Source organism: Podarcis vaucheri (assembly GCF_965113315.1).
Source record: "Podarcis vaucheri genome assembly, chromosome: 6".
NCBI lineage: Eukaryota > Metazoa > Chordata > Lepidosauria > Squamata > Lacertidae > Podarcis > Podarcis vaucheri.
The window spans coordinates 88754421-88825712 of NC_138764.1; the positions used below are offsets into that span (position 1 = coordinate 88754421).

The 71292-nt window shown below is 44.6% G+C and overlaps 3 protein-coding genes and 1 long non-coding RNA gene across 7 annotated transcripts; 2 read left to right on the top strand and 2 right to left on the bottom strand.

Moving 5' to 3' along the window:
* Positions 1-5591: 5591 nt before the first annotated feature.
* On the bottom strand, positions 5592-15804 carry DPM1 (dolichyl-phosphate mannosyltransferase subunit 1, catalytic). Its single transcript, XM_082226493.1, has 9 exons — positions 15565-15804; positions 13467-13566; positions 12196-12229; positions 11336-11412; positions 11188-11213; positions 9573-9668; positions 9052-9120; positions 8739-8853; positions 5592-5939 (listed from the first exon to the last, which is right to left on the bottom strand). Exons 1-9 carry the CDS (start codon positions 15666-15668, stop codon positions 5835-5837), a joined length of 726 nt encoding a protein of 241 aa, XP_082082619.1. The 5' UTR covers positions 15669-15804; the 3' UTR covers positions 5592-5834.
* Positions 15805-15817: 13 nt separating this feature from the next.
* MOCS3 (molybdenum cofactor synthesis 3) lies at positions 15818-18286 on the top strand. Its single transcript, XM_082226273.1, has one exon. The coding sequence runs from the start codon at positions 15825-15827 to the stop codon at positions 17133-17135; it is 1311 nt and encodes a 436-aa protein (XP_082082399.1). The 5' UTR covers positions 15818-15824; the 3' UTR covers positions 17136-18286.
* A 12369-nt stretch (positions 18287-30655) lies between these two features.
* On the top strand, positions 30656-36930 carry LOC309534409. Its single transcript, XR_014220693.1, has 3 exons — positions 30656-30745; positions 31782-34662; positions 34700-36930. It is a non-coding gene; the product is annotated as an uncharacterized lncRNA (long non-coding RNA).
* A 3645-nt stretch (positions 36931-40575) lies between these two features.
* Positions 40576-52138, bottom strand: KCNG1 (potassium voltage-gated channel modifier subfamily G member 1). 4 transcript variants are annotated; one of them, XM_082226187.1, is made up of 4 exons: positions 50935-51344; positions 48989-49115; positions 45195-46004; positions 40576-42695 (listed from the first exon to the last, which is right to left on the bottom strand). In XM_082226187.1, the coding sequence occupies exons 3-4, from the start codon at positions 45951-45953 to the stop codon at positions 41925-41927; spliced, it is 1530 nt and encodes a 509-aa protein (XP_082082313.1). In that variant the 5' UTR covers positions 45954-46004; positions 48989-49115; positions 50935-51344; the 3' UTR covers positions 40576-41924. The 4 variants fall into 4 exon arrangements, with proteins under 4 accessions (XP_082082313.1, XP_082082312.1, XP_082082311.1 ...); XM_082226186.1 differs by lacking the exons at positions 48989-49115; positions 50935-51344 and adding an exon at positions 51494-52138; XM_082226185.1 differs by lacking the exon at positions 48989-49115.
* Positions 52139-71292: the final 19154 nt, after the last annotated feature.

Consider the following 71292-nt stretch of genomic DNA (forward strand, 5'->3'; position numbering starts at 1 on the left):
GCCAGGTATGAACTCTACTTCACCAGCATGCTGCAAAGTTAAAGACTGCAAAACATTCTACATGTCATAGTTCTTTCTGTCTTTCCTTACATAGATATCCCAATGGTCCGCCTTGTCCAGCGTCCCGTTCTCACAGATGCCTGTGGGAAACCAGAGAGCAGAATAGCAACACAAGAGCATCTCTCGCCTCCTGTGCTGCCTCCAGCTGTGGAGGGGAAAAGGAGTAGCCAGCTAGCCCTCTCCATGGATTCATCTAATCCTCTTTTAAAGCCATCCAAGTTGGTGGCCATCACTGAGGGAGCGAATTTCATAGCTTGACGATGTACTGCATGAAGAAGGAAAAGATGGTGGCTTCATGGGCTTTGAGACAATCCCTGGGAGAGATGGCTGTTGCTTCCATTGTGCCCACAGGGAGTTGAAGCTCGGAGTAAAACAGCCCAAACTAGCGTTTCCTTGTGAGTTCTTCCATGACTGCAAAATGTTCCTTGTTTGTTTCAATGGAGAATGCAGCTCCGTGCCTTTTTCTTCCGTTCTATATAGATGTCCCTTGACTAAAATGAATTGAAATGAATAGATGTCCCTCGACTGAAATGAAATGTGCATATGCTGTTCCTGCATGTGCAGGAAGAGCATATGCACATCAGAGCAAACACAAGAGTCTGAGTTAGGGTCACTTGCCCAGGAAGACTTTCTGTTGTAATTGGCTGAAGCAGACAGCTGAATTGAGGCCTAAATCTAATACACTCTCCATTTCATCACCAAGGCTTCTGTTAGATACATATCCCAATTCAAATATGAGTAAGAGTCCTGTGGCACTTTAAAGACTAACAAATTTTATTATGGGATAACCTTGTGTGGGCTAGAGTTAAGTTCATCAGGTGCACGGAGTATCCTAAGTTGGCAAGTGTACATATACATGGTTGCATATCCTCCATCATTTTTCTGATGAAAATTGGCATTTTATTTTTTATTTTTTTATTTCTACCCTGCCCACCTGACTGGGTTACCCCAGAAGTCCCGCCCCGCTCCGGATGGCGGCGCAGAGCTGCCTGCAGTCCCGGGATCAGCGCACTTCTCCCCATCGCCAGCCCCACAAGCTCGGGGGACAGCGGGGAGGCAGAGAGTGCCTTCCCACTGTTCCCCGACCTGGTTCTTCCAGCCCCGCACCTGGGGGGGAAATAATTTTTTCCCCTTTATTTCCCCCCCAAAAAACTAGGTGCGTCCTATGGGCCGGAGCGTCCTATGGGGTGCAAATTACAGTACATATAGTGTCACACTTTGAAATGTAGGCAAGAGGCCACACCTGCACTATATACTTAAAGCCGTATCATACCTGTTTAAATAGTTATAGCTTTCCAAAAGGAATCCTGGGACCCCTAGTTAGTTAAGGGCATTGAGAGTTGTTAGAAGAGTTCCACTCCGAGAACTACAATTCCCAGAGTCCCAATGGAAGAGGGAGTGATTCTTAAACCACTCTAGTTAGTCACCATCAGTTCAGACAATTAGTATGACATTATGGCGCTTAATCTTCTGGCCACAGGAAGGAAGGAAGGATGGAAGGAAGGAAGGGAGAGAGAAAGGAAAGCTAGAGCTTATTTTAGTAAACACCAGCAATTAAACATGAGCAAATAGGCATTCGTTTAAAAGGAATGCTTTCCATTCAAGTAGTACATTTCTGTTCTTTGAAGAAGTCACTTTGAAGGGACTTCTTACCCTCTGAAGGAATCAAAGATAATGCCAGCATGCAGACAACCGAGGACGTAAATGGAATTTGTTAAAGCTAAGAGGACTGGCTTACTAACAAGAGGGCGTGAAGAGAATGGTGGTCTATGCTCATATTGGAATGTGTGATGCCTGAAACCATCTATTCCCCCGACTCAAATCTTCCTCTGCATATTGGACATAACAGCAGGCTGACTTAAAAGGGTTGTTGTGAAGAGAATGATGGTAATGCCTGGCTTGAGTCCTGTGCATTCAAGGAATTACTGCTGGGATAGGCGTGTCGCTAGAGCATGAGACTTTTGATCTCAGGGTTGTGGGTTCGAGCCCCACATTGGGCAAAAGACTCCTGCATTTCGGGGTTGGACTAGATGACCCCTGTAGTCCCTTTTGATTCTATGATTCTAAATTTAGTTTTCCAAGCATATCTGGCCTTACATTATTTTTTTTAGGTACCATGTTAACCCCAATGAACTCAGGTTCTAATCAAGCGCTGACTAGGTTCAAAGTAAACTGAAGTAAACCTTTTTCATCTTAGCTTCCTAAACATCAGTTCAGATATGAAGTACTATAGCCAGGGCGCTATCTTAAGGGTGAGGGAGTTGGATCACATACTGTCATTATGAGACATGGCTGGGGGAACGAGGTTCTAAGGCTTATACAGTGGTACCTCAGGTTAAGTACTTAATTCGTTCCGGAGGTCCGTACTTAACCTGAAACTGTTCTTAACCAGAAGCACCACTTTAGCTAATGGGGCCTCCTGCTGCCGCCGCACCACCGGAGCCCGATTTCTGTTCTTATCCTGAAGCAAAGTTCTTAACCTGAAGCACTATTTCTGGGTTAGCAGAGACTGTAACCTGAAGCGTATGTAACCTGAAGCGTATGTAACCTGAGGTACTACTGTAGTTAAAAAATGGTTCAACTCTTGAAACTTGGCAGTGTAATAAAAGCAAGCTTGGTGGATGGCCCATGCCAAATTTGGGGTAGAAAGGATAATAAATTACTTGTTTTAAGCAAGCTAAACATTTGATGAGACTGGCATACTGACAGATGCTGTGCATTTTTCTTCCATAGAGTTTTCTGAGGTATTTTTTTCTGGAAATATTTCTCCATTTGCATTGTGCCTTTTGGGAAATAGTTTGTTGTGTTAGGTCAAGGAGAACATATTTAGTGTGTGTTTTTGCCTAATATTAGCGTAACGTATCTGTACTATTTGGAGGAAGCTTAGGCCTGCCCTGTGGAACTACCATCAGATGTCAAGGAAATAAACAACTATCTGACTTTTAGAAGACACCTGAAGGCAGCCCTGTTTAGGGAATTATTTAATTTTTGATGTTTTATCGTGTTTTTAATATTCTGTTGGGAGCTGCCCAGAGTGGCCGGGAAAACTTAGCCAGATGGGCTGGGTGTAAATAATAATAGATTATTGTTATTGTTGCTTCACAGCTCCTTGATTAACAATTTAAACTGCATTGTATGTTGAAAAAATAGGAATAAAACTTGGCAGATATTAATATTCAATTAACCAAAAATGGTATTTCTTGTTGGGTACTTGTAAAATGGGGTGGTAGATTCAATGGCATTGGCTACATGTGCCTATTCCAGTGAACAGACAAGTCTTAAGATGTAGGTCCCATCACACTACTGTTTTTTTATTTGGTGGATTTATGTCCTGCTTTTGGCCTAGAGTCTGAAAAACAACCAACCAACATTTACAAAGCACAACGGATGCACCAGCAAATACATACATAGTCTTGCAACAGCAAGCTTCATTTTCTCTTGCATTCACCACTATACACAAACATAACAGATTGGGTTGTAGTTTTATCCCCGCTCCCCCAATGCAATCACAATTGCAATCACAATTTGGGAGTACCTGTGGGCCTGCTATATTTTCCAGAAGAGAACCTAACCATTCATGGATAGATAATTTGCAATTCTATATAGCCTGAACTCTGGAGCTTCATTTCCATATTCCTTTCATGTATACTATGAATTACAAATAACCAAACTCTCTTGAAGTGCAGAGGTATACTGCATAAAAAAAATTACTGCCGGGGATCAGAGTGTACTTTTTGTTTTGTTTTTCCACGAACAGTTCACATTAGGATTCTATTAATGTTAGCAGTAATCTAAATATGGAGAAGTGTACAGCCAGGAAGACATTACTGTACTAGCTGTATTCAGAGAAGTATGCACTGTTGTATTTAGCTGCAAAAAATCTTACGTAGGTGCACCCATGAAAAATAGGCCACACTGTACGTGTCCATATCAAAGTGCTTCTGAAGTTTTTTGCCTATCTCGTCCCAAACGAACATTATTTGTTAAAAATTTCTGCCTTGCCTTTGCATAAAAATGCTCAAGGAAGCTAAAGTCCAGCCATAATTCCCAGAGTGGTAGTAATTTTCCAAAGGAGTGCAATTATGAATTGCATAATGTGGTTCAGGCCCTACCTAAAGGTACAAATCAAAAGTTTAGCGCCAGGAGTGTGTTTTTTGGACCTCTAGCAGTTATGCCATAGGGCATTTTATGTTGCTTAACATCCATATGAAGCTGTTGAGAATAGTTATTAAGAGATTTGTGGTCAGGTGCCATCAATATGCTGATAAAATAAACGCAGCTCTATTTCTCCACAACATCTGAATCACAGGAGGCTGTGCAGGCCCTGGACCAGGGGATGCTGGGAAATTAACTAGGCTTGAATCCTGGCAAAATGGAAGTTTTAGGGGCAAGTGGTTCTTGTGTCTGAGAAACTGGCCAATTTCCCACCCTGGATGGGGCAGCACTCCCTCTGAAGGATCCCCCACAGCCTGGGGACTTGCATGGAGGTTTTCGCTTGGGAACCACACTGCAAGGGATGTTGTCAGCTCCATGTTCAGTGTTTGGGGAAACTAGAGCTGGCAAAGTGGTTGTTTGTCGCCTCCCGTCCACTGACAAGGACAGGAGAAACAAGGCAGCAGTGTGACTGTTTCGCTTTGCTGCAGTTGCTTGCAAAATGTAGTTTTGTTTCTCCCCTCTGTGCCATATGATGGGGGAAGAAGAAGCAAGGCTGCTTAGCGCTGGATTGGGTCCATGAGAGGCAGAACCACACCCAGCACTAAGTAGGACCTGCCTTCCTCACATCAGCTCCTGTGGCAGGGGTGAGATCCTGCTTGGTCCAAATGCACCTAATTTAAATACATGGTGGGGCAGACTGAATGGTATTTTCTGTTGCTCTGCCTTATGCACATGGAGAAGAGCAAATGCACTTGATCCACCTTCAGCTTCCCTGGGATACAACGTGCAAATGTGGTCTACATGCATAAAATCTAACATACACAGGCCCATTCCCCACCCCCCCAGCAGACATGTGAATCTTTAAACAATAAATATCATGTTAAAGAAGGATGTAAAGGCCTGGAAACGATGCCTTATGAGGAACGGCTAAGGGAGCTGGGCATGTTTAGCCTGGAGAAGAGGAGGTTAAGAGGTGATATGATAGCCATGTTCAAATATATAAAAGGATGTCACATAGAGGAGGGAGAAAGGTTGTTTTCTGCTGCTCCAGAGAAGCGGACACGGAGCAATGGATCCAAACTACAAGAAAGAAGATTCCACCTAAACATTAGGAAGAACTTCCTGACAGTAAGAGCTGTTCGACAGTGGAATTTGCTGCCAAGGAGTGTGGTGGAGTCTCCTTCTTTGGAGGTCTTTAAGCAAAGGCTTGACAACCATATGACAGGAGTGCTCTGATGGTGTTTCCTGCTTGGCAGGGGGTTGGACTCGATGGCCCTTGTGGTCTATTCCAACTCTATGATTCTATGATTCTATGAAATAGCTTACTCCATTCAGAGGAGGTGCTCATCCCACACATACCCAAAATTTAAACACAATTTAAATGGAATGGGTTTATTTTTGAATAGTAAACATTACACAGTGATCATTATTCACATTTAATAAATAATGCCGCCCGAATTATATGCACTGTATTGTTTTTCTTCAAATCAGAAATTAGCAATGATTTTCTATATATAGCCACAAGAAAACTTAGCTAGATTCCACTATCCCATATAAAAATAATTTCTTCAGTCCAATGCAAAGGTATATGGAATGCTAGGAAGATTCTCTTTAATAAATTATGTGGTTGCAAACAAAGTCAACAGTCCCTTTACAAAAGAAACTATTTCATTGCCTCCTAATTTAGATTCGCCATAGACTCTGTCCACAAATGATATAGGTACCTATTAAAAAAACAAAACACAAAATTATTTTAGTTTTTTAGTTTTAACATAACAAGTTCAAGAAGTAATAGAAAGAAAAAAAGGGCCACTTCAGCTCCATCTAGCATGCAGACATGAGAACAAAAAGACATCAGTGAGGGATACACCCCCAAAGGAAGGGAGTTACACAGATCTGGTGGCACTGCAGAGGGGGTCCTATCTCGCATCAGCACCCAATGAGCCGTATTTGCAGATGTCAATGCCTGGGTGAGCAGATATGGGGAGAGGCCCTCTTTCAGCTTTGTAAGTTAAAGTCAAGGTCTTGAATTGGGCATGGCTGCAAACAGCCTGGCAAAAATATTATTAAAACTCTTTGTTCAAAACGCAGGGTATAAATCTTTTAAACAAAGGGAAAAGAAGAGACAAAATTCTGTTCAGCTTTCTTTTCAGCATCCCCATCTATGTGGTGGTGGGTTTTCCATATTGCAGCAAAATTCATCACCATCTCAACAGTAGTTAAAATAGTGATATACCTGCAATTAGTGTTGTACTTCCAAGGGATACATACTTGGGCTACAATCCTATACACACACACACACACACACACACACGCCTCAGACAACAATCTTGTAGCACCTTAAAGACTAGCACACTTTATTCTAGCGTGAGGCATGAAGTGTAATTCTCAGTTGCCGGTATATATGGTTGTAAATAGTGGGACAAGGGGGAAACAAAATGCAAAAAGTACAAATACCGGCAATTCAATTGAGAGCCAATATATGCACAATAAGTAGAGTGACCCTTATTGCAGTGCCAGGTGTTATCTGGAAGTAACACAATACTTCCACTGAATGCAGGAAATATTCAATGATAAACCTGCATAGGATCACACTGTTAGGGGAATTAGCACAGTCCTATGAACAGAATACTAGACTTGATCTGGAGAAGCATGTGAATTCATATGGCCCTGAGAAAGTTACTACCTCTCATCCTCAGCGCCTTATCTGTAATTTGGAAACAATACTAACCTACCTCACAGAGTTGCTGTGAGAACAAGAGAGGCAAATAGTTACTGTAGTGTTAAATAAGATTACCAGTAAGCCTAACATGCATTTTATCTTTCTAGCAAACATATTGAAGTGCTGCTCCTTTAATAACTGTTGCACATGGTTCTAATTCAGTAGCTATTCATTTAAATATAGTAAACACTGATTTGAATTCTTTAGAATGCCAGCTATTTTCACTATACTGAAGCAGGAACTTTAACATTCCAGTGTGTAAGACTATATGTTAAATAATACCCAAGGGCCCGAAGTCAGACGGTGGAATCCACAGAACGTCTGGCTAGGTACTCTCAGTTGGCATACTGAACCAGAAATCAGCTGGCAGGCAGAAATGGAAAAAACCACGCTTCCCACACACATGCCGCTCTGCCAAACATGAGTTGTTGCATCTCTAGGCAATAGTTTTTTCTGCCAATGGAGAGCCAAAGGCAGAGGCTTGTCTAGTACATTTTCAGTTGCTTCACCGACAACAAGGGCACAGTCTTGAGACAGAATTGCTAAAGAATCTGGGACTCCTACTGGAGGCTCTTGCCAGTGCAGGAAAAAGCAGCTTGGAATGTAGTGGAATGAGACAGTCTAGAACGCTTATGCTAAAAAAAAAAAAAATCTCATAAAACATGTTTGTTTTCTTAGTCTTGTACCTGTTTGGGAATCCTAAGAAACCAAAAAAGCAGTACAATTTTGAAATCAGTGATTAAAATCAGTGCAGTTCTGAAAGGTTCAGTCTACTGTCTTGATTCAAAATGGTATCTAAGCATAGATAAAAACCTGCTCCTTGATGGCAGGAACCATCATGCAAAATTTGGTTACATAGGATGAGATTCAACTGCCCTGTTCTGCTACTGGAAGCCAGTGCAAGGACTCCCATTAGCGCAATGGGGTTCCCCTGTTCCCTCTCGTACACCACACCTCCCCCAAATCCATACTGGAGGATTGGGAGAATGCCCAGAACAACATACTTGGGGAGCCAAGGGGTGATCATTCCACAGGGCAAAGCAGAAATGGAAGGAATGATTTCCTTAGCACCACAACTGAATTTCGCCCAGTAACTTAAGAGATGTCCAAATGCATAGTGAACAAACAACTTTCCAAAATACAGAGCAGAATCCACAACAAAGGCAGGCCACCATGTTTGTGCGAGGGTGCCAAGAAGAGATTTTCATCTGCAAAAGAAACACCCACATCTGCTGCTGTTTAAAGCTTGTTAAAATAAGGAATGACTGTTGAAGTTAGGTACATATTAGGTAGACATTTGTTAATTAGGGCTTTCCAGTGTACTATGGCATAGATAGGGATTAACTTTTATCCCTAATTCATTAATAGCAATTAAGTTGACAGTCCATGTCTAAATAGTTGCTGGAAGGTTGGAGAGAACTAACTCGTAGTTGCACAGTGTCTGTATAACTGATCTGAATTAGGGGTTATGACTGGAGATCATTGGATTATTGGCTCAATTCAATACATTTTTGTGAACACATGGAACTCAAGCGGGTACCTGTCTCAGTACAGGATGTTAAACAAATTAAATATTCATATTTTTAACAGCAATTACCTACATTTGTACGTTGCTGACCGCCAAGCTCCTCACAACATTACATAATTTGTGTAATTTCTGTCACAATATTAGATTTAGTAGCTCTTAGGCTTATTACACCTCCTGGGCCATTTTGCAGCTGTTAGGCAATTATTATTCTATTATCCGTCAGGTAAATTTATAATATTTAAAATGTAGTGTTTGTGATTTAACATTCTTTACCTCTCCAACAGAGAAACCCAGCTGTCTGGCCCGGACAATCATTTCCATTTGGAAAACATATCCTTTCGAGACGCATTTCTCCATCAGTTTTTGTAAAACATCTTTTCTATATAACCTACAGAGAAAGTACATAAAGTCAAAACCTCTTGAAATATTTCCATTATACAAACACTCCACAATTGCAGTCTTTACTCCCAAAATTAAACAAGCTTTACAATTTCAATCCATGTCGGACATTATTATCCATTTCAAATTGACCATTAATTTTATTGCTCATCTTTGAAAGCTGAATGCAACTTTAGAAGCAACACACCTGAAGCTGCCTGTTAAGTCGGATGCACCTGGCCGCAGTAGAACTTGAGTTAGGAAGTTGGCGCCACGGCTGCCAAGAAAGATAAGGAGTTTTGGTAAACATTTAGAATCTGATGTTGAAAAATCACAAACTGTTCTATAGATGGAATTTCACTATAATAACATTGGCCTGCGTCAATACAAATGCATAATTTGGAAGAGTTTGCTAATTCACATCAAGCCAAGAAAAGAAGCATGTAGAACAAAAAAGATTTATCTATCCCAGTTTGTAAATTGTTTATATATTGCCAAACACAACCAGGAGAATTACAAGAATAAAAGATCAAATCTTTGCCCACAGGTTTACTATCTATAAAGTAGGACGGGGGGGGGGGGAATGCTATTACTCTACGACCAAGCAAGAATAAAAGACTAATCTGGAACAGTACAAAAGGAGGAGGAGAGTTAATAACATAACTCAGAATCCTCCTGTGTGGCTTTTTCTATCACAGACCTTGAAGGATGGAAGAAGAAGCTACTAACCTGATCAATTTTCGTTTCAAATCCCACCCATGCACACCTCCATTTCCTTTATATCGTGTTCCAGACACAATGTCAAAGTTACCTTCTTTCTGTGTTCTATGTAAACATTTGAGAAGAAGAGGGAAACACAATTACATTAACAAAAATCTATTAACTTCCAGTAATCTAGGTCCGATTTAATACAATAAATTCAGCTTAAGGAAGGCACCAAGTTGAGAAGGGGAGAAAAAGGGTCCATTTGTGACTGGCAGGTCTAGGCTGTAGTAAAAGGGAGTAATTTCAACTGGGAAACTAATCCCTTTTAATTCTTCCCATCTTAGTTTTGCCAGTTTGAGGACCAGACAAAAAGCAATAATAACAGAATAAACAATCAACATTTTAATAATTTTCTTTGTTTTACTATGCCTCCTCCAGTCCCTCACTGTTTTAAGCACACAAAACACTTGTTTCCATAAAAACAGTGGAGAAAAAGGGGTGGGGAGCAAGACTCAATAAATACTACATGAAATGCAATCACTTTCATTTTCTAAGCTATCACTATCAGTTTCTGCTTCTTCATATGTATCAAACGATGACAAGTTTGAGGTCAAGTCAAGATGACAGAAAAGACAGAAACAGATCCACCAACTACATCAACAAAAGGAAGCCCATAAGCAAAGAAAACCCCGAATTCTCCCCTTCTCTTGTGACAACGGCAGTGCCCCCTAGAGGCAAAAACGATTCTTGCTCTTGCATTTGAGAGTTGTGCTCTAAGTGTACAGGAATCCGATACTGTTCATAGTTTTACATAAAAGTTTACCTGTTGCATAGTTTTTAGAAATCATTCTGGGGGAGTATGCTTATGAAAACCTAGTCTTAAAAACTTTATTCACTATTCTGGAGGAAAATATTTCATAACCCATTATTTTTCAGAAAAACTCAAAAGCATAGGCAGAATATGTTCCTCCACCACAATTTCAATAGGTTTTTTTGTGGGCTTTCAACATCTCTGTGCTGCTATCCTTGTGAAGTTTGGCAGGAATCTGACCTTGCTGCAAACATTAACCAATTCTGGTCAAAAATTAAAGTTTAGACTCTTCTTTTCTGATTTCTTTCATTGTTCAACCTATTGCCTATTGCTAATGTACCACATCCCCTTCATGGATCACTGCCTTGCCGTGGCGAAGGGGCTTGAAGAACTCAGAGAAGCTATGAACTATGCCAAGCAGGGCACCCAAGATGAACAGGTCATAGTGGAGAGTTTTGACCAAACGTGATCCACCTGGAAGAGGAACTGGCAAGCCACTCCAGTATCCCTGCCAAGAAAACTCCATGGACACGACTAAACAACTAAACAACAACAAAAAATGTACCACATGTAAATGCAGACAGGACAAAGCATCTGTTTCACACGAAGAAGGTTGCAGGTTCATGCCCCAATATCTCCAGGTAAGATTGAAAGGGATTTCTGCCTGAAACCCTAGAGAACTGTTGCCAGTCAGTGCAGATAATACTGAGCTAGTTGGAGAAATAGTTTGACTTGGTATAAGGCAGCTTCCTATGCACCTGGGCAATAAATGTCAAGGTCTGACTGAAATATTTTAAAAATACTAAAAATATTAAAAATACTACCCACCTGATGAACTCTGGAATGAATTTTGGCTGAAAACACAAGAGAGAGAGATGGGAAAATGAAAATATACCCCAGCTCAATACAAGTTAAATAAAGAAAACTTTATAAAAGGCTAAAGAAATGTATGCACAGATACAATGGAAACACTTACATGGTGTGAGAGGTCAGCATCCATAATAATAATGAAGTTTCCTGTGGCATGCTTCATTCCATGAATGTAAGCAGTCCCTGGTGTAAATGATACAAAGGCAAGATCTGTCACCCACATTCAGAATCATGTATGTGAGCTGTCAGCTACAAGGCTGATTCAGTTTCTCTTTAAAGTCAACATATGGAATAAAAAATGCCCTACATTTTTACTGAATGGCTGCTTGATCAATCTGCTATCCCACTCTAGCCTGTCCCAGGCAACAGTTAGTCACACATGCATGAATTTCAAGCGGGTACTACAACCCCAAAGTGTAGTGTATAAATGGGGATAAACAGCGTACAGTGGTGCCTCGCAAGATGAAAAGAATTCATTCCGCGAGTCTTTTCGTCTTGCAATGTTTTTCGTCTTGCGAAGCACGGTCCGTCACAACTGCGCCTCTTCAACCGGCTTTAAAAAAAAAAGTGCAAGACATTTTCGTCTTGCGAAGCAAGCCCATAGGGAAATTCGTCTAGCGGAACAACGCAAAACCGAAAAACCCTTTCGTCTAGCGAGTTTTTCGAGTTGCGAGGCATTCGTCTTGCGGGGCACCACTGTAATTTCATGGTTAGAGAAAATTGTGTAGGTTCAGCTTATTATTTAACTGGAGTTGTGATATGTTGGACGCTGTTGAAAACCAACGAATTTGCCTTCCTACCCCCAGAAAGATACATATGTTAGTTTTTTTCCAAGTTTCCCACACACACGCTAACCAACAGAGTTAAAGGTATGATTAAACTTATGCTTTTGAAAATGGTAAACTGCCCTGGGAGTTCAAGGTCAGAATATAAAACTTGTAAATCCTCAAATTAATGAATACTTACCCAATCCAAGTTTCTTTGCTCTAGGTCTTAAAAGCTGTAAAATATCAGTGGAGGAATGAGTAACCAATTAATTGCATTAAATGATCCATGATTGTAGGTTTTTTTATTATTTCAGCTAAATATTAACATTAACACAGTTGCTCTTCTCTCAATTAGGGCTGCTACACTTCCATATTTACAGAGCAACCTGCCTTTAACATTTGGGTTACACAGACATTAATTCAGATCAAAACAGTTACAGAATATAGAGCTGTAGACCAAGTTTAGAATGGTCTGCTGAAGATGGGAAATAGAGCCAAAGCTGGCTGAATCAGCTGTGCGTGGTGCTTTGTGGTCCTGACTTTGGGTCTTTGAGATCATTGCGATGTCAGGTGATTGACAGATGGTCAGCCCACCCACTTGTTGATTTCAGCCCAAAGAGCCAAAAAAGTCCCCCTCCCTTAGCGTAAAGTATGGCTCACCACCAAGCACTTCGAAATAAGGGAGGCTTGACTAGCAGGATTAGAGCATACACCTGCCGTACATCCATGCTCTCTTAGGTGCTCACATAAAAACTTCAGGGGCTTAGTGCAAGTAAGTTTGCTCATTATCAGAAATACGTATTGCATCTTTTAAAAATCATGCATTTCCAATTTTTCTTAGCAACGCTTCATCAAGAGGTATTCAGCAGCATATATACCTTTAACGACTTAATTCTGCAAATATGAGTGGGCACAGTATCAAATGGATGAAAATGTATTGAATAATATCCAACGGAGTCGCAATCAGAGTAGAACCCATTGCAATTAATGGACAAGTAGAGTCCACTGATTTCAATGGATCTACTCAGACTACAACCAACATTGAATATCATCCACTGTATGTGCAGCTGAAGAAGCATTGCTAACACTGCACCTGGATCCCCTGTTGCAGTGCTGAACATGACAAACTTTTCTGTGTGTGTCACAATGCAAAAATTATGGGGAAAGTGATATCTGGTAGATTTCTCACAGACAGCTATTAGAGCATCCTATGAGGTCAAGTGATGACAACTCTAAGAATTAGCACAACTTTATAAAGTGAAAATTATAACTGCATCCAAATATGCTAATTCAGGAAATTTCAAACAACTCCCAATGTTGCTACCCATGTTATCAACCTGAATAAACTGGTAAACAATTCAGTGTTAAAAGAACGAACAACCCATGCATCCCTTAATGCTAATAATATTATTAAGCATCTTGTGTTGTAACAGCAAACAAGTCAAGGCAAAAAATAAACATATGACTCACAATCTTATCAGATCCATAAATCTTTATCAATTGTTCAGCAACTTCCTGTGTCCCATCAGGACTTCCATCATCTATTACTATAATTTCGAAATCATTTCCACTGAAAAAATAGAGAATTACATTTTAAAGCCAGGTTCAAAAGTTAAAGTATATAAAGTATTATGAAAGGGGGTAGGGGAACAGAGAGAAATAGCCAATGGTTCCTCATCAAACTTAAATGGTGTTATTAATGCTATTACAATGCACTCTCCTTTCAAAATGGAACTGAAATGCTTCATAGTGCCCTTGCTCCAAGTAAATACCGCAGAGTAAGGGCAGGGTTTGCACTGTTGGCCAATGCTGGTTATTCGTTTCATGGGTCACAGTTGCCTCAGGCATTTGCTTGATTCAGAAACTGAATGATTAGAATCCTAGAAGTGGAAGGGACCCCAAGGGTCATCTAATTCAACCCCCGCAATGCAGAATCTCAACTAAAGCATCTATGACAGATGGCCATCCATCATCTGCTTAAAAACCTCCAAAGGAAGAGAGTCCATCACCTCCTAAGGGAAGCAGTTCTTAATGTCAAAAAGTTCTTCCTGATGTTTAAATGGAATCTCATTTATTGTAACTTGAATCCATTGGTTCAAGTTCTAGCCCCCAGAGCAGGAGAAAACAAGCTTGCTCCATCTTCCATGGGACAGCCCTTTAGATATTTCAAGATGGCTATTGTATCGCCTCTCAGCCTATTCTTTGGGCTAAACATCCCCAGTTCCTTCAACTGTTCCTCATTAAGGATTGGTTTCCAGACCCCTGATCATTTTGGTCACTCTCCTCTGCACATGTTTCAGCTTGTCAATAACCTTCTTAAACTGTGGTGACCAGAACTGGACACAGTACTGGCCTGACCAAGGCAGAATAGAGTGGTACTAATACTTTCCTTGACCTGTTGATGCAGCCTAGAACAGCATTAGCTTTTTGTGTGTTGCTGCATCACAATGCAGCTAAGCCTGTGGTCTACCAAGACTCCTAGATCCTTTTCACAAATACTACTGGCAAAGAGTAGTATTTCGCAAATACTACTCCAGGTGTTCCATTCAAGAGATCTGGCCCTTAAAACCAGCATTCCAAATAAGTAAGTTACTACTCCATAAATAAAGCTATCAGATTGGATTTTGGCTCTTGATCAATAAGCAATAATGTGCTTACAGCTGGTGAAAAATCATGTTTCAGAGGTTGCTGGCAATCTACACACCGCTTGCTCCGTCTGTGAAAACAGGCTGAAAATTTTCACCATAGGCAAGAATCCAAAGACTGCTTAATGAAAACCTACAAAATCTACACTCTGACACTTACTCACTTACAGGTACACATAAACCGGTCTATAGATTGCCTTGAGACAGTGGTTTAGAAGGTGATTAAAAAATTGATTTTCATAATAATATAGGAATGTCCCTGGAAAATCACCATCCAGTTTACATGCAGATGTTTAGGTTTCACTCCTATCCTAGACACACTTGCTTGGAAGGAAATCTCACTTGGATACGAATGAAAGTTTGCTTCCAAGTAGACATGCATAGGCTTGTGCTGCCAGGCTTTAATCCTATGCACACGCTCCCCTAAATGTGAAAACCCCATTGGACACAGTGAGGTTTACCTGCAAAGTCCTAGCTTTTCTAAAACAACAGACAAAAGTCATGTCTAAACATATTCTATGGGGGCGTAATGGGTCTGACGCATCCTTAAAAACCTAGTTATAGGGTGGTGCCTGAAACAAGCGAAGCAGATACAGTACATCTTTTACCCCTGGAAGTTAAGCAGACCCAACACCATCATGCCCTTACTTCGGGGTACATATACCACGGATTCACAACCCCCAACACCTTTAAAACGGCCTCGGGAGAAAAGCTTATCCCCACGATACGGAGGATTCTAATTCGCAACGGCGACGATGGGAAACGGAACGGGGTTCTGGAAGATGGGGCTAGTTATTCCAGATTAACTAACGCGGAGTACAGGAACGGGGCGGATTTTTCCGGGGGGAGCTCGTTAGCGCTAGGGGCCTTTTTTGTATATAGTTAAGCCGCTGAAACGAAACAAGTCCCCTCCCCTCAGTCACCTCTGCTCGAAACTCCTCACCAGCAGCCACACAATGAGCGGCAGGTTCTCGCGCTCGTTGTAGGTGGGCAGCAGCACCGAGTACTTGTCCCGGGAGGCGGCCATGATGGTGGCGGCGGCGGCGGAGGAGGCCTGGCAAGGGCCGAGCCGACGTCGCCTGCGTGCCAACCGGACTCCTCAGCACCGAAGAGCCGCGGAAGCGGAAGAGGCGAGGCCTCCCTCCGCTCCCTCCCTCCCAAACAACCGCGGCTGAGGTAAATCATGGCGGCGGGAAAGCGCGCTGAGGGGACCCGCGTGTTGGGAGGCGGCGGCGGCGAGTCCCAGGAGCCGGAGGCGCCAGGCCCTCTTCTCCCGCTGAGCCGGCTGGATATCCGGCGCTACTCCCGGCAGCTGGTTCTCCCGGAGCTGGGCGTGAGCGGCCAGCTGCGGCTGTCGGGCTCCTCGGTGCTGGTGGTGGGCTGCGGAGGGCTGGGCTGCCCGGTGGCTCAGTACCTGGCGGCGGCGGGCGTGGGGCGCTTGGGCCTGGTGGACCCGGACGTGGTGGAGCTGGACAACCTCCACAGGCAGGTGCTGCACCGGGAGAGCCGCCTGGGCACCCCGAAAGCGCGCTCGGCGGCCTCGGCGCTGGGGGAGCTCAACTCCCGGGTGCGCTGCGTGCCTTACGAGCTGGCCCTGTCGCCCAGCAACGCCCTGCAGCTGGTCCGAGACCACGACGTGGTGGCCGACTGCTCGGACAACGTGCCCACCCGGTACCTGGTCAACGACGCCTGCGTCCTGGCCGGGAAGCCCCTGGTCTCCGCCAGCGCCCTCCGGCTCGAAGGGCAGCTGGCGGTGTACAACCACCGAGGGGGCCCCTGCTACCGCTGCCTCTTCCCCAAGCCGCCCCCTCCGGAGACGGTCACCAACTGCGCCGACGGAGGGGTCCTGGGGGTCGTGCCTGGCATCCTGGGCACCCTCCAGGCCTTGGAAGTGATCAAGATCGCCTCTGGCATGGGGGCCACGTGCCACGGGTCCATGCTGCTCTTCGACGCCCTGGAAGGCAGGTTCCGCCACATCAAGCTGAGGCCCAGGGACCCCAGGTGCGCCGTGTGCGGGGACCACCCCACGGTGACCGCCCTCCAGGACTACGAGGAGTTTTGCGGGTCGTCGGCAACAGACAAGTGCCGGGCGCTGCACCTCTTGAGCGGCGAGGAGAGGGTGTCCGTGGAAGAGTACAAAAGGGTCCTGGACAGCCGGGCTCCTCACGTGCTGGTGGACGTGCGCCCGCCGGTGGAAGTGGACATCTGCCGCCTGCCGCATTCCCTCCACGTGCCCTTAAGTAAGCTGGAAGGAGGAGACGAAGGATCCTTGAAGTCCTTGCAGGAGAGGATACACGAAGCGAGGCAAGGGGCGGACGACAGCACGGCTCTCCCCCTTTACGTGGTCTGCAAATTGGGAAATGACTCTCAGAAGGCGGTGCGAATATTGCAGGGGTTGTCTCAGAATGGACTTGGGCCCATTTCTGTCAAGGATATCAGGGGAGGGCTGATGGCGTGGGCTAGCAAAATCGACGAAGAGTTCCCCCAGTATTGATGTTTTGTTTTTATTCAAGTGTTTCATTGATCACTCTCGTGGCTGAAAATATTTGTAATACTTCTGCAGAAGACTTTTTGGAATATGTGAAATTTCTTTTTTAGGAAAAAAAGTTATTATTATTATTATAAAAGACAAATGTGTGTGCGCGTCAATTTGTTAAAAAGTCGTATGGGGTTGTAGCCAAGGCTAGTCATGGTCAGAGGAAACCCAATGCAATTAATGGACCTCACTAACTTAGGCCTTTTACTTTTACTGATGAGAAAATCTTAGATGCAGCTCACATCGTTTCAGAAGAATTGCTTCCTTAATAAGCTAGTTTATTTACATCTTTATTTTTGAATCTCTAATACTTTTCCTTTTACTAGTATTGATGCTTGTCTCAAGCTGCGACAAAAGCCACATCAAGACATATATCAGGTTCCATTTATGTATCGTCTAATACTCTTGAGAGCATTGAACATCACTGATCCAGTGAACTTTGAAAATGGCAGTCTCCCCTTCACTTTTCTTTATCATCTCCCTTGTGTGACTTTAGTAATTATTTTGCTTAACAAAGCTGAGAGAGCACTCTTCAGCTTTCTCATGTATTCCTTCTTCCTCTCTTTGCTGCCCCCCACTATATCAGTTTGGATGCCATTTGCTGCCTCTGCATCTTGGAGAATATTTGCTCCTGAGTCCTATTGGGTGTATGGGGTTTACATCTTGCACACATACTTTGCTTTATCCCACACACCATTGCTGGGAACTTTTGTTATCTAGCACTTCATCGCTTCCTTTAGCTCCAAACTCTCCATCTTTTCTTTATGACCTACTTGGTTGTGAGCAATAAAATAATGTGAGAGAGGCATTCCTAAATAACTTGGAGGAAGACATTTATATAACCTGTAACTTGAGGTTTCCCCCCTCATATAGTTTAACCCGACTAGTAGTGGATTTCGGAAAGAGCAATTTTCTGTACAAGAAGAAGATGGTGTCTGTTGTGTACTATAGTATTCATCTTCATGCCTGTACTTCTGTACTGGTGTACAAATTTCCTCTGGCATGAAGTTCAAAGCTCATATGTTTACTCAACTAACAGATCTTGGGAGAATGCTAACAGAACATGTACTTCCTCAGTGCTGTAAAATAAATACATAAATCAAAAATAATTTGGCACACTGAACATATAAATGTATTCACAAGCATTTGCTTTGCTTTTTTCTGTGTTCAGAATTCATGATGTCAAACAGATCTTGGAGATTTGGGACAGAAAATAGGGTGAAACAGCTGTGCAATAAAGGCCACAATAGGAGGGAGATTGAGAGCCATGTGATTATTGATAGTTGAACAGATACTGTCCACACTCCCCCCCACCCCAAATATTTCTTTGCAGACACAGGCGTTAGATATATGAATATGAAAGCTGGAGTTTGGGGAGTCCCTCTCACTTCAGTTGTTGCTTGATATAAAATTTATTATTCCCAAATAATCATTTTTAAGTATCTGATTATGAGTTTAAATAGTGAACTTTTACACAGAGAGAACTTTAAAACATTCATATCCCACCTCGGTCACAGTAATTCTTGAGGCAGCTGACAATATGAAAGCATGCTATAATCATTAGAATACTACCATAAAATTTAAACAGAAAAGCATATCTAGTCTTTTAGATTGAAGTACTGAGCACCATGCATGCTAATGGCACTGTGTCTCCTGTTAAACACAGTATTCCTATACTGTTCTTGTCCACTTTTCATACGTTTACTAGCTATGACTGTGATCCTGTTTCTTTCCAAATGAAATGAAATAGGGCTACTTTTTGCAGGGTGGAGTGCATGTGTACTAGAAATTCATTCAAATCTTTTCTGGATACTTTAGAGCAGGGGTTTTCAACCCTTTTGAGTTCACAGCTCCCTTGAACAACTACATTCTTTCTGCGGCACCCCTGTGGGGCTCAGGAGCTGGCAGCCCCTCACCCTTTTTCAAACAACCTCCCTTGTGGAGTGTTCCCTCAGCCTCAATCTCCTCTCTCCTTGGGAGTTTTCCAGGCAACTGCCACAGCCAACCCTGGTCTCTGAACCGCCTCAGCTCCTGGCAACCCTGCCCCAAAGGCACCATTTGCCTGGGGAGCTTGTAGCCAGGACTGCTGCAACAAACAGCTGAGCAAGTCTTTGAAAGGCAGGGATGGGGGAGGGAAGGAAAGAGCAACAGAGGCCAGTGTTGCCTGCAGCACCCCTGACCATCATTCAAGGCAGCCCAGGGTGCCACGGCATACTGGTTGAAAACCACTGCTTTAGAGAACATGATAGTGGTATTTAGCCAAGCTATGGGAGATTAGGGGAAAATACAAAGTGATATGGATGGTACCTGACTAAGTCATCTTGGAGTAGTTAATTATGATCAGTGGACATGTTAATTATGACTAACTGAATCCCATTGATTTCAGTGTTTCTACTTGCACTCTAACTTGGATACCTCTCTATATGGCCTAACTGTAAAGTGGGTAATGTTTCTAACAGCTTTAATAGGCTGTGATATTACATTCATTCTTTCTTCCTCTTGGTGCCCTTATCCAGCATGCTAGAGATTTTTGACATGTGATGCAATTTTATAGTTGAAGCTGAACATACCTTACACACACCCTCCCCATTATTTGTCTGCATGACCTTAGATGAATGCTAGGATATATGTGTAATAAATAACATAATCTCAACAGTCCAATCAGTTGATCTTGCTAATTTAGACATTTGTGTAGTTAAACGTCTAGGTTCAAGAAACATGGCCTAGCTAGGCTGCAACTCAGAATCATGTTGCAATCTTAGATTTATATCACTACAATTACATTCCTGAGAAACCATTGGCTCTTACGGTTGATCTGAATGTGTGTTTTCATGTTCGCTATTGGCATTTGTGCTTTCCATATTACATTTTGTACTTGTTGATCTACACTGGCGCTTTCTACAGACTTTTGTTATAATGTGGCTAATACCACCCACTGTGCACATCTTGTAGCAAGCCTGTATCTCTGCAGTAAATTCCTTGGTAATGACTGGTAGACCAACTCTGCATTACATAGATGCCTGCAAACATGCAACACCAGCCTTGCCATGCGGGAATTCCCTGCAGAAGACGGCAGTGCCTGGAGACAGGCAGTCAGGTCGTGCGTCCATAGTGACCAGAGAAGGAATGACTGCAGCAAGGAGCGCAGAGAAAATAAACACCATGGTGCTTTTGCACAACAGGATGTCTTCCTCTATGACAGCTGCAACCAAACACATACCTCCTGTGTCAGTCTCTACAGCCACAGCAGGAACTGTACCCTTCCAACTGCTTGACTTCAACCCAAAAGGTGCATTCCTCTATTATCTTCCGAGACAGACGGATGGCAGCAGCAATGACTGGCAGTAACCTGGACACTTCTTAGTGTGATTCAGCCCACACAAGAGCTGGCTCTATGGCTGTTGTGGAAAACACTCACATACATACTAACAGCAAATTTACTAACAGCAGATTTACATCATGGAAATAGTATAGCATGTAAATCTGCCTGCAGTGAAATCTAGTGCAAAATTGCATTTTAAAGTTTGCACAGTTAAATCAATGTGTGCTAGGTGGTGCTGCAGGGTAATTCATGATTAACTTTGCATGGCGGGAATCTCAATACATGGGATGAGAATGAGCTGCTTCGTTTTAGTTCTTTTGGGAGGACTGGAATTTTGTGCAAATCATATAAAATCGACAGCAGCAATTTGGTACGTATACTTTAGCAGTTCAAAAGCAGCACATAATGACAGGCTGCAGACAGTTAAAAAGAGAGGGAAAAGCAAAGCAAAAAGTTTCTGTGTTGCCTGTATTCATTTCAAGTGTGGTGCTGCAGGTGGCCATGCAGATTCCATTAAAATGAATGGACAGTGCTAAGTAGCACAGGCACGATAGGATCACAAACATGCTGGTTAATTTTCAGGCCTTTGGATATTCAGAATGCTTCTCTAGTTCATGTCCCATTAGGGGAATAATTATCCTACCTAAAATTACCCAGTGCTTAAAGCATTTTAGTTTTTAACTTTCAAAGAAATTTGGGGAGGTTTCTTAAAGAATCAGATTGTTTCCTGTATTGTCACCTTCACCACAAAATGTAAAGAATCAGATTTTCATGCTGTGCCCCCTCCCTTAAAGCATCAGGATTATCAGTCCTGATTAAAGTACTTTTCTACCAATCCAGGGGGGAAATGCGAATTGAGCTTTCAGAGGTTTCCCCCCCTCCCCCAGTTTCCGGAAAGATTAAGTATATAACTCAAGCAATACTGACAAACATTACTGACACACCTTCAGATCTTAAATATCTAAAACAATTCTTTTGCTCAGTTCCTGACAATCCTGATCATCCTGCTTTATCCATCTGTTACAGTGCAAAGTTGATCTACCAATCTTTGAGGTTAGTCTCACTGGGACTTGTCCCTCTTCTCTTTCTGGAATCTATAGTATCCATCCGTCTGGGGATGCTAGCCAGATCCAAGACAAAGCCACAAACAGTGCCCATATTCCTACTTCATGCTGATTCATGCCTAGCAATAAAATGACATAAAAAACTATGCCTTAAGAATGGTGTGTTTTGGCGCCCTCTTGCTGAATCCTTGGACAGCTGGAACTCAGTATAATTGCATCCATTCTCCCATTGCTTCACCTTTCGCCCAGACTCTACCTTAATCTTCCATTGATGAACACTTGCTCCTTGCTCACATATGCTTCATGCCAGGCTCTGGACCCAATGAACTTATTACTTCTGTTCCTGCTCAGATTCCTTGCCTAGAGCAGTTTCTAATGCTGCAGCACTGCTGGCACAAGGAACTTGCATGCGGGCAACAGGACTTCCTCTCTTGCACCCTCGAAATAAGCTCTGGGGTTTGAGGAATGCACACTAGGAAAAAGAAATGGAAGTCCCATTGTGCCCATGGAGCTCCACTGCATTTTATTGTAAATTGTCCTGTGATCTTTGCATGAAGGATGGTGTAGAAATAACAACAACAGCAACAGCAGCAGCAGCAGCAACAACAACAGGATGCAACCACCTAGTGTTCAACCATTGCTCCTTCTCCCCTTTCTCCTCAAAAGTAAATGCCAGGATGTGATGTAGGGTAAATTCCTTCTTATCCCTCCCTGCTGCTCTATAATTTGTACTGCGGAAAACCAAGCTTCCTGCACATGTATTACTCAGCATAATGTACTTGCTCAGCTAACTGTGAGCTTTCCCCTGCTCTCAGTACTTCTCATACAGCAGTGGAACTAGAAGTCCTGATTTTATTGAAGTCAGCTGTAAAGGTTCTTTTGATTCCAGTACTGCTAGTATATAAAATCCAGCACCCCACGAGCCTTGTTAACAGATAACAATGCTGTCCTCTGGAACGGTGTAGAAGCAAATGTTAAGCCAGCATGCTCGCTATAGGCAGCATCTGAAAAACATGCTGGATCTCAAAACAACAAAGAAGATCGTAAAATTGTGCACTTTCATATACACTCCAACAGGCTTAGTTTTTTCGTTTCTCTCCCTGTTTCAAGTACTCGCTGTTCCTTTTTACCCCTCATTTGGGAAACAGCTGAGGATTTCTTTTAAAAATGATGTTTGCTGAAATATGTAGTACAGTTGCCGTTCTTGGGGGCTCAGCTCCCTTACCCTGCTCCCTAGAAGCTCAATCTCAGTTTGACAGATGCACCTTGACCCCAGAACACGTTGTGAAGATGGACACACACAGGCACAGAAATGCCAGTGCTTCTACATTCCTTATCGCTGCCTATCTAGACGAGTTTAAGCTGCAGCTATTTTGTAAGTGGCTCTATATGTTCTACCGAGTTTACTTGAGCCAGTGTGTTGTATTGGTCAGAGTGCCAGGCCAAAAGGGATGGAAGAGACCCTGGTTCAAGACCCCACCTGGCTTTAGGTTGAGATTCCTGCATTGCAGGGGGTTGGACTAGATGACCCGTGGGTCCTTTCCAACTCTGCAGTTCTACCTACTTCACAGGGTTCTTGTGAAGATACTGTGGAAGAGAACTCTGCACAGCACCTTTACCTCCTTGGAGTAAAGGCAGGAAATAAATGGAACAAATAAACTGTTATGCTCAGTTCTGCACTGCTTCATAGGTCAGGCAATTGCTGAGTAAATTTTTAATGAAACAGAACAGCAGCCAGAGGTGAACGGTGGAGTCCTCCGATTGTCAAGCTTGGTGGTGTTGTAAAATATGCAGATTTCACCTGCGAAATGTTAAAAGGTATATTCTTCTTCTGGGATTCAAGCAAAGTGTTAAGATGAGCCACTTTTACTTGCCAAATTTAAACGGAAGTAAGAAATAAGGAGGCAAGGGCTGATAAACTTTTAAAAAGTATCATGATCAAGAGACTTAATCTAATTATGGAAGAAATTTCTGGCGCTGACTTTTACTCTTCATATAATTAGGTGAATGAATGGATACTTCTCCAAGCATTGAAAAGCCTATTAGAGCTCTTGATTAATTATCCACATGACGTTATTTGTTATGCACAGAGTCTGATTAATCTTTCACTGACTTAGATAAAAAAAGAAAAGTTTGAAATAGAACACGGAGACTGTACTGGATTCATAGCTCTTTCTAGGCTATGTTGCTTTATTGTCTTCTAATGGAACAGTAGAAAGAACTATCCATTCTTTTTCTTCCTACTATGTCTGCCTGCAAACAAGGGTGTTTTTTTGTTTTTGTTTTTGAGCCAGGGAAGGGCAGGTTATGTAGCTGTAGAGACCAATGCAGGAGAGACATGTTTTGTTGCAGCTGGGGCAGATGAAGGTGTCCACATGCACCATGGTGTTTATTCTCTCTGCATTCCTCCCAGTCATCGTTCCTCCTCTGGTCACTGCTATAGATACAGGAACTGGCTGTGTAGGATGGGTGGCGGTTAACAGGTTAAGGTTGAATCATTTGAGCTATCCAGGTCAGTCAGTCAAAATATGTTTTGATTAACCCAGTAGTCTTCAACCTTTTATAATTATAATTATTTATTTATAACCCGCCCATCTGGCTGGGTTTCCCCAGTCACTCCCAACAGAATATTAAAAACACAATAAAACATCAAACATTAAAAACTTCCCTAAACAGGGTTGACTTCAGATGTCTTCTAAAAGTCAGATAGTTGCTTATTTCCTTGACATCTGGTGGGAAGGTGTTTCACAGGGCAGGCACCACTACTGAGAAGGCCCTCTGTCTGGTTTCCTGTAACCTTGCAGTGAGGGAACCGCCAGAAGGCCCTCAGAGCTGGACCTCAGTGTCCAGGCTGAACGATGGGGGTGGAGATGCTTTTGATTTTCAGGACCCACCTTTGTGCATCTTGGAGACCCACTCTTAATTTTTTTACAACATATTTCTATGGTGGCCGTGCTACTGTTGTCATCCGGTTTACGTTGAGTTGTGACCCAAGAGTGGGTCTTGATCTACCAGCTGAATGAAGGCCAACATGAACCTAGCATTTCCCAGATTGGTGACCTTCACATGTTTTTGAACTTCCACCAGCCCCAGTCAGTATAGCTAATGGTTAGGGAAGATGGGAACTGAACTTCACCCAAATAAGAACAGCTGATTTAACCAGTTACATCGTTACAAGACTTCAGCATCTTTGCAAATAATATACAGCATTAATTTGAACTGTAACAGAAGTGAAAACAAGCAAACAGGGTGTTGGTAGGCAGTCCATATGTTTAAAGACACATCTTAATACATATGTACATTTTGACAGTTTGTGGCATTTGTTGCAATACATTTTGTTCTCAGTTTCTGTGCAGCCAAGGAAATATTGCAATTCTGACAGTAACGTATTTCTCTTGGTTAGGCAGAAAGTGAATTATTTACAAGTAAGTTATCAAAACCATCCAAGTCATCGAAAAATTTCCTCCTGGGTTCAGTATAAACACCACAATAGAGAATATAATGATAAATGTAAAGTTTTCAGTTTGAAAGGATCTTTCTCTCTTAAGGAAACTTGTGGAATTCAGTCTTTATGAGTTGCAGTATGACCTGTTCTGGTCCGAAAGAGAAACACTTGGACCGTGGTCGCAGTGGACCTTTCACTTGAGGGGTCTTTCTGGCTGTACAACATGCCAGACCTACATGCTGCTTAAGCAGTCAATCTTGTCTTTCCTCATGTATTAAGTAGGCTGTCCACTTTAAGAACCTTTATAGCTATAATATTTTCATTCTTTTATATATAATATTTTCATTTATAAAATAATGAAAAGCATCTTTCAAAACATTGCAAAACTGCTCTGGAATTTGGGGCGGGTGGCAAGATGCATTTAGTGATGTCACAGGTACTATCCAATAGATGCTCTCCATGGCTATACTTTCTTCAGTTCACACTGAACCTCAGCAAATGCTTGAAGAACCAGCTTTTGAGAATGTATCCTGGTTCCTGGTGCAGAAATGCATGTTGTACTGAACACAGTGGGGGAACACTTCCTTCGCTGCTCGTAAAAAATTATGTCCGCCCTGGGCAGAGTTCTCATGCCAATGTAATATTTTCCATGTGTGTTTCTTCACAAGACTAGTTCCACAGCATGTCTGTGGAGGAAATGGCTCGAAAACAAATAGAACTATACAATGCCTTGGACAGCTCAAGACTTTGAGCACATAATTAAGCTTAATGTCAAATGGTAATTAAGCCCTGGAGAGTTCTAAACATGAAGGAAATGATTTAATCCAAGGATGGACTTCAACATGCCAGGGTATGCCAACATATGTTACTAGCCTGATGCCCACCAGGGGAAGGGCTGTAGCTCAGTCATAGAGGATCTGCTTTGCATGCAGAATGTCCCAGGTTTAATCCCTCTCTATCTCCTGATAGGGTTGGGAAAGGCTGTTGCCTGAAACCCTGGAGAGCCATGCTTAGCCAGTGCAGAACAACTGAGCTTAATGGGCCAAGGGTCTGATTTGGCATAGGGCAATTTCCCTCTCTCCCTTGAGATCTTTATTTCTGATTCTGCAGGTCCTACACTATCACTGGGTTGTGTGGCTACTCTGGATTTTGATCACAGCCTTTCAGTAATTCTTCACCCTTTTTTGCAGTCTGTTGAAATAAAGTAGTAGATAGGTAGCCGTGTTGGTCTGCCATAGTCAAAATAAAAAAATTCCTTCCAGTAGCACCTTAAAGACCAACTAAGTTAGTTCTTGGTATGAGCTTTCGTGTGCATGCACACTTCTTCAGATACACTGTGGTGAAATAAAGGTTAAAGGACCCCTGGACAGTTAAGTCCACTCAAATTCAACTATGGGGTGCGGTGCTCATCTCCGCTTTCAGGTTGAGAGAGGCGACATTTGTCTGCAGACTGCTTTTCTGGGTCATGTGGCTGGCATGACTAAACCGCTTCTGATGCAACAGGACACCATGACGGAAGCCAGAGCTCATGGAAACGCCATTTACCTACCTGCTGCAGCGGTACTTATTTATCTACTCACGCTGGTATGCTTTACAACTGCTAGGTTGGCAGGAGCTGAGACAGAGCAATGGGAGTTCACCCCGTCACACAGATTTGAACTGCCAACCTTACGATCAGTAAGCCACAAGGCTCGGCGGTTTTTAGACCATGGCACCACCACATCCCTGCTCTGGTGAAATAACCAGAGCACTTAAAGTAGACAGAGACTGGAAGAGGGAGTATCTTGCTGTATAAGGTTGAGGCTGGCATCAAGGGTTGGCATGGTTGAGCCTATATCTGAAGTCCATCGGGAGCCACTGCCAGTGGTCAGAGTGGACAATAGGGAATAGATGGACCCAGGGTCTGCTTTGTAAAAAAAACAGGTTTCTATTAGTAGTTCTCATTCCCACTTCCTCTCAACTAAGGGGCTGAGGATGCCTTACTCATGGCCTCTCTATACGTACCTTGTTGAATGCACTGGGTATGCCCCCACTCTGAAGGTCACATTCCCCACCCACCCAAAGTGTTCATACTGACTGGTCAAATAAGAAATAAATAATAATTGCTTTTCACGTGTCCAGCTGCCAGGGGTCACTCACCATCGACCACAAAAGGAAGAAATTGCTGGGCGCTGTTGCAGGCTCCTGTAGACATTGACACGTGGCCCCTCTGTTGCAAAATAACTGCTGTCCCCACCCAACACACCGAATGTATTTGTGCAGTTGCTAAGGAGCGAGAACTCTCCTTCTGACTCCAAATTTAAAATTTTTACTCTCATGACGTTACCTTGAGAAATCAGTTCCGTCTTACACAAATGGAGGTCTCCTTGACCCCAGATGCTGAAAATAAGGCTAAATCCTGTACAGCAAAATAATAACAATAAAATAAAATTGCTGCCACATAAGGTAGAGTTAGTCCTCTCTGCTGGAGGAAGGTCAACTTTGTGAAGCATCAGGAGGACTCTGCTTTTTTTATTTCATAGTTGGGGGAACTGGCCGTGCTGTAAGTTTATTTAAGAATAGCTCTACTGATGTAGATATAAATACTAATCATATCTCAGTGAACATATACAGAGAGAGAAGTGGGATTGTGCTGTTAGCCCAGATTCAGCCATTTGGCATAAGGGCTGAAATAGTCACCATGATGGAAGCTGCTCCATTAGGCTGGATGGGCACTGCCCAACCAATCTTAATCTGCTCCTCGGGAGTCCCAGTTGCCTTGTCTTCTTACTTACACCCAACCTGGGGAGTGGCAATCCTGTCAGCTTCTTAGGCCACATTCATGCCATCTTTTTTAATCACTATGATGCCACTTTAAACTGTCATGGCTTCCCCCAAAGCATTCTGGGAGCTGTAGTTTGTTAAGGGGGCCAAGAGTTGGGTAGGGTTAGTTTGCTCCATTCCCCTCTCAGAGCTACCAATCCCTGAGTTCCCTGTGAAAAGTAGCTCTGGGAGCAAAATAGGGGCCTCTGAATTTGCCCATCTATTCCGCTTGCCCTCCCACTCCCCACAAATGTTGCAGGTCTTGCAGTCTCAGTACTCTTAATACTCTGTTGTATCACTTGGTATACATTTTCATAGCAATAATAAAAATATTTTTTAAACTTCTGCAAAGGGCCTGAAGGTGGCAGTGTAAGATACAAAAATAAGTAACACTTATTTGCAGGTTCCAATTTTGCTTGGACTGCACAGTTAGGTTAGAAGGCTGCCTTGAGCCTCATTCGCACTGTCTAAAAATTTGCTTTGTAGGTTGCTTGCTCCTTCATTTCTTTTGCAGGAACCACATGGCGTTTCTACTGACGAAGTGATTATGTTGGTTTATTTGAAGCTTTCCCAAGCCCCATCCTCTCTGCTTACTCCTTCAGCTTGCAAAAGCTCTCCTTGTCTTCCTGTTGGGGTGTGTGTGTGTGTGTGTGTGTGTGTGTGTGTGTGTGTGTGTGTGTGTTGTAAGGCATATAAAGCAGCAATGTGAGATGCAGTCTAGTAACAAGGCAAAACCACAGAAATACAAACAAAAAAACGACTCCCACAGAGTGCAATGATTTTCCTTCTTTTGCACAGCTGGAATGGAGCCCCCTGTACAAAGACAAGAATCAAATTTGTTGCTCCACTCCTCTTTGTCTCTGATCCCCATCCACTGCTGGCATGCGGCCCCTGGAAGGTTCCCAACAAAGAAGTGTGGCCCTTGTGCTGAGCAAGGGCCCTTACAACAGTTTTATGGAATGCTGCTTCCTGGAATCAGTACAGGTGAGGGGTGGCCTATAAATAATTTAGTTCAGTGGTTCCCAATTAGCTAAATACTGCGAGGGCCCTGTTTTTCAAAAGCCAAGCCATTGACCCCTTACTTTTGAAAATGTGGATATTTTTGTGGAAGTTTCTGTTATGTAAGTGGTGTCACCAAACCCTCCAACAACCAGGATGTGCATCTCACATAACTTGCGTGATAGCACAGTGCCCCAAAACACGTTTTGGGGTGCCATGACCTCATGTGAGAGACCTGTCTGGCCACTATCTCACGTTTTGGGATGCTGTGCTGTCATGCTGTGCTGTCATCTGCAGACCACCAGTTGGGAACCACTGGTTTAGCTTAATATGGCCCACAAATCATTCTATCCACAATTGTGAGGCCTAAGGAGGTTATGATGATGCCTCCTCAGCTGAGTGGATAAAAGGTGGGCCTTTTACCCTCTTCCCCAACAAAACACAGCAGGTAACAGCTGCAACATTCAGCATTGCCTGGTCTTCTTCCTAAGCAGGATTGCAGTTTTAAGGCAACTTATATCCCTGGTTGGAAGCTGGCTGATGTCTAGCGATGGACCCAGTGGAAGCTGGCAGTTGAGAGCTGGTGCCGGGCCTGGGGCAAGATGCACGATAAAAGACTGCTCTCCCTAAATCTTCCTACAGGCCAAATGTTGCTAGTTTCTTTAAACAAGCTTTAAAGTGGCTTAGGTTTCCCTTAGGGTGGGAAAGATTGAAAATAAATAAACAGCATTTATCAGAAAGGGATAGTTAATACGCTTATTAAAAACAGCACTGTTCACAAAACCGAGTGAAAATAAACAAACTTAACATTTTTAGCACTGATACATTACTAAACTACTTAATTAGCAGTGCTATTACATTTGAATGAAAACATACTGCTTATGACTGATCATCAGTCTATTGGCCTGCAGCACATTTAACAGGGCTCTGCAGACTTTTCTATTAGCAAATAATTCAACAATATCACCCAAGCTTAATTTTCCTGCAAGTCTTGATTCAGTGGCCAAGGTTCCCAAATTGGTGAGGGAACTCTTCAGCTACAGTCTCTGGGAGAGCAGTCCTGGGCTCAAGGTGTATGCTGTGCTTTGCCATGTCTGAATCATATTAATAAATATTGGTGCTTACAGAGGACCCTGAGCAATAGATGGAGCAATATAGTCACTCGCTGGTTTGTTGAGACAGGAGCAAGGGCACTGTATCTTGGTACAGTGGTGCCCCTCAAGACGAATGCCTCGCAAGATGAAAAACCTGCTAGACGAAAGGGTTTTCCGTTTTTCGATGCGCTTCGCAAGACGAATTTCCCTATGGGCTTGCTTCGCAAAACGAAAAAGTCTTGCGAGTCTTGCGATTTTTTCCGCTTCCCCCCCTTTTTCTAAGCCGCTAAGCCACTAATAGCCTTTTAGCCGCTAAGCCTTTAATAGCCGCTAATAGGGTTGCTTCGCAAGACGAAAAAACCGCTAGACGAAGAGACTCGCGGAACGGATTAATTTCGTCTTGCGAGGCACCACTGTATTCTGGAGCCACCTAGTGTCGTGGCTCCCCAAATAAAGCTGAGCCTATAATTTTGCAGCACAAAGACACACATTCAGAATGTTATTGGAGGCCCCAGTGTGAGGTTTTATATAATCAAAACCTGGGAAAGAAATATAGCCTCAGGCTGTTACAAAGATGTAATACAGAGCAGAGAACAACAGTTCATCAGTATGTAGTGGATGCTCTTGTGGCCATGTGTATAATTTATTTGCAGGTGTTTGTTTACCAGCATGCTTCATGCTTATATGGATAAATTATGCAAGGCTGTTTACATTCAAGGTCCTGGGCTTATTTCCTGATGTATAAGGAAGGACCAAACTACAAGCAACCAGCAGCACAGCCGTGGCTGGACCTCCAGGCCAAAGTCAAGGTGCCACAAGCTAGGCACAGGCGAACTTGTCAGGTTTGCTTTCTCTGTTTCTTGTTTTTCCAATCTTAATGGCAATTTTACACATTTCCACATCAATTTGCTTAAAAAAAAAAACTCCTCCTGAAAACCCATCAGCGAATTTCTCCTAATATACACAATTTTATATGCAATTTCCCCTAATAGGTACATTTTTGGAAAGCAATTTCCCCTCATATAATGCATTTTTATATGCCGTTTTCACAAATGCATGGATTTGTAGGCACCTTTACTTGAGTTTATGCATTTTTGCACACATTACTTGGCTGGCCGAAGTGGATTGCAAAATTAAAAGGAGTGTGAATTTTGAAGAATGGCTGTGTTTTGCTTCACATATTGGTCCGGTAAGTGAAGATTATGCAGGTTTGCCTTTAAATACGAACTAAATCCAATTTCTCCCCCATTCCTACCCACAGCCTTGGGAACCGTAGTTTTTGCCACCACCAGTTTTACAGTTTGGTTACTCCCCCTTTGGCATCCCCCACTCTGGTTGGACCACAGGTCAATGCAGCCCTCAGCCTGAAAAATGCAAGCAGCCCCTGCATTAGAACAAAAATCCCCCAAACCACCCCAAAGAGTTTACCAGCCTCTCATTAGAAAGATTGAGTAAGTGCAGTTTTGCATTTTAAACTCACTTAAATCATATCACCATCACGACTACACAAATAAAACTTGTTTGCTTCTGCTGCCTTGAAGCTAAGCACATTTTCATGCACAATTTTGTGGCAGGAAGTGATGCTACATTTTTGAAGTTGAAAACAATAAAACGAGCACCTGGAACCATGTACATAAGACCATTAAGTCCAGGGTCTAAAATTACCTAGCTGACTTTGGCCTGAAGCCTTGTGAAAACTGATGAAAGTTACATAAGCATAACGGATAGCAGGGCTGAGCTCTTTATTTCTGTTTAGCTGACGTTTGTATCTGGAGCAGGTCCGAAAAGCGGAAAGGAAGCGATATTCCTATTAGGCAGAGAGAAGACACAGCTGCTGCTAGTCGAATGCGAGCTCAACATGCCATTTTTTCCTTCCAGGCCTGCAGTCTATCAGGTGTGCCCTGCACTATTGACATTGATGGTGATTGCTGTGGAGGGTTCTGCATTATGCCAGTTTAAGGCATGAAGAAAGAAGGGGAAATTGATGCCAGAAGGAAACGAAGAGGGAGATTTCATTAATGCTAATTAAATTCTCAAATCTTTCTTTAGGCTATGGCAGGGTCACCTGGATGAGGGCTTGGCTGCCAACCGACCAGAAATAACCATCCTGGTGTGTTCTTGCACTATTAACAGTTAATAGGAGCTTGATCTACAGAACTCGGCAGGTTCTGCTTTCACACCTGTGGAGATAATCTCTTCAAATTTCTCCAGCTGAAAGCCCTGTTCAAGGTATTAGAATCCCATTTTGGGGTTTAAAAGCATCTTTTCTTTTAAATTCCAAACTTGTATACTTCTGGAAGCTTAGGCAATCCTGCAAGTACAAGACTGCCAAGTTATTTTTGAGGTATTTTTCATTACCAAAATGATAGAATTGGGCATGCAAGCATACAAGTTCATTATTAGAAGGAATAAGTATGCAGAGGCACTTCTGTTTGATGAACACATTTTTATATTTTGAAGTATTTGAAAGTGTCTGAGCGATTATTGTAAGCAGGCCTATTAACTTCTGAGTAAACATGCACGGGAACATGGTGAATGTGATCGGATGTAGACATTGTGGAGTTCTCTTGATTGGGCCCCCAAATACCTGCTGATATATGACTTGTCATCAGGTAAAGAACAGAGGTGGAGAAAGGTAACTCTACAAATCTGTGCAGGAAAACCAGCAACTTATTTGAACGCTTGGAGTGATTACTTGGGCCTAGAACTCACTGACCAGAGGCAATTGATGTGGGAGGCTATATTATGTAAAATTAGCATGTACAATTTTTATGCAGATTTGTCATGGGCCTTATAACTATTTAGTACTCCCCATGGCTTTGTACACACAAAACTAGATGTCAGGAAGAAAGGTCATCCCTAACATCCTGGTTTTCTTTTTAACTTAACGGCAGAGCATCCTGTCATGTGAGCCTCACCTTCACTCTGAATTACCAGAGTCTAGACACAGGTTTACCACCCCAGTGAGTTTTAGAGCAGAGCCCAGAGAAATCCTAAAAGGGCAAAGCAATATTCAGGTGAAATATTAGAAGTTGCCAAAAGGTCAAGATGAGGAATCCCACCAAGGTTTTCAGCTATACATTTTCGTAGGCTGTTGCTTAGATGAGGAGCACTCCTTTTGAACGAGTTGAATAAGAATATTAAGAAGCCAATAAATCACCAGGCAACTTGGCAAGCCTTCTGGCTCGGACCCAGCTGCCACTCTGAGCTGAAACTTTAGGCGGCAGAAGCAAGCCAATGCCAAAAGTAGCAGCCTATAAAGTTAGGAAGCCAAGGGCTGCATACAAACCATACATTTTAAACACATACCCCCTTCCACATCCTAGGAACAGGTTTACCTGCCCCCCCCGACTGTAATCCCCAGCACCAACAACAAACAATGCTCATGATTCTATTGGAGAATGTATGGTGTGCACTCAGCCCAAGGACACATGGTTAGGAAGAGAAAGGCTGGCACTGGCAAGATCAGGTGCAGGAAAATTGTGTTACCTTGACAAGCACGAATATGCATGGGCTATTTTTGGCAGTGCTTGTGATAGTAAAAAAAAGAGACCATCCCCGATTCTCTGTTTCATTCAGTGTCTGCAAGTCACACGTAGCTCGTGTTCTCCAACTACTCTGGACGCTTACCAATTGGAAGTGGAATGTGGAGTATCGCGTTGTGCAGGGTTTATATTGCTTTGGGTATCGGGAGAACGCCTTCACCTCCCAATCAGGGCCTCAGATGGAAATGGGGAGGGGGGTTTGGGTTACCAGGATCTCATTGAAACCCTTTCTGTCCAGCAGTCCTTTTCCTTCTCTTGGGAGCAAAGGAGGCTGCCTCACACTGAGTCAGACCACTGGTGACACTGCCTAGCCTTGACTTTCCAGCCTTTTAGGTTGATCTCTTTCCCAGCCCTACCTGGAAGTGCTAGAGCAGGGGTAGGCAAGCTAAGGCCCGGGGGCTGGATGCGGCCCAATCGCCTTCTCAATCCGGCCTGCAGACAGTCCAGGAATCAGCATGTTTTTACATGAGTAGAATGTGTGCTTTTATATAAATGCATCTCTAGGTTATTTGTGGGGCATAGGAATTCGTTCATTTGTTTTTGTCAAAAGATAGTCTGGCCCCCCACAAGGTCTGAGGGACGGTGAACCGGCCCACAGCTGAAAAAGGTTGCTGACCCCTGTGCCAGAGGCTGACCCTGGGACCCCTTGCATGCAGAGTATATGCTCTGCCAGGGAGCTATGGCTCTTCCCCCACTTGACTGATCCACTGCTCAGCCTAGGGCAATGCAGTGGTAGCTGGTGGAGTGGCCAAGGGGGCCATTGGAGGTGGGATCAAGGGGGACAGTGGAGGCAGGACCATTTCCCCCAACTTTTCTGCCCTTCCTCCTCCCTTGCAAAGGTGCTATAGACTGCAGATCAGCAACTACTGCAGGGCCAAAAGTTCCCCACACCTGCTGTAGACGCTTAGGCAATGCAGTAGTATTGTAACTCGGGCTCCGACTGAACTCAGCTCTGTGAGGTAGTTTAGACTTAAGAGATTCTTTTTGGACAACCCCCTCGCTTATTAATATAGCAGAAAATGGGCAAGAGCTCATCTCACAATAAATACCCATACTGGAAGCACCTTGTATGAATGAACACAATTCAAAAACATTGCATTTGGGCCGATTTGGCAGCCCAATCTGTGGTGATAGCTCTGTGATGGCCAGTTCACATATTCAACTCATTTGATGCACTGGCCATGAACTATATGAGCCAGCTTTCCGTCTGTGTTGTGGAACCATAGAATCATAGAATTGTAGAGTGGGAAGGGACCCTGAGGATCATCTTGTCCTGCAATGCAGGAATATGCAGCTGTTCCATAAGAGGATTGAACTTTCAACCTTTGCATTATCAGCACCACGCTCTAACCATCTTGGCATGGAGGCATGGCACACCCACAGGATAGACGTTTTCAGCTAATCTTAGAGGAGAAATTAATCCTTCAGATATGGTCAGTCTGCAGGCTTTGCAGCTCAAGACTTGTACTCCTTGAACAGTGGCGTTGATTAAGCAGGAGCTTAATCTACTGCTTTTGTTGGTTAGGCAATGCTTGAGAGAAAATAGACTGGAATACATGGCATGCAGCACATGACATGCCAATCAGGGGCTCTATTGAGCTGCACAGCTACTAAGCTCAGAACACGAGGTTCAACTTCCTGGAGAGCTCTATATGCGGACTACTACCCAATAGCCTTGAATTAAGAGATCTAAATATGAATCCTGTGTTAAGTACTTCACTGAGCTGGGACTATCTGGTATCATAACAAGGACATACAGGGATCTCGGGTATCAAGCTACTTCAGGCACCACGTCACAGATCTTGAGCATACAATATGAACACTTGCACTGTTTCACTGTATGCTGAACACATACAGCAGGGGTGGGGAACAACAGTCCTGCTGGGATAGCTCAGTCAGTAGAGCATGAGGCTCTTAATCTCAGGTTTGAAGGTTCAAGTCCCACGTTGGGCAAAAGATTCCTTCATTGCAGGGGATTGGACTAAATGACCCATGTGGTACCTTCCAACTCAACCATTCTATTATCTCGGACCATTGCCTGTGCTGGCTGGAGTGGTTGGCAGGTGAAGTTGCTCACCCACAATGTACAGAGCTCTTCCAATGGGACATAGCAGTCAACTCAGAAAACTTCTTAATGACAAATTGCTGCTAGGTCTAATGCAGGGGTAGCTAATGTGGAGCCCTTCAGATGTTGCTAGATGCCAGCTCCCTAGTCTCACAGTCATGAGAGCTGTAGTTGAAAGGAGGGCACCACGTTGGCTGTCTCTGGTCTTTGTATAGGGTTAAGTTTACAAATCCCATTATGCACTCCATGGATGGGAGGAAACACCTGCATAAAAACACACAGGGCCTAGAAGGAACATGACCCATTGGTGATGAAAATGAAGAAACTGAAGCACAGCCATAATTGGTTGAAATTCATACTGGCTGATGGGTTTCCTGCAGAAGCTAGTTGTCTGGGCCAAGAAAAAATGGATTTCATCCTCCGGGTTTTGCGCATAGCAAGTGCTTACATGATGGGAGCACTGAGAATTAGTGTGTGATTATCGTACTTGCTGTGAGTTGGACATTATGTGTGGAAAAGTTAACCTCACATAGGATTCTCATAAACTCTAAACCCTTTAACAGAAGGTGGAGACCAGCCAAGGTGGAGACCAGCATTGTTCCCCTCGGCAACTCTGGATTTGACGCAGACTGGAAAACTCTGCCCACACGGATTGTGTATACACAATTCATGCCCGTTTCCTTTCCCCGACATATGCATCGAACGAAGCATACAGCTATGACTCAGTCAAGCACAAATACTTTCTATTGAATTAAGATACAGCTAAAAAGTTGGCTGCCCATTTAGCCGAGACTGAAAAACACAACAATCAAACCAGAACCAAACCCTGGAGAGAATGCTCTTTGAACCGGCGGTGGGCAAACGCTTGTTTAATAACGCTAAGCTTCCCAGAATGCCAAAGCATGGAAATAGACAGGTTTGCTGATCCAGCGAGCGATTCGCTTAGGAGGGGCAGAGAATTAAATGAAAATCCATTGCACTGTGACACAGCTTTGCTTCAGAGACATCTTGAATCGCTGTGGTGGTTTTTACATGAAAGGTTCTGGCGAACGCTGTTTGTCTGGTCTGTGCCAAAGGAGATTATGAAAAACTAATTGGATATAAGAAACAAGTAAGAGCTTGCTGGATTTCGCCAGGGGTCCAGCATTCTGTTCTCACAGTGGCGCATCAGCTGCTTGTGGGAAGCCTATAAGCAGGACCTGAGCAGAAGAGCACTCGCCCCTCCTGTGGTTTTCATCAACTGGCATTCAGAAGCACTAGTGCTTCGTACTGCCGCTATCTGAACAAAGGCCCATCTATTCCAGCATCCTTTCACACAGTGGTCTCCCAGGTACAATCTGGGATTGAAGGAAAGAAACCTCTCTTGTTGTTGCTCTAACAACTGGTATGCAGAAGCATACTGCCTTTGAACCTGGAGGTTCATATATGTTTATAATAACAATAATGGGACGCGGTTGGCGCTGTGGGTTAAACCACAGAGCCTAGGACTTGCCGATCAGAAGGCTGGTGGTTCGAATCCCCGCGATGGGGTGAGCGCTCATTGCTCAGTCCCTGCTCCTGCCAACCTAGCAGTTCGAAAGCATGTCAAAGTGCAAGTAGATAAATAGGTACCACTCTGGCGGGAAGGTAAACAGCGTTTCCGTGCGCTGCTCTGGTTCGCCAGAAGCGGCTTAGTCATGCTGGCCACATGACCTGGAAGCTGTACGCCGGCTCCCTCAGCCAATAAAGCGAGATGAGCGCCACAACCCCAGAGTCGGCCACAACTGGACCTAATGGTCAGGAGTCCCTTTACCTTTAATAATAATAATAATAATAATAATAATAATAATAATAATAATAATTTATTATTTCTACTCCGCCCATCTGGCTGGGTTTCCCAACCACTCTGGGCGGCTTCCAACAAAGTATTAAAATACACTAGTCTGTTAAACATTAAAAGCTTCCCTAAAGAGGGCTGCCTTCAGATGCCTTCTAAAAGTCTGGTAGTTGTTCTTCTCTTTGACATCTGGTGGGAAGGCGTTCCACAGGGCAGGTGCCACTACTGAGAAGGCCCCCTGCCTGGTTCTCTGTAAATTGGCTTCTCACAGTGAGGGAACCGCCAGAAGGCCCTTGGCGCTAGACCTCAGTGTCCGGGCAGAACGATGGGGGTGGAGACGCTCCTTCAGGTATACTGGTTTGTGTGTATATAGTTTGGATGTTAACTTATACCACCTTTTTTCTCACTGGAATGGCATAAGCTGTTTATGCTGTTTGAAAGCAAAATATTTTTAAAACTCTCAGGACTTGCAAACACAGAGCTGGGGATTTTTTTTTTTAAAAAAGTTTAAAATAATTCTGTCATTTCACCGAAACTGGCTTCAAAGACCGAAATGAGACTGTACTTTGTGAAGGGTTGATTATCATTTTTAAAATATTCATAGCCGGCAGTGGGACACAATACATTATGGAAGTTGAAACATATAAACTGTATTCATTGCAAGAAGCCACAGTGGGTCTCATTTTGGTGTTTTGAAAGGGGAAGAGAAGCAATTTCTTAAAGAGTGATTCACAGAACATATTCCTAGCTTAGAAGTAATTTGTTACCAAGATACAAAACCAAAGCAAGCCAAATCCATCCTTATTCCAGACAGCTCAATCTTCCTTCATGTTTACTCAGAACTCCTTCCTGCTGTGCTCAGTGGGGCTTACCCCCAGTAAATGTGAATAATTCGCAGCTCTAATTTGCCAGGCAGATCTGGCATCCAGAATCCTGCAGAATTCCACCAAACCCCAGTTCACTCTGGAGTTTGACTCTTGGGTCATTAAGACTGAAATACTATACATATTTACTTGGGAGTAACCCCATTGAACACAAAATAAAAAAATTCCTTCCAGTAGCACCTTAAAGACCAACTAAGTTAGTTCTTGGTATGAGCTTTCGTGTGCATGCACACTTCTTCAGATACACTGAAACAGACGTTGCCAGATCCTTCTATATAGTGAGAAGGTGGGGAGGGGTATTACTCAGAAGGGTGGTGGGAATGGGAGATTGGCAGATAGCTGAGATGAGCCTGTTGACGACTCTTAACGACTGTAATAGGTCTTACAGGAAAAGGCAAGGGGTGAGAAGGTGAGAAATGGCTTAGTCATGTATAATGAGATAAGAATCCAATGTCTCTGTTCAGACCAGGTCTCTCCATGGTCTATATATATAGAAGGATCTGGCAACTTCTGTTTCAGTGTATCTGAAGAAGTGTGCATGCACACGAAAGCTCATACCAAGAACTAACTTAGTTGGTCTTTAAGGTGCTACTGGAAGGAATTTTTTTATTTTGACTATGGCAGACCAACACGGCTACCTATCTGTAACTGGACCCATTGAACACAGTGAGACTTAGAATAAATGTACTGTACAGAGGATTGGACTGCACGACACAAATCTGAAATACTACAAGGTAAAGCTAATGTATGCATAAGGGGATGAAACTATCCCATCATATTCTCAACTGCATTGTAAATCAGCAGTGTACCGTATTTTTCCGTGTATAACGCCCCCATGTATAAGACACCTCCTATTTTTGGGGACTCAGATTTAAGAAAATGGGGGGAGATGGCACAGAGTTGTTGAGCTTTTTCTAGGGAGGATTGCTGAAAATCCAAAATCCATCTTTTGTCCCCTCACCGGCAGAAGGTGCCAATCGCCTGCCCAATTGTTGCAGCATCAGCCAATCAACACCAGCCCTTGACGCAGCAACCAATAACACACCACATAGCCGCTGACAACCAATAAAACATCCACCCTATCCATGCATAAGACAACCCCCCACTTTTTAGCATAGAAAAAAACCTGGTCTTAGACATAGAAAAGTATGGTATTTCACCCCTATCATTTTACTATTTTGCTTCTAAGCTCTCAAATTTCCATTTTGGGACCTGATCTTGCACATGAATACTAACATGATTTAAAGATACCAGAAAGGTACATTGTTTGCCTCCGCATTAAGTGATAAGCCAATACAAATGAATAACTATGTCTAGTTAGCTGGAAATCAGGTGGGTTCTTCCAGGTCAATAAACTAGATCTTTGCAGTTAAAGAGCAGTTAAGAAGAAATGGTTGGATGAGATCCAGGGGTTCATAGAGCAGTGATACTCAAACACCAAACCTTCAGGATAAGACTCATCTGCTGAAGAACCACCTCTGCATATTTGCCTTGGAACCTCTTCTGTTGCAAAGGATTCTGGGGCAGTCTGTTTTGTTCATGCAAAGCTATGGCCGTGCCTCTTGGTCCTCCCCATCGTCCTATACAAATAGAATATGTTCCCCTGAAACTGCATATTGCAGAGGGCCTGTTGCGGAGGACTAACTTTATTTCTGGGAAGCTTGTTTGCCTTCTCATTGGGCCACTGCTGGAAAACTTCCAGGGAACAGGTTGATAACCACTGATTATAGGGTGTGTAACAGACCAACCACTTCAATATACCAAAGGAACCAGTACACAATTGAAAAATTGTTTGGTAATCTTTGCTTCCCAATCCCAGGCAGTCATTGCTGTCCAACGGGGTTGACAAAACTGGACGCAGTGCACTGGCTGTTTTACTTGAGTACAAGCAGTTTGCTGCAAGCCTGAATTGCAAGGGCTCATGTGGTAAAGCTGCGTACAGTATTTCCTCAGCGGAAACACAGCCATTATTTTGTGACTGTGGCCAAGTCATGCAACGGGTTCGCCAAGCGTGTGGTGCAATCCAGGCAGGCAAAAATGCCCAGATTCTTGAAAAAGAAACCCAATTTGTATCAGACCCTTGGTTGATTTGTGTGTGTGTGTGTTCTGAAAATATTTCATCCAATTGCTATGGTGCACTTACCACGCTAAGGAAGGACAAGGAAATTAACAAAAGGCTTTACGCCTTTTAGGTTTCACTCATGGGAAACTTACTAAGTTTCCAATGACTCATCCATATAATTTTTCTCTTTTCTACATTTCCAGCAATTGCTTCCAGTATTTTCCTTTGCCCCTTGAAAGGAGCCATACGTCCAGAAGTTGTTGCAGCTATCACACTAGTAATTTCGGCAATGGAGCTGGATTAAGACATAGCGAGTTTTATTTCCTTCTATCCTGTGCAAAAGAAAACAACCGTGAGACAATGACTGGTGTGGCATTTGGGTGCATATTCTGTTTGGATTTTCTGTTATCTAGCTTTGTGTTACTAACATTAGAGGGTGTGGAACAGAAGGACAGCTGTATCAGGTCAAACTAGCACAATCAGTATCCTGGAGACAAGAGGATGACTGCCGTATGTTTTCTCATAAATGTTCAGAGGATGATGCACACGAGAACTAAGGAGGGGAGTTATAAAGCCCCCCCCCAAATCTCCTTTCTATGCCTAACCAGTCTGAAGGGAAATGGTGCTAAAAGCAAGCTGTGAGCTCCTGTTGGTATTGCATACACGATGGAACCGGGTATGAGACACTTTACATAATGAGCCATCTCGCAGAAAAGAGAAATCACATCCAGCGACACTGGGGCTGTGCCTGACTGCCTATCAGGAAATGCTACTTGACTCAGCAGTAAGCGGGTGCTTCATTGAAGGTAGGATGGAGAACTGGTAGTCCTCCAGAAGTTGTAGGACTACAACTCCCATCATTACCCCCCTCCCCCGGCCATGCTTGCTGGGGCCAATGAGAATTGTAGGTTGAAATGCCCTGATTGAGAAGTGGCCATAGAAACAAGCAGCTCATTGCTGCAATTTAAATTATAGCTGAAATGCGCTGCTATTGCTTATCTTCAGAATATAATCCAAAACTGCTTGATGTGTCCTCTGTTTGAAGCTTGGGAGGTCAGCAAGTGGGGTTGCAAGAAAATAAAACATTCCTAAGCCTGCTTCAAATGTGACCCACAGACTTCCTAACTCCAGTACAAACAACGGGTTATACATCCAAGGATTAAATCTGGATCTGCGAGATGTTATAGTTCACAAAGTTTGGTAAAAATAAACAACAAAAGGTCAATTAACCGAAAGATCAGAATGTTGACATTCACAGTCAGTTCTCTCTTGGAAAACGGCCTGCCTCTTTACATTACAAATGGCAACAGCTGTGCCCAGTATGTAATTTTACACTGTTCTCCTTTTGGTTAACGATGCACGGTGTACTTCCTTTAAAAAATAAACAAATCTCCATTTCATGATCCCAAATTGTGCAACCTACTGGAAAGCAACAATCTTATCCCCCACCCCCTAATAGCAATGCTAATACAACATAATGATGAACCAAGTCCCCACGGTCATAATGGCTAAAAGCCCTTTGCGTGTTTATTTGTACAATGCCATCTCTCCCCAAAGCCTCCCGAAGCAAATGCCGAGATTAAAAAGAAGAGAGAGAGAAATCCTGTCGCTGTTTGCTCGGCAACAGGGCAGACGTGGAAACTTCCGTTTCAGCCGTCATTCCTGGTCTCTGAAGAGAGGCTCGGAAACATGCCGCTCCCCTGTGATGCGTTGCTTAACTGGGACTTTGTTTTCATTAAGAACTGCGCCCTCCTGTACATGATCCTCTCCTGCTCTTGCTTCAGCTCGATGTAGGAGCGCGAGAACGTGTGGAAGATGGACGTGACGGGAAAGGCCATGAGCAGGATGCCGCTGAGGATGCTGCTCAGGGCCACCACCTGGCCTGGGATGCTCCTGGGTACCATGTCACCGTATCCCACCGTCGTCATGGTGATCACGGCCCACCAGTAGCTGGCAGGGATGCTGGTGAACTCCTGAGAGTCCGCCATCTCGTTCTCGATCACATACAAGAGGGGCGCGAAAAGCGCGATGGCCACGCAGAGGAACAACAGCAAGAGCCCGAACTCGCGGGTGCACCTGCGGGCCGTCAGCCCCAGAGTCTGCAGGCCCAGCGAGTGCCTGGCCAGCCGCATGACGTACAGAATCCTCAAGGCACGCAGGATGCGGAGGACCAGGCCCACCTTGTCCAGGTAGATGTTGCCGGAGGTCGGCTTCTTGTTGCTGCCCAGCGAAGTGCTGTCCAGCAGCAAGGTGATGTAGTAGGGGAGGATGGCGACGATATCGATCAGGGTCAAGGGGTTCCTCAGGAACACAAACTTGCTGGGCGCCTGGATGAGCCTCAAGAGGAACTCCAAGGAAAACCACCCCACGCAGACGGATTCCACTACAAAAATATTGTAGCACATCTGAGAACATTCGCCCTAGAGTGGGAGAGAAGGGGACTGCGTGAGCAACAAAACGGCTGGCAGAAAGGTTTTGCTAAGAACACAGAAGTTTGCCCAATGCTTTTAAAAAGCCACCTATGCGAGTGTATCTATGTGCTGCATCTTCACTTTACAGTGGACGCGCAGGTTGTGAACGTGATCCGTGCGGGATGGACGTCTGCAACCCACCAGTGGCGCGTCTGCGCACGCTGCGATTCGGTGCTTCTGCACATGCGCAAAGCGCGATTTAGCGCTTATGCGCATGTGCAGCCGCCAAAACCTGGAAGTAACCCGTTCTGGTACTTCTGGGTTTCGGCGGTCCGTAACCCGAAAAAACACAACCTGAAGCGTCTGTAACCTGAGGTATGACTGTATTATTTATGTATTCATTTTTAATTTTAAAATATTTTAAGGCCACCTTTCTGGGTATAAAGACTCTCAAAATGAAAAACTCTCAACAATACAACAGAGCGCTCCTTGCTGATCTACAACTTATACTAAAAATGGGTTGAAATGCAGTGCTCTGGCTGTTTTAAGGTGCTTCAAAATCACCTACATCCCACTTTTACCTGGTTTTCTCTTCCAAGGACATAACCCCATGATGCCTGTTTAACATCAGGTGTTCCTGCGCTGTTCACTAGGCTTAAATTTTCGCTTTAGAACATGCAGCCATGCAGGGCAGCAGCTACCAGCTCTTGTCAAATTTTCCACATGATTTGCCAGGACAGGTTATCCAAGTTTCCTCAGAGTTTACATTAAAAAAAAAGAAGAAGTTTATAGATTTATATTATAAACTGCCTTTTTATATAAACCATGCTAAACTTAGACATGACCAGCTATACCCTTTTAATACATCTGGGCTCTGGACATTTGCTAAGCCCAGTGTGATCATGCCCTCACTTTCTTCGATGCTTGAGTAATTCTGGGGCGGTGACAGTAACCCTGTGCTTAATATTGCTGTCTGCATAGCCAGATGTGACTGGCCCCCTGATCCCCAGGTGCCTGTTCACGTTGCTGTGTTAACCACACTTTGAAGTTGTACAGCTGGCTTGTATAGCTTGTATAGCTCATGTGGCAGAGAACGAGACTCTTAATCTCAGGGTTGTGGGTTTGATCCCCACATAGGGCAAAAGATTCCTGTTTGGACTAGATGACTCCTGTGGTCCCTTCTAATTCTATAGTTCTATGAGTCTATTATCAAGGATAGGAAATCCTCTTTTTCTAATGTTTAGGGCCGCATACTAAGACAGACCAGGGTTGAAAGCAGAAGCAGGTGGAGCTGCCCCTTCTCTTTCTCTGCAGGGAGGGTTAACTCTTCACTCCCTGAAGCCAGTAGGAAGCAGAGAACGTCCTGCAACAGATACTTGAGGACCTCCAGCATAGAAGAACTCACCACCGAGGCAGTAAAGTCTTTCTCTTCTTCGATATGTTTCTTCACGTGCTACACTGAACACGGGTACAAGCTCTCTCCATGTGCACAAGCGTTTGTGTGAGAGTACACTTGTTGATTTGCATAGTGCAGCTATTTGCATGCACAGGCTGTATGTACGCTTGCTGAATGGAGTATGTGAGCATCCCTAATGTCACAGCCCTACAGGCAGTACCATCACCCCCCACCCCTTCTCAGTCTTCTCTTCTCCAGTCTAAACTTACTCAATTCCTTCAACTTTCTTCACAGGACTTGTTTTCCATAACCCTGACCATCATTCCTGCCCTCCTTTGAACCATTTTGTCCACATCCTTCCCCAAAGTACGGTATCCAGAACAGGACACAGGACTCCAGGCAACAGGGTCTTAGAGCAGAATCAGTCGTGGCCCCTTTCAATTCAGCGCTAAAGCAAGAACCAAAGGGCTGATCTTAAAGATACCCTAATGCACATTTCTCCCCCACCCCCTGCCATCCACATCTAGCCCTAGAGGGTCGCTCCCCTAGAGCAGGCATAGGCAAACTTAGTCATCCAGATGTTTTGAGATTACAATTCCTATCATCCCTGATCACTGGTCCTGCTAGCTAGGGATGATGGGAGTTGTAGTCCCAAAACATATGGAGGGCCGAGTTTGCCTATGCCTGCCCTAGGGGGTCCCTACACTGCCCTAGGTGTATGCACTGTGGTTTGGTCAAGCATGTACCTGTCTCCCTTCCTACTGGCTCTTGTGGCAATAGTGCAATGTTCCCTCTGGTTTTTCGTCAAGGCAGGAAGTGAGGCAGAAGTAGAGGCTGCCCACCCCTACCCTAATGGAAGTAGGAACGGGCCCTGGTTGTTTGGTCGTGATCATGGAGCAGCTTTGCAAATGAATCTCCAAGTTTGTTATTCCACCCATATATTTTTTTAAACCAGCTTTGCATGTCCACATATACTTGGTTTCTGCGATGCACTGGTGGCCTGCAAAACCATCACACCAACTTTCTTTCCATTTAGATGGCTTCCCCTCACATGCCTGAAGACAGCTCCCTACGCATCTTAAGATCAACTATGCATCTTAAAATCAACTTACTCTCTCCTCTTCCTCTCTTAAGCCAGGCATGGTGCTGATGGAAAGGTTGACGGCAGTGATAGTCACAAACAGCACCGATAAACAGGCAAAGACCTTCCCCGGAATCCCAGACTGAGGCCTCTCCACCATGTCTTGCAACTTTTTCATGCAACGCCCGGCTTTCGTCTCCGCCACAGCTTCGCACTGGTTTTCGCCGTCCGCAAACTCGTCCTCCGCTTCGTTCATTTCCGCAATCTCCTCCATTTTCTGCAGGTACCGTCTTTTGCAGCACCACTCCAGGTTGTCTTCCTCGATGCCCCAGTACAGCAGCTCCTCCTGAAACGAAAGCGCGCACATCTCTCTCAGGAGCCGGAGCTTCCCTGCCCGTAGGAAAGTCAAGATGGTCCTAAATGCCCCGGGGTTACGGTCGAAAAAGAACTCGTTGCAGGTCACGTCGTAATCGTCGCAGATGTTGAGGATGTCGTCAAAGTTGTTGCAGAACTTCAGCTGCCCCAAGCGGGTCATGGGGAACTCATCCAGAGTGGTCCATGGGAGCAAGTACTTGAAGCCACCCACGTTGATGATGATGTGATGCTTCCGGTCTTCCGGGCGAATGCTTCCATATAGTTCTTCCGAGGGGTGGATGAGTTTGGCCCTTTGGTAAAAGACTCCCTTGAGCGTTTCTGTCTCAGCAAAGAAAGGGTGGTTGAAGGAGCCATCCGAAGCACAGCTCAGGGCGCTGTAGTCATAGTCCGAATTTTCGCCTGGTAAGAGAGTCATCTTGGTCACCAGGTGGCTTCACATCCCTTTGCTGCTCCCGCTACAAGATTTCTGCAACAGAAAAATAAACAGACATTTCAGGGTCTCGGTTTGTGTGACATTCCCCATGCACTGCGTATTGTTTATACAGTGGTACCTTGGGTTAAGAACTTAATTCGTTCTGGAGGTCCGTTCTTAACCTGAAACTGTTCTTAACCTGAAGACCACTTTAGTTAATGGGGCCTCCCACTGCCGCTGCGCTGCCGGAGCACGATTTGTGTTCTCATCCTGAAGCAAAGTTCTTAACCCGAGGTACTATTTCTGGGTTAGCGGAGTCTGTAACCTGAAGCGTATGTAACCTGAAGCGTCTATAACCCGAGGTACCACTGTACAGCCAATGGAAGGGATGAGAGAGACAACAAAGCAGTGTGTGCACGGAATGAGGTGTGAAGCCTACAAAGAGGCTATTTGCGATGAGGGCATATTGATGGTTTGATGCGGGAAAATAGGAGGTACCGATGAAATGGCAATGGATGCAGGAGGGGATGAAAGCACAGCCATCTGGGCCCAATGGTGGTAAGAAAGATGAACCTGCCATTACCAGAGGCAGCCACTAGGCGGCAGCCAATAAAGGTGGCAGGACTGGACCATGCAACCTGTGTGCTGGGAGAATCGCTTACAGTGGGTAGCTGTGGACTACAACTCCCATCATCACTATTACCCATACTTGCTGGGGATGATGGGAGTTGGAGTCCAACATCATCTCGTTGGCTACCGCAGGGCAAGGTATATTGCAGGTTTGATTGGGCCTCTTGTGTTTTCAAGATGTTTGGATCGTTTCACCTGTTATAGCACCTACCAGCAGTGTTACAGCATCTTTCTACGAAGGGTTCTGTTCTCTGGAGGTGGAGACTAAACCGCCTTTAACGCCTTGGTCCTTTGCATGAAGGGCTGTGCTGCCATCAATTCAATCTATGAACAAATACAGCACCAAGCACTGCGAGAAGTGAAGTTACAGGGAATCAGGCAGGGGGCCTTCTTGGTGGTGGCGCCCACGCTCTGGAACACCCTCCCATCTGATGTCAAGGAGATAAATAAACAGCTTTTAGAAGACAACTGAAGGCAGCCCTGTATCGGGAAGTTTTAAAGTGTTTGGTTTTTTTATGTTTTTATTTTATGGGTTGACCCAGAATTGCTGGGTCAACCCAGCCAAATTGGTGGGGTATAAATAATAAAAATTGTTATTTGTTTAATTGAGAAAAAGTTTACTGAATAGCTTCCTTAGTCCACAGTGTTGCAGTGCTGCTTCCGTGCGTGTTCACATGAGAACAAACCGGATGCATAGAGAGACCATATTAAGAGCGGCTGAATTGGGAGACGCATATACAATCCTATGTGCGCCTACTTGGGAATAAGCAGCACTGAACACAGATTTCTCTGTAAACGTGCATAGGCACATCTCCTAAGCAACTAATCAGACTCAGCAGGATGAAGGAACCCCCCCCCCCGGCTATCAAATTTAGAAAGCTGTGTGATCAGTCCTCTTATCTGCAAGAATCCAAGACAATGCCAGGCTAAAGAGACCAGCGACATTTGCCCTTTCCACAGCCAGAAACAGAAGCAGCAACTTCAGTGTTAACATTCCACTCTTGATCATCTGCACACACCCCTCCAAATTCCCTCTGCAGCATTTGGATTTCTGCAGTGCATCTCTGATGTAATCACCGAACTTGCAAAAAAGGGATTGTTACTATTCCATGGTGCAAGCAATTTTAGATTCACTCCATGGATGAAAACGGGTTCTGCAGCAAGTCATAAAAGTCTGAACAGACGTCTGGAACGGTCTTAGCTACCGTTTTATTATTTCCACCCACCACCCTAGCAAAGCATCTCCTGCTGCAGTGTTAAGCATCAATATAATGAATGGGCTTTGCCAAAAAAAGGCATTGCTACAAGAAACTGAAGCTATCTGCTGTTTAAGCAGTCTGAAGGTCTCACTGAAAGACTTTTCCTTCGGGAAGAAAAATCAATTGATACCTGTATGTTGCCTCCAGGTTTCAGAGGTAGCATGCTTCTGAGTAGGGATGGAGGAGGGATTTGATTCAGCTCACATTAAAGGCTGAATTTACCAAATTCACACTTTCTGAAACAAGGACCAAAACACAGGCCTCTTTCAAAATTCACACTTATCTGAATTTTGAGATGCAGTTCTCCAACCAAGTAAGTGCGAATATTAGGTGAAAATGTGCTTAGCCATGGAAACAGCGAACAAAAATGCATAATATTAGGAGAAATTGTTTGCAGAAATGTGTAAATTAGTCAAAACTGCATACAAAGATGTGTTCATTAGGAGAATTTTGCCCTAAATTGCTGAAGAATTTCGTAATGATTTTTTAAAAAATGAGTTAATCACAAATTTAGGATTGGAAAAATCTCAAACTTGACAGATCTTTCCATCCCTGCTTCTGGATAACAGCTGCTGGAAAGCTACAGAAGCACGGCTGTAGCTGAGTAATAGAGTAACTGCTTTCCATGCAGAAAGTCAAAGGTTCAATCCCTGGAATCTCCAGCTAGGGCTGGAAAAGACAACTGCCTAAAATCTTGGGTGGGCTGCTGCCAGTCAGTGTAGACAGCACTGAGGTAGAAGGACCACTTATCTGTCCCAATAGAAGACAGCTTTCTATGTTTGTATTATGTTGATGCTGGGCTGGGTGTGATCCAAAGGGACTCTTCTGATACAGTGGTACCTCGGGTTACATACGCTTCAGGTTACAGACTCCGCTAACCCAGAAATAGTACCTCGGGTTAAGAATTTTGCTTCAGGATGAGAACAGAAATTGTGCTCCGGCGGCGTGGCAGCAGCAGGAGGCCCCATTAGCTAAAGTGATGCTTCAGGTTAAGAACAGTTCCAGGTTAAGAACGGACCTCCAGAACGAATTAAGTTCTCAACCCGAGGTACCACTGTATACCACCGCTTTATTTATGTACGCTACGCTCAGTTAAGCTCAAAGGAAGTTTAGGGTCCAAGAGATTGTTCTTCAACAGTTGAAACATACCTTAAACCTCACCACAAAGAGCTCATTTCCCATCTCAAGGCAACTTCACAAATTCTGATTTGGCAGATTTAAGACCTGCACACTGACAAGGTCACCTTAAACTTTTGCTGCTCGCTACAAGGCAGACCTGAAAGGCATAACAAAATGAGTCCATCAGCATATCCAAGTTTTTACAATATCTGAAAATAAATATTATGCTTAACTATCTCACTGCAGCTATTAACTGGAGCGGGACAATTCAGTACCTAAAGACCAGGGGAAAAGCAACACATGTATTCAATAGTGGTTGAAATTTGGGCTTTGCAGAAAGTCTATTATGGACTCTATTAAGGAGCAGAAATACATTTTGCAGAAAAACAGTATTTCTTTCCATAAGGTTGCTCTGCAAATACAGAGAATCCACTCTGCTATTAATTCCAACTACAGAGCTATTGTTGCTGGATGCTGATGGGATGGGAGTGTGACTATTTCCCCTGCAAATTTATTTCAGATAGGCTACATCCTCCTGCAGAAATTGTTACCAAGCCGCAAAACAGCTATTAACATGTACCTCAAGAACTAGAGCAGTGAAATGCTAAAACACATGATGATTTTCAGCAACAGAAAACACCACAAAGAGCAGACAAACGAGATGAATCAGTGATGAAGACAACTAATAAAGCTGGTTTTAACAGAAAATCCAGCTTAGAATAAAATATCAGTATGAAATTCATTCACCTTCCCAACTTCAATGCACCACACTGCTCAAACTGAGAGAAAGAATCTGACACGAAACAAGAGTGTGATACCGGAGGCAGGAGAACTGATGTCAATAACATGCTATATCAACAATACGCCACGTTTATCACAAAGATTGACACAGATAGCTGTCACTCAATTGATTGCAAGGAAAATAATTGAGGGGAAATAGACCTGGGCTTTCAAAGGTGCACAACTGCAGAAGTTCAGTTGTTCCAAAGCACTTCTGTCTCCACAAGCAAAGCAAAGAAGTCTTGTTTGGGGATGTGAAAATAAAAGAGCTATGGGGTTTTGCACATGGAATCCAATGCAGTTACGGTACCAGATGCAGTCAACGTTTCCAAAGCACCCAAGTCATACCCGACAGTCTGCACCAAGTGATAGATTGGATTCAACCTGCTGTAGTGGTGGGGCTCCATAACTGCAGTTTGGAGAGGCTTGCCTTGGGGCTGTGGAAGGTGGAAAAGAGGGAAATGAAGGGAGCGACCCAAAATTAAAGCTACAGCCCCATGCATGCTTTGGAAGTGAATCCCACCGAATTATTGGGGAGAGGGAGGCTTTTGGTTCTCAGTAATCATGCCTAAAATCAGACCACATACCGATGGGACAGCGGGGGCGGAAAAGAAGCCAGAGCAAGCGGATCTTCCCCAAAAGATAACACCGTTCTCAGAGACGGTGACTGATGTAAGAGGAATGTGTGGATAATTTTAGGGCGATCAAAATATTTCACCATTATTCTCATCATCCCACGCCATTCTACTACCAGCTCCGGTAGTTCTTCAAGTGTCCCTGTGGCCGAAAGTCAAAGCAGACCACACGAATTAAATCTGGATTAACCCCTCGCTCCGTATTCCAACACGGAAAGGGTGGGGCGCGCAAAGGGTGGGGGGGACGACAACAACACGCCGGCACTTTCCCTTAAATCTCCGCGCTGGTGGGCTTGAAAAAAGAGTAATCGCCGTTAAGGGATCTCTAAACCTGCATTAGGAGCTTTGAGCTCGGAATGACCGATCCCAGAATGACCCAAGAGCTTGTAGCGGCAGCGGATCCGGATACCGGATTCCCCAATCCGATCCGCTGCTTTGCTTCCCGGAACTGAAGAAAGTTCCCCCCGAGAAACTTGCCCGGGAAGTTCGGCGAGGAGCTGCGCGCCTAGAAGATCGCCTGTCGGAGGAAAGCGAGGAGAGGGAGGGGATCCGCTCACTTACTTGCAACAGCCGCTTCGCTTCTCCTCCTGGGCGGGCAAAGCAGGTGGAGAAACAGCCCGGGAGTGAGCAGCAGCGCCGCTAACCAGGACGGAGACTCCGGAGCACAGGCGGCGGCGGCGGGGCTGAGCCCACGGGACGTCCTCGGCTGGCGCACTTTGGAAGGAGAGCGCACAGGCATGGCAACAGCGGCTCCGGCACCCAAGGAAGCCCGGCCTGGGGTACGGCTCCCGCGCAAGAGAGGCGGAGGCCACACCCTGCACACGAGACCGACGCGTGCGCGACCCTCCACGCCCGCCCTTTGGCGAGGGCGGTAGCCGGCCGCCAAGTGCGCCCTGCGCGCAACGGGCGCCGGGACGCGCTTGCCTGCAACAGGTCTGCACGCCCCGACGCGCATCCCAGTGGACGCGTGCTCTTGCCAGCGCACGTTTCTCGCATCCAGGTCTGTACTGTACATGCAACAGGAACGCGCGCGCGCGCGCACAGACACACACACACTGCAACAAGTGGGCGTGCAACTTGCATCCCCGCGGAACGTGAGCATGGAAGAAGCAAATCCCACCTTTTCAGGCTGGAGCGCCGCTCCCACGAAGGAAGCTCTCGATTCTCTTTCCGCGGGACGCGCATAGAGCGAAGCGTTTGCAAGGAAGGAAGATCCGGCGGCAGGGCTTCGACTCAGGCGTGTGCGCAGCTCTCCTTCTGCCGCATGCAATTAAGGGGAAAGTGCGTCCCTCGTTCCGTAGGTCGCCTCCATAGCGTTCAGCGGCGATATATTTCCGCAGCTAATTTCCCCTTTAACGTCGTGTGCATCTTTTTGTAACCCGCCTCCAGTCCACTGAGCACGTAAAGGCAGGGGGATCCGTGGAATTAACCGAGAAGAGGAAGAGTTTGCAGTGAACCATAGCAGACACACGGGCAAACACACACACACGTGGTCGTGGAGACACTTTTGCAGCAGCACGCGTGTGCGCCTCGCCGTATATACTAGGAACGAATCCCCTCACTCGCAAACGCCTAGATTTTTTTGTGTGCGCGGCTGCCGGCATCTTCCACCCCAGCCGGGCCCTATCATACTCCGGAAAGCAATTTCTGTAGGACAGCGCCCCACACACCTCTCAAATCGCTGCAGCGTGTTAGTGATGCAGTTCAGTTGCGGCTGTCCTCCCTGTTCAGATACGTGGGATTCTGCTGCGTGGAATAGGATCCCGTGGTCAGGGGAAAGCGGAGGGTAGCTCGAGATCTGCTGGTAGGGTGTTTTGCGGTAGATCAACAAGGATTTCTGATTCCCATGTTGTTTAACAACACCCCCCCCCTTACAACACTGAAATGAGGAAAGAAGCGTGGTTTGGGGAGATTGCAGGGAGTGGATTTTTGTGTGGGAGGCCGTTTTGGCGGCGCGTCAAACATATTCCTGGGCTCGTAATTTTTTTAAATTCTAAGCGTGTCTTTTACCTGGTGGATAGATAACAAGTTGATGGATATATTCTTGTTAAAATCAACAACACACCAAAAGGTGGCCCTCCGTAGAGAGTCTACACACACATTGACTCTCCAGGCAGGAGTCATTCTCGGGTCTACTTGGACAGGGACTGAACCTGCGACCTTCATACATTCAAAGCGTGGGTTTGGTTTTTTTACCACTGGCCCACAGCCCCTCTCAGACACAGCGCTGATCCACTTTTAATACACAGGGGTTTGCTTCCAAAAGCCATGCACTGAAAAGTAAAATGATTGCTTTACGCCGTTTCCTGAATAAAATCTCCGTCCAAGGTAAAGGTACCCCTGACCATTAGGTCCAGTAGCGGATGACTCTGGGGTTGAGGTGCTCATCTCGCTTTATAGGCCAAGGGAGCCGGCGTTTGTCCGCAGACAGCTTCCGGGTCATGTGGCCAGCATGACTAAGCCGCTTCTGGCGTACCAGAGCAGCGCATGGAAACGCCGTTTACCTTCCTGCCAGAGCGGTACCTATTTATCTACTTGCACTTTTGACGTGCTTTCAAACTGCTAGGTGGGCAGGAGCTGGGACCGAAGAACGGGAGCTCATCCCGTCGCGGGGATTTGAACTACTGACCGTCTGATCAGCAAGCCCTAGGCTCTGGTTTAGACCACAGCGCCACCCATGCCTGCAAATACAGATATTTACTCTGCAGAAATTCTTGCAGTCATTGTGGACTTGGGCCACTAGGTGACACTGCATCGCTGTAGGCTGACTTCTTTGCTGGACAGAGGGATTTTATTATTAAATTAACTGATATAATAATAATAATAATAATAATAATAATAATAATAATTTATTTGTACCCCGCCCATCTGGCTGGGTTTCCCCAGCCACTCTGGGCGGCTTCCAACAAAGATGAAAAATACACTAAAATGTCACATATTAAAAACTTCCCTGAACAGGGCTGCCTTCAGATGTCTTCTGAATGTCAGGTAGTTGTTTATCGCTTTGACATCTGATGGGAGGGTGTTCCACAGGGCGGGCGCCACTACCGAGAAGGCCCTCTGCCTGGTTCCCTGTAACTTGGCCTCTCGCAGTGAGGGAACCGCCAGAAGGCCCTCGGAGCTGGACATCTGTGTCCGGGCAGAACGATGGGGTAGGAGACGCTCCTTCAGATATACTGGACCGAGGCCGTTTAGGGCTTTAAAGGTCAGCACCAACACTTTGAATTGTGCTCGGAAACGTACTGGGAGCCAATGTAGGTCTTTCAAGACCGGTGTTATATGGTCTCGGCGGCCGCTCCCAGTCACCAGTCTAGCTGCTGCGTTCTGGATTAGTTGTAGTTTCTGGGTCACCTTCAAAGGTAGCCCCACGTAGAGCGCATTGCAGTAGTCCAAGCAGGAGATAACCAGAGCATGCACCACTCTGGCGAGACAGTCTGCAGGCCATCTGGTACGTAGGCAGGGTCTCAGCCTACGTACCAGATGGAGCTGGTAAACGGCTGCCCTGGATACAGATTTGACCTGTGCCTCCATGGACAGCTGTGAGTCCAAAATGACTCCCAGGCTGCGCACCTGGTCCTTCAGGGGCACAGTTACCCCATTCAGGACCAGGGAATCATCCACACCTGCCCGCCTCCTGTCCCCCCAAAACAGTACTTCTGTCTTGTCAGGATTCAACCTCAATCTTTTAGCCGCCATCCATCCTCCAACCGCCATCCATCCTCCAACCGCCTCCGGACACTCACACAGGACGTTCACCGCCTTCACTGGTTCTGATTTAAAAGAGAGGTAGAGCTGGGTATCATCCGCATACTGATGACTGATTTTAGAATGTATTTCAATTAATTGACTGTGATTTTATGTAAAATGTGCTATTTTTTTACTGTTGTTAGCTGCTTTGAGCCCGGCTTTGGCTGAGGAGGGCGGGATATAAATATTTTTTTAAAATTTATTATTATTACCTCATGCATTTCTATGTTTTTGTCTGAACAGCAGGCTTCTTGCACATGTGTTGCTTGCCATGCTCCTATTTATAATATGACCCTTTATTTTGTTAAAAAGCCCTTGTATCTTACTTTCGACACATGTTGAGGCAACCTAAGGCTATATTTTAAAAAAGAACAATTTTAACAAAGGACTATGGGGGGGGGAGAGAAATCTGTCAGACAAAACCCATTCGAGACCATTAAAACTGAATGAGAATTTGCTTCTCTGGCAGCTCAAAAACAAGTTTCAGAATTAAGATCTTCCAATTAAACTAGCACAGGAGCTTTGGAAATGGCACACCGCATGAAATTTCTTTTGCTTTCCAGGAAATTGGCAGAACTTAACGGTATATTGAGGAACGTGACCTTTGAGTTATTACTATTTTTTAACGGGGGGGGGGGATTAATTCAGGTTTTTTTTAAAAAGGCCATCCATGAGTGCTGAATGTTGATTCTGCAGCTGTGGGCTTGGACCAGAATCCAGAAAACTTTGTTCCGATTCCCAAATATAGAGCAAGTTGTTTATGCTCATTGGATAGGCCTGTTCCTTTGACAGAGGTACAGTTGATGCAACATACAGGAAGCAGCCATATACTGCGTCAGGCTATTTGTCCGTAGGTTCCAGTTGTGTCTTCTCTGACTGACAGCATATTTCCTCCGGAGCAAGAGAAAACAAGCCCTCTGAGGTAGGTTAGGCTAAGAGACTGACTGGCCCGAGGCCACCCATTGAGTTTCATGGCATGTCAGGGATTTGATCCCTGGTCTTCCAGGTCCTGGTGCAGCAATCTAACCGCTAAACCACACTGGCTATAGAATATACAGTGCATATTTACTTTACTGGTTTGGTGGCTCAGGAAGCTTTTGGAACTATGTATGTCCAGTCTAGGTGCCATTGCCAAGCTTTGCATTCCATAGCCCTTACTACAAATCATACAGGTTAAGGGTTTTGATTTTTGCAGGACTAAAGAGCTTATATGGGATGCGGGTGGCGCTGTGGGTTAAACCACAGTCTAGGACTTGCTGATCAGAAGGTCGGCGGTTCGAATCCCCGTGACGGGGTGAGCTCCTGTTGCTCGGTCCCTGCTCCTGCCAACCTAGCACTTCGAAAGCACATCAAAGTGCAAGTAGATAAATAGGTACTGCTCTGGCGGGAAGGTAAACGGTGTTTCCGTGCACTGCTCTGGTTTGCCAGAAGCGGCTTAGTCATGCTGGCCACATGGACTGGAAGCTGTCTGTGGACAAACGCCGGCTCCCTCGGGCCATAGAGGAAGATGAGCGCTGCAACCCCAGAGTCGGTCACGACTGGACCTAATGGTCAGGGGTACCTTTACCTTTAAAGAGCTTATATAAGCACTGACCCTCTTGTGACACATTTTTCTCAGTCTGAAGGCTACACATGAAGCATGGCAACTTGTTGTTTTTTTAAAAAAAATTGTAACAGGATGTTGAAATATGGCCCGTTTGATGCTAGAGTGCTTCTGTCAGTGTTTTGCAGTATTGTTTGGGCAGTGTTCCATACCATCACCAGCGAATTCAGGTGGAGAAATAGATGCCCTAAAGATGTTGAACAGAGATTCAACCACCTCCGTAAATTAACTGCATATTAAACTTTCAAGGGATTTCCTGAATAAATGAACTGGTCTGTCCTCCTTGAAGATTTCGTGCCAGAAGAAAATTTTAATCCCCCTTTCATTACTGTTTGTTGCTTGAGGGCTACCTTACCTTCTGTTCCTTTGACTCCTGAAGCTGAAAGCTTGTTTTACCAGCTCCCTGGTCCTTGCAGATAACACCAGCGTCGTTCTGCAGTCAGCAGCGACGCTGAAGGTGGAACAGGGTGATTCCAGCTTCGTGGATCCTTGGCATCCTTTTTATTCCACAAGCAGAAGGGGAGGACTGTTTTGTTCTAAGCTTAGTGGCTTCTGTAAAGCCCAGTGGTGAAGACTTCTAGATGTGGGATAGATGCATAATTGGCCTTGCAAATTATTTATTTTGAAGCATTTTCACCTCTGCCCCTTAAGGCAAAAAAGGCTCCCAGTGCAGCTTACATAAATATTGATAAGAATAAGACAGTCACTGTTCTCAGCCTTCTAATCTAAAATACACAACACAAAAGGAAAAAGGATTGAAGAGGGAAGAGGAAAACTAAGCAGGCAGCAAACTGTTTCAGCTTGGGTTGCTTTATTGAAAGCTGGAGAACAGCCACCTACTTTTAGGGGTAGCCAACATGATACTATCCAGGCATTGTTGAGCTACAGGTCTTACCATCTCTGACCATTGGCTATGCAATGGGAGTGTTGAGAGCTGCTACCTGGATGGCTCCACACTGGTTACTATTTTAACTCTCCCAATAAGGCAGCCTTAGCTTATTTTGCAAATTCCTTCCCACCCTCTGCCCCACCTCGCCCTAGTGACCAGCCTCTTATGTTTGCATGCAAACCAAATGTTCTTTTTTTACTTCCTGAAAGCTCAAGCAACTTTCAGAAACACTGAAAGCCCTTTTTACTGAGAGCAGGTTTTAAAGGGAAGGTTGATGATTTGAAACACTTTATGTTTTGAGCAACTAATTGAATTGTAATGGGGATATAGTTCATTGTTGCATTTTAATCATGTTGCTTTTGCCTCCAGCCTATGCAACAGAGCTGGCTGCAAATACACAATAATTAATAAAATACATAGCCGTTTGCATCTTCGCGGTACAGGTGATGGAAACATTTGTTGTAAAAGCGAGAGAAAAGCAGGTGCAGAACAACCCCAAGCATCTCTAGAAGGCTTAATAAAAAGCAAGGGGCTATTCGTTTAAAATATTAATAGGCTTTGTCTCCAATAAAGACAAAACAAGAGTATTTACAGGAATGGAAGCTTACGAAGCCATAATACGTTTCAGGGAATTGCTTTTTGGAGGGGGCGGTTCAGGATTAGTATGTTATGTTGGGATTCAAGCCATTATCAGGAGAAACTGGCCACTCTCCAGGCACCCGGCTTGATCTCCGGTTGACCTCCCTGTCTGCATTCTCCGGCAGGATCCAGGCTAGGTCGCGATCGGCGATCCTCCTCAGCATGAGAAGAACACACCACTCTTTCCTGCCCCCCCCCCCAGGCAGGGGAAAGAGATAGACAGAAACGTATTTACAGGTCTTTATTTCTGTCTTTGCAGCGTTACAGAAAACACGTCTGCTCTCTTCAAACTCCAACAGCAGAGAGACAAACTCCTCCTGTACTTCCTGTACAGCTCATATTACACTCTGAGCTAATTCCGGTGCCCTCTGCACTGTGAATTGACTTCCCTCTGTTTCCCACGGAACAGTCCCAACATTCCCATTATGTTTTGCTTTCAAGCTACCAGCTCGCGGCCGCATTGCTTCTATATTGTAACATGTTATTCAGCAGGGAAACAGTTATGACCCAAGCTAGTGGGGGGCGGGAATGACTGGAGAAGCTGGTCCCTGATGTGTTTTCAGATCATCTCCAAGTCTGTAATGAAAGGAAAGGAAAACATTTGAAGGGCTTAAGGTTTCTTGGATGTTTTCCCTTATGGGATTAGCCAACATGGTGCCCACCCATGAGGTCAATGGACTCCAACTCCCATCAGTCCCAAGCAGCATGGTCAGTGGTCAGGGCTGGTGGGTGTTGTAGTCAGCAACATGGAGGCTGCCCCTGTGCCACATGCTGAAGAGGCAAGCCATTTTCTAGTCTGAATGTTAAAAAGTCAATGCAACCCAGAAAAAGCAACCCAGAATGATGTATGCAGCAAAGTTTAAGAACCATATCAGTTGTTGTTGTTGCTGTTGTTGTTGTTGTTGTCTTTAACGTAGAAGAGGTTTCTGAGTAACACCTGGCTGCTAATTTGATTTTCTGCCGCTGTTCCTTCAATACTTCACAATGGATATTGTTACATGTTTCCCGGGGCAGGGGGATCATTGCCTGCTCTAAGTCCCACCAGGTGCCCAACTCTCTGCAGCCAGCCTCAGCGTGTCATAGGATGATCCCAGCTAATAACGATGTGTTGTTGTTGTTGTTTAGTTGTGTCCGACTCTTCGTGACCCCATGGACCAGAGCACACCAGGCACTCCTGTCTTCCACTGCCTCCCGCAGTTTGGTCAAACTCATGTTCGTAGCTTTGAGAACACTGTCCAACCATCTTGTCCTCTGTCCTCTGTCATCCCCTTCTCCTTGTGCCCTACATCTTTCCCAACATCAGGGCCTTTTCCAGGGAGTCTTCTCTTCTCATGAGGTGGCCAAAGTATTGGAGCCTCAGCTTCAGGATCTGTCCTTCCAGTGAGCACTCAGGGCTGATTTCCTTCAGAATGGATAGCAACCTCTGCCTGGTTCCCTGTAACTTTGCTTCTTGCAGGGAGGGAACCACCAGAAGGCCCTTGGTACTAGACCTCAGTGTCCAGGCTGAACGATGGGGGTGGAGACACTCCTTCAGGTATAGAGGACTGAGGCCGTTTAGGGCTTTAAAGGTCAGCACTTTTACATATACTTGCATGTACACTTTGTCCTACTATATGCATTTCTCTACACCAGAGCTTTCCAAACTGTGTGTCACGACAAATTTATGTGTCCACTGCAGTGTGCAGGTGCGTTGTGCAAATGCTCTCCACGCTCCATCTGGGGCTGGAATAGGGTTAGTTTGACTGCATTTTGCTAGCAAAACTGAATTTCTGTGTCGAGATATGATGCATGTCTAAAAAGCTTGTCACCAACATGAAAAATTTGGAAAGCTCTACACATTACTTGGCTGGAGGTCTGTGTTGAGAGCTAGTGTGGAGACTAGGGTCCAAATTCCCACTTGACACTGGGTAACCTGGGGCCAGTCACTGCCTCTTGGACTAACTTACCTCACAGGGTCATTGTGAGGATAAATGGGGGGGGGAGGACCATGTACGCCAACACGAGCTCCTTAGAGAAAAAGGTGGGATATTAACGACTTAAGTTAAATACTTAAATATAATTGCAAAATTCAGAGAAGTGTGAAGTTTGAAGGGTGGCGGTGATCCAATTCACATATTGTTTCAGGAAGCGTGAATTAGGTAAGTTTGCTTTCAGATGTGAACTGAATAAAATTTCTCCCCCATTCCTAACTTAGACTGCTATTCTTTTTTTGGGGGTGAACTGCTTTGAGCATACAAGTATGTGGAAAATGTGCCGAATAAATTAACTGAGTACGGTTAAGCTGCTTGACCTGGCAAAGAGTCACACCACTGAACCTGGAAATTTTATACTCGGAAGGGCTGCCGGTTTGTAGGTTTAGGTTTGTGCATGTGTGTGCAGTGGGGCCTGAGACCCACGCTGGAGCCCGAGAGAACAAGATTTCCCCTTCTTTGCCCACCACAAGGGCTATTGACTAATGCGTAGTTCAAGGTTCTCTTTAATTGGGACCACAGTTGATTCTGATTTTTTATACAGCCCTGTTCAGGGAAGTTTTTAATGTATGACATATTAGTGTATTTTTGGTCTTTGTGGAAGCCGCCCAGAGTGGCTGGGGAAACCCAGCCAGATGGGTGGGGTACAAATAAATTATTATTATTATTATTATTATTATTATTATTATTATTATTATTAACCCACTGCCTTGGTGAACATCTTCAGGAGAAGATAAGGCAAAGGAGTAAATCCTACACAAAGCCAGAGTGAATTCCCTAAAACAGTTGGATGGTGCCTTTTACGCCTCCTTCCGGCAACTCCTGCAGCCTCGCTGGTGCCAAACATACTGCTCTGCTTTCCTTTGGACTGCATCAGAGAGGTCAAGTGGGGGTCTGGTCATCTGGGCAGCCCAGGACCTCCATACACACTGCTCAGGCCCACTGCCCAAATGACCCTCAGGAGGTCACTTCAGGGCTGCTAACGCAGCAAAAACAACATGGAAGGCAATAGTTATGAGTTATCCATCTCGGCAGCCACAGTGGGCACTGTGATTCTTTGGCAGTTTGGCATGCGCCCCTGGATGCGCACTCCATTGTCTCCCAAGACAGACGGATGCCAGCAACAGAAACAAAATACCCACAGGATGCGCCACTTGAGCATAAATTGAGACACTCATGATGACACTTCCTTTCTTCCTGATTAAGAACATTGAAACAGCCCTAATAGCTGGAGGAAACCAACCTCCCACTTAGTGGTTTCCTTTCTCTGCCAGTAGCCAATATCAGATGCTCAGAGGTACTGTGAGAAGCAGGAGAAAGTGTGATTAAAAAACAACCCAGTTCCTTGCTCTCCACACTGAGCTTGTGGGGTGTTCTTGTATGTATGTTACAGGTAGCAGTTCCCCTGAACGCGCAGAGAAGAACGCTGTTGCTGCCATAGAAACATGATAAATGTCTTTGGAAGTATAATTAGTACTGTAGTCAGGGGTGGCCTGGCCCATTTTGATGCCTGAGATGGCTGATGTGCCACATATCCCGTCAAAGCCTCACTCTCCAGGGTTGCATGGCAGTGGCTTCCAGTGAGATCTCGCAAGATGCCACAGAACTCTTGTGAGACCTCATGAGTGTGTGTGTGTGTGTGTGTGTGTCTTGCTCTCAACCATTCACTTCATGTCTTTCTCTGTTTGCCATTACCTGTAATGTCAACTCAAAAGTTTGACAATCTGTGTTAAAAGCGCTGACAATTCATTCGCATGGTTTCGTATTGGATTCTGGCCAATACTCATAGGATGAGGTTGGAGTGATTACACATCTTTATAAGCAGTGCTATTTTTCTAGAAAAATAGGTGCTGGAACTCCCCATGAACACTTCCCTTGTTTTCTTAGAACGGCAATGGCGCCCACCTGAGAGGGGCCCGGACTGAGTTTTGGCAGAAAAAATCCCTGTTTATGAGATATCACGCCATGAGCAATTTCACTTCCCCTGGTGGTCCAGTTGGTACTTTCCCAACCCTACCTGGAGATGGTGGGGATTGAACCTGCAACTTTCTACGTACACAGCAGATGCTGTCCCACTGAGCTACATAGCCTAGAAGCCTAGTTGTTGCTATTTGTCATAAGCTCAGCTCTGTTACAGATTTCGTGTTACCCAACCTACCTTTCCCTTCTCCTTTCATCCCATTTATTATGGAATGATTCTTACATTTGCGCTGCTTTCCTTTGTCCCTTCCTCTTTCATATCTGTAATGTGGTTGTGTGACAATGCGATTCTTTCTCTCGTTGTTCATGAGAAAGTTCCCTGCCATTCCTTTGTATCTCGGCTCTGCTTGTTAACTGAGGCAGTGTGAATGATTGCTCCATTACGCCTTTCAAGTTGTGTTGCTCTTCATTAAAATTAAAATACAGTGGTACCTCGGGTTACATACGCTTCAGGTTATAGACTCCGCTAACCCAGAAATATTACCTCGGGTTAAGAACTTTGCTTCAGGATGAGAACAGAAATCGTGCTCCGGTGGCGCGGCAGCATCAGGAGGCCCCATTAGCTAAAGTGGTGCTTCAGGTTAAGAACAATTTCAGGTTAAGTACGGACCTCTGGAACGAATTAAGTACTTTACCTGAGGTACCACTGTATACCAGTTTTTATTCGTTAGAAGGCTGTACCAAGAAATAAATTGCCATTGTTTTGAGACTGGCAAAGCTTATTAGAAGGCTAATTGTTTAAGAGTAATACTGTTTCACACTCCTCCTATTGGGTTTATATGATCAGTACGAAGTCCAGGAAATCTTGGAATCCTAGAAGTGTGAGGTCATCTACTTCACTCCCATGCCAATGTAGGAAATCTACCGTAGCATCCCTGACTGGTGGCCTTCCAGCACCTGCTTAAAAGCTTCTAAGGAAGGAGAGGTAGTCCTTCAGAGGCAATCTGTTCCATTTTCAAAACAGCTTGGGAGCTCCACCTAATGTTTAGTCGAAATCAGGTGTGGGGGAACCTAGGCCTTCCAAATGTTTCTGAACTGCTATTCCCATGATCCTTGGCCATTGACCATGCTTTATGGGGCTGATAGGAGTTGGAATTCGCAACATCTGGAGAGCCAGAGTTCTCCCACAGCTGGTCTTTGCATGGTATTATGTCTGTATCAGCATAACCAGCTGCTGCAATGGATGGGTGCAGCTCTCAGTCTTGGTTTCTTTCAGTTTCTCATTTCCCACTCTTAAGTTCAATGCTCCGTATTTCCACATGAGCTTGTGATTTTTTTTAAAGTTCTCATAAAAATTGACCAGCTTTTTAGCGTGAATTTCTCCAAATATGCACATTTTCATATGCACTTTTGCCTAATATACACATTTTTGCAAGCAATTTCCCCATGTGCAGTGCATTTCCAAATGTTGTTTTCAGTAAAGGTAAAGGTACCCCTGCCCGTACGGGCCAGTCTTGTCAGACTCTAGGGATGTGCGCTCATCTCACTCTAGAAGCCGGGAGCCGGCGCCATCCGCAGACACTTCCGGGTCACGTGGCCAGTGTAACATCGCTGCTCTGGTGAGCCTGCACCAGAGCAACACACGGAACGCCGTTTACCTTCCCGCTTATAAAGCGGTCCCTATTTATCTACTTGCACTTTAAGGGTGCTTTCGAACTGCTAGGTGGGCAGGAGCTGGGACCGAACGACGGGAGCTCACCCTGCCGCGGGGATTCGAACCGCCGACCATACGATCGGCAAGTCCTAGGCACTGTGGTTTTACCCACTGCACCACCCGCGTCCCTTGTTGTTTTCAGTATGATATGCCTTTATAGGTATATACACTTTTGTTCACCTGGATAACTTTGGTTCGTACCTTGTGAAGTATCTAAGTTTGCCTTTAAATGCCAACCGAATAGAATTTATCCCCCATCCCTGCCATAAACCACAGACATAACGTTGCACCACCATTAACACTATTTAGAGAAGGGCCAGGAAAGGAGTGTGTGAATCCAAATGGGGAGGAGGTGAAACAGGAGGGCTGCATGAGCTTGCCGTGAGAAATCTGTATGAGTTAAACTCTACAGACCACACCTCTAAGCTCTTGCAAAAGTTACTTGTTCATTTGCTTAAGATATTCATATTCTGCCTCTCTGCTTGAAGCAGCTCCTGACAGGCACCGCGAATGCCAGCATGATCAAGCAAATAAGTGGAATGCAAAGTAAAGATAAAAGCAAGTCATAAAATCATTTGGTTCTGCTGCAGCCTCATTTTAGTTCTCCCAACGCTGCAGTCCTGTCGCCATTTATCTGGGAGTAAACCCCACTGAACGGTAAATGGGACTTACTTCTGAATATTGGTGCATAGGTTTGCACTCTCTGAGCCTGAATTAGCAAATGGTCTTCAGCTTTTCCCTCAAGAAGAAATAAATGAGAGGCGTGTTCTTTTCCTTCTTTGGGGGTTTATTTCAAGGCCCCGGGGGCCGCTGCTGAAACGGCCTTGCTCCTCAGTTCCACAGATCTGATATCATCAGGAAAATTCCTGCTCAAAAAAACCCCTAGCCAAAAGTTCTGAATAGGAGAAAAAGAAGAGTTTGGATTTGATATCCTGCTTTATCACTACCCGAAGGACTCTCAAAGCGGCTAACAATCTTCTTTCCCTTCCTCCCCCACAACAAACACTCTTTGAAGTGAGTGAGGCTGAGAGACTTCAGAGAACTGTGACTGGCCCAAGGTCACCCAGCAGCTGCATGTGGAGGAGCGGAGACGCGAACCCGGTTCCCCAGATTACAAATCTACCGCTCTTAACCACTACACCACACTGGCCCTCAAATAGCCCCTCCCCGGCGTACAACTCTAACTTCAAATGTCACTTGTGCACTTGTTGCTACAGTTGCCTGCTCCTGAAAGGCAACATTCTGTCTGTTTCTGCATTATTTCAGAAATAAAAAAACAACGTAACATAAATTAAAGAAAAGGAAATTAAATCTGGAGCGCAAACCAGGGAGGAGTATGCAGCTTTCCCACCCCCAACCCCTCTTTTTTTGGGCATTAATTAATTAAGTAATTAATTGGTAAAGGGGCAGGGAGCTGTCCAAAATTAGTTGGTCTATAGTTTCCCAACTGGCAAAGGCATCAAGTTTAGGAAGGATCTGAGAGCAGCTGGCCTGTACGGTCTTAAGGAATGGATAAGGCATGCAATTAGACTGACTTTAATCTAAATTTGAGGGTCATGAATAAGGAAGATAATGAATTCATTTAGCGTGGGGCGGATATTTGTAACAATGAACCGGGGGAGACAACGTGAAGTTCAAACAGTGTCTGTGCTTCTTATCGTTCTTATAATACACCAAGATGCGAGACATACATAATGTGATTATTCTGCACATACGTCTTTGCATAGGGCAAAATTACCATGAAATGCCGTCTAGCTATCTGGTTAATGACTCCTGCCCCTACAAATTAAGTTTAGGAAACATTATTCTAAAATAAGGACTTTATTAAGCAGACACAAGAATCTGATAATGGTGTTTCATAGTAATTGTACCATAAATCTTCTCCAAGTCTTTATCTAAAAATAAGTATCTGCCTTGATGTCTCTCCTCGTCCCCCACCCCCCCACCTCGTAATTATCTATGCCTGTTTTCTGCTTATCACGGGCAACAAGCTTGCCTATTTTTTTGCAGTTCAACCACTGCAGAGGTTTCTGCTCCCCTCCCTGGAAAATGCTATTCAGTCCTTTATGGGGAAGAATATGTAGAACATGAACTTGTATCAGGACAGGGGCATAAATACCGGTACAGTATATGAGTAAAAGCAAATCAATAGATTCAGGGCAGGTTTGAGGGTCTCTTTGCACATTACTCTCATTGCCTCTCCCCCTATGTGGGTGGGTCCCCTAAGTTTCAAGGGATGGGGCTAGATTTTTGGTACTGCAAATTCAGGGTTGCCATATTTCTAGAAGTAAAAAAGTTGTTGACGTATTTTTGTAGTCATTGAGCTTTTTTAAAGAAAATAGATCATAAAGGTTATGGGAATTACAGCTCTGTGAGAGGTAAACTGCTTTAAGTGTGTAGGATGTATATGCAGCCATTCCCCATTTTTTCTTTTTAGCTGTAAGGGATGAGAATTCTGCTGAATAATAGCCTTCTTGAACCCGCCATTTTGTTTTTCCACAATGTCCCAGAGGTGTTGGTTGGGGGGGACTGGGTGCCATTTTTGTTCTTTTCCCGCAATGGCATGGACTGACACAACATCTGGGGCATTGTGGGAAAAACAGAATGGTGGATGCCAGCTATGTTGTGGCTGCAGAAATTCAATGGGCCTGAAGGGTCCATGAGGGCAGACACCCATCAGTGTGTTGGACTCTGTGGAAGGCACAAGGGTCCTTGTGTCAGCTGCTGCTCTAAGGTAGGGTTGCCATATTTCAAAAAGTAAAAACCAGGAGACACCCTGAAATTGTTGAGCTGTTTTTTTACAAAAATGCAAGAAAACCACGATTTCTTGGTTTACTTGCCGAAGATCCACTGCCTTCCAGAAATTCCCCCTGTCACATTGAGCAAACCTCACAACCTCACAGGATTATTGTAAAGAAAAAATGTGTGAGAGAAGGGATTGTATATTTATTCAACAGATACTGTAAATGGAATGAAATTTTTTTTAGCTGTAAGCTGCCTTGAGTCTCTGTCAGGGAAAAAGGTAGGTAACAACAACAACAACAACAACAACAACAACAATTTAGTACTAATAGTAGCAGCAGCAGTAGTACAGTGGTGCCCCGCAAGACGAATGCCTCGCAAGACGGAAAGCTCGCTAGACGAAAAAGTTTTCCGTTTTGGAGGTGCTTCGCAAAACGAATCTCCTATGGGCTTGCTTCGCAAGACGAAAATGTCTTGCGAGTTCCTGCGGGTTTTTCCCCCTTTCCCCTGCTTTTTCTAAGCCGCTTATCCGCTAAGCCGCTAAAAGCCGCTAATAGCGCTAATCTGTCAATGGGCTTGCTTCGCAAGACGAAAAAACCGCTAGACGAAGAGACTCACAGAACGGATTCTTTTCGTCTTGCGAGGCACCACTGTAATGGAAACTGTGAGAATGATCAGAAACATACCATCTTACTGAACTCATTGGGACTCAGTTCTAAGGAAGAATGCTTAGGATTGCCGTGTAAGGCTTCACAGTCTTTACCCAGTTACCTGGGAGTCAGCGCCATTGAATACAGTGGGACTTACTTCTCAGTAGACTGTGTAAAAGTCCGTTTACAATAAAGAAATAAACACTCCACACATTTCCTTAAAAATGGCAGGCTGCTGAAGCATTGCAACAACAACAACAACAACAACACAACTTTTATTTGTATCCCGTGCTCCCCGGCCGGGACTGGGCTCAGGGCGGCTAACATCAAATATATAATATTGGTATAAAATCAAACAATAATTAAATTACCTCCTAAAAACAAGTCAGGATCAAATTAAAATCGAATTAGATGGCTTTCCGCAGGATTAGGGTTGGGAACAGTAAATTTTCTCAACAGCAATGAATTTAAAGCAATGGATTGGTGACATTTTCCTTCAAAATTCTAGGAAGGGCTTTGTATGCCAGCTTCACCATATCCTTCATTTGGTGCAAGGATTTTACCGGTATTTTCAGTATAAACAGGATTCCATTTTTGCACCTACACACATACAAACACCACTTTTAATTGTTCTCCGAGATGTGGAGGGGAGGAAAAAAGGAAAACCGGGACATTCTGGGATCAGATCAGAAACTGGGATGGCTTCAGAAATTCCAGGACTGTCCCTGGAAAATGGAAATTTGGAGGGTAAAGGGAGAGCAGAATCACCCGATCCAGCAGGGGGCTTCTTGCGCTCTCGTCTTACAAAATGGACAAAGCTAGTTTATCCTTTGCACTTTAAGCCTGGGAGGAACCGCGGCTTTTATAGCTGCAGAGAAAAGGCTCTTTGTGCATTTTAATCTGTGTATAGAATATTTCTGATATGGTGTCATCTATAATGGTGTGTAATTTCACTGCAGCCTTATTCTAAACACATCGTTTAGGGTGACAAATACGTATTAAGTTAATGGCAAATATCCTATCTGTTTCTGACTAATGCACTTAATCAGATGAAAGGGAGACACAGAAAGGCTTAATAGGAAAATTGGCTCTCAGATATTGTGGGGACAAATGTTGCAGAACGCACAGTACTTATTTAACTTCAGTTTGTGGAGAAGGAAGGCCTTTGTGTGTGGATTTCGCAGAGAGCTGGGGCCCTACAGAAAAAGGATTTTGACTACAGTTTTCCTCGGTTTGATATGCTAACCACTACACCAGCTCTCTAGGCACGTTTGTGAATAACAAGGAATGTTCCTTGGCAGACTAGTTAAAAAGTCAATCCTTTATTAGGCATAGGAAACCACACATTATCAAACAAACACCGTATACAAATTGTGCAAAATACGAATTCAGCATAAAAAGGTTTGTCCCAGTCAGATCTTTAACTCCAGAGAAAATCAATTTGCATAAATAATACAATATAACACTACCACATCACCGATCAATTAAGAACCACTAAATCTCTTTATAATGGCTCAGTCTTTCTACATGGACAGCACTCAAAAATTCAGCCACTATTAAAGTAATTTGATCATTCCTGTCTGAAAGCAGGTCCTGAACCGTTGGTGGCATAGAATTGAGCCTGTTAAGTTGTAAGGCCTCTAATAATAGTCTTCTGGCATAAATGCCAAAATCACAAGAAAAGAAAATATGTTCCAAAGTATCAGGTTCCCCTTTACAACATTTGCAGAGACGCTCTGCTTCTGGGAGAGCTAAATATCTTCCTCTTACTATCATTGAGGGAAACATATTAAATCTGGCTAACATAAACAGAAGGGATGCGGGTGGCGCTGTGGTTAAACCACAGAGCCTAGGACTTGCCAATCAGAAGGTCGGCGGTTTGAATCCCTGCAAGGGGGTGAGCTCCCATTGCTCGGTCCCTGCTCCTGCTAACCTAGCAGTTCGAAAGCACGTCAAAATGCAAGTAGATAAATAGGTACCGCTCCGGTGGAAGGAAAACAGCGTTTCCGTGCACCGCTCTGGTTTGCCAAAAGCGGCTTAGTCATGCTGACCACATGACCCAGAAGCTGTACGCTGGCTCCCTCAGCCAATAAAGCGAGATGAGCGCCGCAACCCCAGAGTCAGTCACAACTGAACCTAATGGTCAGGGGTCCCTTTACCTTTACCTTTAACATAAACAGCCAGACTAGTTCAATAATAGAATCCTCTATTGGATTCTAAACTGTACTCAGGGGTGTAGGAAGGGGGGTGCAGGGGGGCTGCCTGCCCTTGTCATCCTTGAGGGGGGTGACAAAATAGCACACCGCAGGGGTCGGCACTTACCGTGGGGCCTGGCCTGCAGCGCGCCCAAGCCACGCGTCTCTCTTGGGATAGACACAGTGGCTCGCACTGCCCAAAACAGCAGTGTGGGGCTTGCGTCTGCCAGGCAGACTCCGTGGGCAGCTCACTGCGGTACCCCCATGCATGGATCGTTGTGGCACCCCTGTGCGGTGCCCCCGTGTGCGGATCATTGCGGAGCCCCCTCCGCTAGCTACGCCCCTGCCCATACTTCGTACAGAACACCAAGAATCGGAAGGAACTCTGGACTGACCCAAACCTACAACATCATAATTGAATATACCTCTGAATAAACATGCATAGGAGTGCACTGCACGTTTTGTCATTATATTAGAAATACAGCGTCTGAAAAAGCAGAGCAAATTATAATTATACATTCCTCGTGGATTTGTGAAAAAGCGCCTTGGAAGTGTGCCACCCATTAAGGTTGCTTGACACTTTCCTGAGCTTTCACTTGGAAAAACTCCCATCTACATGCTCACCAGAAATCTCTGTGCTTAGCCTATCTGATGCCAGCACATATCAAACGGGAAGATTATTTTCCTTTTTTTTTAAAAAAAAGTTAGGTTCTTTGGGAAGGTGGGACATCTTGCATGGGTTGTACAAACAGTACAGTGCCAGGCAATTTATGAGAATAAGCGAGAGGAGTTTATAAGGAGAAAAAGCTAAATTTATCCCTCACAGTTCAGTTTACCAGATTTTTCCTTCTTAATAATTTGGAAGCAGCTCATCATTATTCACTTGCTGCTTCCTCTCACTACAGTGGTGTTAAATGCTGCAGAGGGAATCATTGCCCAAACAGTTTTTGAAGTACTACCAAAACCTGTAAAACCTGTTTAGCCAGAGATGAAAGTGGGCAAAACAAACAAAAAAACTAACCACCGTGATCATATTTGCTTGTACATCCTATAAGTTAGGGGTAGCCAATGTTGTGCCTTCCTGATTTTGAACTACAACTCCCATCATGCAGCCGATGCAAGCTTTAATCCAAAAACATCTGGAGGGCAACACATTGTCATAAACAATGGCAGTCTCGTTTTACCTTTTTGAAGGCTGCAGCCCTAAACACACTTATTAGGGGGTAAACCCAAAATAAGTGATGGAGGTTTACTCCTAAGTAAATATGCTTAGGCTAACACTGCATAACTTGCCTGACATGCCTACACAGAAGGAAACCCTGCTGTTTTCAGTGGGGCTTGCTTCCAAGGAAGTGTGTATAGGACTGAGCAAGGGAATGCAGTGACTCCCCTATGAAGAATGCAGAATTTGGGACTTTTCTGTTTAGAGAAAAGGTGAGGAAGAGGTGATACGGTATGTAAAGCATGCAGAAAGTGGAAAGAGAGAAGATTTTCTCCCTCTCTCATGGTTTGTAGACTTCCAACGAAGCTGAAAGTTGGAAGGTTCAGCAGAGAAAAGTAATTCTTCACACAGCGCACAGCTCAACTATGGAGCTTGTTCCCACCGCAAGCAGTGAGGACCACCAACTTGGATGGCTTTAAAAGAGAATTAGACAGAATCATGGAGGAGAGAGATACGGAGAGTACAAGCCATGGTGGCTAGGCTCTGCCTCCATAGCTGGAGGCAGCATTGCTTTTGAATACTAGTTCCTGGAAAGCATAGGAAGGGAGAAAGTTCTTGTGCTCAAATTTTGCTTGCAGGTTACTCATAGCAATGGCATGGTATGGGGAAGGGCACAGGGTTGGTTGCCCCTGCTGCAAAATTGTTAGGAATGCTAAATTTCACTACCTGCCTCAATACAGCTGTGTGCTTCCATTGCTGGGCTCTGTTGAAAACAGCTTCTCAATGCAAACTAGGAAATCACCTCTCCAGACAACGGAAGAACTCTTATTTTCTTAACTCTGTGGCTGTAATCTCCTGGGTGATGCAGACGCTGTTAGGCAGTTGAATGCACATGTGTACTCCATCTGTTTCCTTCCCTCCCACCCACTTTGTGTGGCCCTGGGTACTGGCAACCCATGCTATGCCACTGACCCACAAGCATCTAGGTGACCACTGTGAGACCAGGATGTTGGTCCAGATGGGCCACTGGCCTGACCCAGCAGGCTTTTCTTAAGATCTCCTTATGCTAGGATTGCAGCCCAATACTTTTATGAGCAATTGTCTTAAAACAAACTTGATTAAGCTGGGATAAATTATTTGCACGTATATTTTCAAGTAAACGCCTTTCATTTCTGAGATAACTCTGCCCCATTATTTGATTGCAAATGTCAAGCAAGGTAATCAAGAAGGAGAAAATGCAAATTCCTTCCTGCAAAAGCCAAAAGGAATAGAAAGCACTTATTGGCAACAGAGCTGCTTTATAAGTGAGGAAGCACTAGCATATACCGACAACAAAAAGATAGCTTGTGCTGCATTATCTGCCCTTCATTCTGCTTTTGTTAGAGTGGTTCTTATCATCACCTGCTCTACTGGTTCAGCACGGCAAAGGACGTTACTTCAAACGTTTGCACTCACAAATAACCCGCAATCTTTGCAGCTTGTAGATTTCATATTTTAAGTCTGACAATGAGGTTTTAGTTTGTGGGAAATGGTTTTTCTCCCTCCTGCCAGACCAAGAATTAAAAGAACAATGTACTACAGAGGACAGGTGAAGATTGGAGAAAGAGGCTTTTTAAAATAGTGTGGAGGAGTCCTTTGTTTTGCTCTCCCCACTATAGCTGTACAAAATACAGCTTATAAAAGCATAC

Coding starts and splice junctions, on each gene's coding strand:
- DPM1 (XM_082226493.1), bottom strand. CDS start 15,668: ATGGCCGCCTCCCGGGACAAGTACTCGGTGCTGCTGCCCACCTACAAC. Junction 12,230..13,466: donor TTTATGGATCTGATAAGATT/GTGAGTCATATG, acceptor GATATTTTACAG/CTTTTAAGACCTAGAGCAAA. Junction 11,214..11,335: donor ATGCTGACCTCTCACACCAT/GTAAGTGTTTCC, acceptor TTGTGTTTTCAG/CCAAAATTCATTCCAGAGTT.
- MOCS3 (XM_082226273.1), top strand. CDS start 15,825: ATGGCGGCGGGAAAGCGCGCTGAGGGGACCCGCGTGTTGGGAGGCGGC.
- KCNG1 (XM_082226186.1), bottom strand. CDS start 45,953: ATGACTCTCTTACCAGGCGAAAATTCGGACTATGACTACAGCGCCCTG. Junction 42,696..45,194: donor TAAGAGAGGAAGAGGAGAGA/GTAAGTTGATTT, acceptor CTCCCACTCTAG/GGCGAATGTTCTCAGATGTG.